Source organism: Grammomys surdaster, unplaced genomic scaffold, assembly GCF_004785775.1.
Source record: "Grammomys surdaster isolate TR1022 unplaced genomic scaffold, NIH_TR_1.0 332509, whole genome shotgun sequence".
NCBI classification, from domain to species: domain Eukaryota; kingdom Metazoa; phylum Chordata; class Mammalia; order Rodentia; family Muridae; genus Grammomys; species Grammomys surdaster.
The window spans coordinates 1-55,465 of NW_021627736.1; the positions used below are offsets into that span (position 1 = coordinate 1).

The window sequence follows — 55,465 nt, forward strand, 5'->3', positions numbered from 1 at the left end:
CAGGTCTGCACACTGTAAGTACATGCCTGGGTCACACTGTATCAAGCCTTGACATTTTTCAAAAGCAGCTAAAGACCATGTGAGTATGAAGGAGGAACTGGGAATCAAATGTGGGGTACTGGGAATCAAACCCGGGTCTTCTGGAAGAGCAGCCAGTGCTTTTAAACTGCCGAGCTGCCTCTTCAGCTCCAACACTATTCTTTAATGAAGAAAGTGCTTCCTGTTACTCTGTACAATTTTGTCTCCCAACAAAGGTTCGCAGTCTCCAGCCCAGGCTGGCCTTGAACCCAAGTTTAGTTCCCAGCACCCATAGCAGGTACTCTAGCTCCAGGGGATCTGGTACCTCTAAGCCTCCATAAGCACCCACACCTTTGTGTATACAGCCATACACAGGGGCACAAGTGCGTGTACAAACGCACACTGACACACATATACTTAAAAATAAAAACAAATCTGTAAACAAACAAATATGGTCAGACTGCAAACTGACCACTTATAGTCTAAGATGGACCAAGAATGAATGAGTTCACAAACATATCCTGCCTTGTTCAAGACTGCTACCCTTGGCAGAAAAGCAAACAGATGTCATTAACATAAATATGCATGGAACTCTAAGACAGGTTCCAACCATCTGCTCACAGCTATCTACTGACCTTGGCTGCCCAGGGTGGAGGCAGCTGTGTGGTAAGTCTCACAGTCCACACAAAACGTTCCTTGTTTCTCTGCTCCCAGCATCTCCAATTTCTTGGTGAGGAGCTCCACTGTCTGCTGGACACTCTTGCCCTCAGCCACAGGCATCTGGGACACACTGAAAAACAGAACCCAAGTCAGCAGGATCCAGAGACACATTTTCTGACTAAGCCACTCAATTTCCCGACAGGTAACAAATCAACAGGGCTAAGGGTTATTTTAGACAACTCTGATCCCCACCCATCATATTTGATAAAGGAAGAGGCCTACAGTCCCCACGAGTTCCTCTAACAGGCAGAGGACAGGTCTCAAGTGTCTTACACTGGGGTAATAAGCTTTCCCACACCAGCATTCCCCAAGAAAGGCCTATGTGTTAACATTTAAGTGATGACCCTAGGTAGTCCACACCGCACTCAGTATCACGGAGCTGTAGTGACTGGGATTGATAGTGTATCGCTGATTATGATTAATCACTGATTATCTGGATACAAGGTCTCCCACAGTGCAGCCAAAGATGACCTTGAGTTCAGTCCATTAAGCCAAGCTAACCTCACTATTACAGTGACCCAGTCTCAGTCTCTTAAGTGCTGGAATTACAGGACACTTGCCTGAGCCCTAGTTCTTAAACTCCTGATCATATCTGTGAGATTCTGTGATTAACTACGGATTAGTGGATAAAACTGCTGGGTAGGACAACACTCCCCCTTTCCTGACAATGTGACCAGCCCCCTCATGCCCCTGTCACCATGCCTTCTGTGTTGTGATGCTATTTGGTCTCAAACAGTGAGACAAAATGAGCCTATCATAAGACGCCTTTGTCAGATACTGTGTCACAGGAGGCTGGTGGATGATGTTCTGGAAACTGCTGACAGAACTTTCCCACAGTCACAGAGTCCCATTAACAGCACTAAGAACAAAAGGAAAGCAGGCTTCAGGTGTATAGGCCTTGAAAAAAAGAAAGAATAGTCTTTGTAAGAACAATTATTTTTGAGGTTTCCACCTTACACTGTAGCCTCAACATGGAGTGGTACATAATTATTGTCAAACACCAGGTATGTGCAAGCTCTGTATGCAGCTTGTCTGTAGGTCTTTAAATCTGCTCACTTTTTGAGACAGGGCCTCACTATCTAGCTCTGTCTGTCCTGGAACTCACTATGCTGGCCTGGAATTCACAGAAATTTGCCTGCCTCTGTCTCCCAAATGATGGGATCAAAGGTATGATCCCTCAGATGGATTGACTGAATCTCCCAAAGGCCCCAGGAACGGTCTTGTCCTGTATCAACTTACTGGAAACAGGGAAACTGAACTCCAAAGCTAAACAATCTGTATAAGGTCATACAGTTACAGACAGCACAGCCAAGACTCAAAAGCCAGGCAACCTGGCTCCTCAGCTGTGTTTTTTAACCACTGTCCTAGGGATGTGGTGACCTGCATATATGTGTGTGTGTGTGTGTGTGTGTGTGTGTGTGTGTGTATTGTTGTTTGTTTTCCAGACAGGATTTCTCTGTGTAACCCTGGCTGTCCTGGAACTCACTCTATAGATCAAAGCCAAGGCTAGCTCTGAACTCAGAGATCTGGTTGCCTCTGCTTCCTGAGTGCTGGGACTAAAGGCATATGCCACCACACCTGGTGACAGGGGGCTCACACTGAAGCCAATACTGACCTGAAATGGATGACCTGGTTAGCCCAAGCTGACCTCACATTTCCAGCAGGCAATCCTTCTGCTGTTTAGCCTCCCATATGCTTGGATTATAGGAGTGCACTTGGCTGAGACCTATTTCTTGAACAGTGATTTAAAAAAAAAAAAACACTGACGGTATTTAAATGTTTGAAAATGTCAAAGCTTTTTCTAAACTAATGTTTTAAAATTCTCATGTTAATTTATGATCAATCAATTAGAAAAAATCTATTCAGGGAGAGCCCTACCATTACTTAAAAAAACTGTTCCAATTACTAAACTGATACTATGACAGAAATTCTGGGATTCTGAGAAAGTTGAACCGATACTAATAAGCAAGGAGCCCTTTTCCCAGGGACTGCTTTCTCTACACAAAGAACTCAGGGAGGGCAGGCATTGGTGGAGCACTCCTGTAATCCCAGGGTGCAAGAGGCAGAGGCAGGTGATTCCAAGTTACATACTAGCCTGGGCTACGCAGCCCATAAAGGTGGGCATGGTAGGTCTCAATGACTCTAATGTGATCTATTTTCATTGCTGACAGGCATTCTTTACAGTAGGTACGGTAGGGTAGAAGGCCCAGATGACACTCCTATTGCTCCTATTGCAGTTCCTAAAAAGCCTGCGAGAGCCTTCCTTTCTCAGAGCAGACCTGTGGCCCCTGACTTTCCCCAACACTGTCCTCCAAGCTTAAACTGGAAAGAAGTGCACCACTCCCAAGATTTTAGGTGCCGAGGCCTAGTACTTTGAAACTAATACCCAGAAAAGCACGGTGCCCAAACCTTACCAACTGCCTCTTTTTTTTTTCAAGTGAGACTTAAAACATTTTTTTGTTTGGTTGGTTGGTTGGTTTTTAGAGACAGGGTTTCTCTATGTAGTCCTGCCTGTCCTGGAACTCACTCTGTAGACCAGGCTGGCCTCGAACACAGAAATCCGCCTGCCTCTGCCTCCCAAGTGCTGGGATTAAAGGCGTGCGCCACCACCGCCCGGAGAGACTTAAAACATTAAAAACTTTGGGTCCTACTAGCGACAGTACAAGGCCTCAAGGACAGGAAGAGGTACCAAGAAAAAGAAGGTACAACAACTCCTGGCGGGTTCTTCGGATAAAGTGCTCTATTTGCCAAAGGGGTGTGTCTGGGAAGGGAGAAGTTCCACACAGCGCCCCCTGATCCACACAACCCGAGGACATCTTGGTCAGCCTCCGAGGAACCGAGAACCTCGGTCAAAATCCCCTTCCCCGGGCCATTACAGGCTCACAGACACCTTCACAACCCCATGCTCCGCACCACAGAAGCCCTTCAAGTCCTACCATGTCACTCCCATGATGAAGGGTCAAAACGTGTCACCTCCAAACACTCGAACGCAGAGAATCCAGACCTTAGCACGAACGGCAGCCCCCCAAACACAGGAAACGGTCGTTGACCGGCCTCCGGAAATGCGTAAATACTGAGCGCCAGGGCGACACGCCCACAGGGAAGGCATCTCCGGATACCCAGGGGTGACATTTCTAGTACGTCATCGACTCGGCTCCGCCCCCAAGACATACAGCGAGTTGACAGGACGCCTTAGGCTACCTTTATGAATTCTGGAAAAGGTAACTTGGACATCTACCTCTTTCAATGAGATTACCTGAGAATTTGGGGATTCCTGCTCCAGGTCCCGAAGCTCTTCTAGAGATAATGACATATGAGGAACTTCCGGCCTCCGAACGCTGGGGGGCACTGTAATCTCTCAGTGACCTCTTGGAAACCGGAATACAAGGCGCAAGCGCAGTCTCGGCTTTTAGCCGGCTTCACACGTGTAGATCTTGTGGGTAAGTTTTTCGACAAAAATGCCCAAATTAAAGGTGACACGTGTTGCCAAAAATCAGGAGAGGCATGCACCTCTGGCCGACCAGATTCTGGCTGGGGACGCAGTGCGCGCGGGGACCCGAGAAAAGCGGCGGGGACACGGGGTCGAAGAGGAGGAAGAGTATGTGGGACCCCGGCTGAGCAGACGGATTTTGCAGCAAGCCCGGCAGCAGCAGGAGGAGCTCGAGACTGAACATGGGACAGGAGATCGGCCAGCAAAACCGCGAGAGCGCGCCACGCGGCTGGGTGAGTGAAGCGGTGGGTTGGGCCCGTCGAACACTCTTCATCAGAATACTGGGCTGGAATTAAAAAGAGTAGGCGGCTTTACATTCCCTCGTGGTCCTTCACTTCCACTCCTGGGTTCCGGAACCCAGAGTTAAGCCAACAGAAATTGATTTCTCAAGCCAGTTCTAGCATTTATTTATTCTCTGGGCGTTTGAAGTATTTGTGGGCTGCCTGCGTAATATGCTTGAACTGCGTTGTTTTTTAGGCAGTTCTGATACAGAAATAAGATATTCGTCCTTCCTGATAGCACCTCAAGTCTATCCTGAAGTCTAGCTCAAGGCACACATTCAAAAGATAATTAAAGCTATATATTCCAGGCAGGCAGGAGCGGCGATGCTTTCATGTAATCCCAGCACTCGAGAAGCAAGGCAGAAGGCTTTCTTGGCTATGTAGTTAAATTCCAGATTAACTTGAACTACGTGGTAGAGCCCTGTCTCTCAAGAGAGAGGGGAAAAATTATATTTCTATTTATTTAAACAAAGACGTTAATTCTATATGGTGGGTATACCAAGTTTCATGTCCTACTAAAACCTGAAAAGCAAGTGGGGAATGTTCCAGCGATGGGGGAGGGAAACAGTATTGTTTAGAAGCTAACAAGGGGGAGAGATGGATGGGTAGGTGCTTGCTACCTGTCTCACTGAGGGGGAACTGCTGTTGATCTCCAGTTGCTTAATCTTCTTTGTCCTAAAAGCAGATTGGACACATTTGAATACGGCTTTAGGATTACAGCAGCTTCTCTGCTTTCTTTTAGATTTTTTGAAGTAAAGGGTCATGGAACCCAGGATGGCCTCAAACTCTCTGTAGGGGAGGATGACCTTGAACTCCTGATCTTGCCTCTGTTTTCCAAGTGGTGACATTCTAGGTGTTTGACAGCACACCTTCTCTTAAAAACTTTTTCTTAGCCAAGCAGTGGTGGCGCACGCTTTTAATCTCAGCACTTGGGAGGCAGAGGCAGGCGGATTTCTGAGTACGAGGCCAGCCTAGTCTACAGAGTGAGTTCCAGGACAGCCAGGGCTATACAGAGAAACCCTGTTTCAGAAACAAAACAAAAAAAAAAAAAAAAACTTTTTCTTTAACTATGAGACCGGATCTCCTTAAGTTGTTCAACCTGGACTTGTACTTGCTGGGTGACCACGGCAGGACTTGAACTTTTGGCTCCTTCTGTGACGCTGACAGTAAACTTCACTTTGAAGCCATCTGTTTGATGGCTACTTCCAGCTTTTTCTCCACCTGGTTCTTCCAAGAAAACTCACATCTTTATATCCAGTGATCTACCTGAGATCTCCAAGTTGAAGACTAGTATCTGTCTCTAGTAAGAATGCATCCAAAACAGAAGCCGTGACCTCCTCCCCAAGCCTGCTCTCTGTTTGCTACACAGAGTTTGTTAGCGGGTTAACCTTCCACTGCTCAAGGCAGAATCCAGGGCTCCTCTTTCTCACTGTACAGTAAGTCCTGATGATGCTGTCTTTAGAGTATATCCAGAACCAGGCCACTTCCCATTAACCTCACACACCGCCTGTTCAAGCTGCCAGTCTCTCCCCTGAATCGCAGCGGTGGCAGGAACATCCTAATTTGTGTTCTGTGGTCCATTCAGCAGCTGGAAATCTACGGCATCCTGTCTAGTGTCTCTGTTTCGGGTCTGACCACAAACTAGGGAGGGAATAAGATAATTCAGCTGGTGAGGTACATGCTTTGAGAGCATGAGGCCCTGACTTCCACTCACAGCAGCTCGTAGTCCCAGAGCTACTGTATTGAAGACAGATCTTCTGGGCCCACTGGGCAACCAGTCTAGCCTAATCAGCCAACCCCAGGTCCCCAGCCAGACCCTGTTTCAAAAACAAGGTCAAAAAAAAAAAAAAAGCCAGGCAGTAGTGGCGCAGGCCTTTAATCCCAGCACTTGGGAGGTAGAGGCAGGCGGATTTCTGAGTTCGAGGTCAGCCTGGTCTACAGAGTGAGTTCTAGGACAGCCAGGGATACACAGAGAAACTCTGTCTCGAAAAACAAAAACAAACAAACAAAAAACCAAGGTCATCAGCTTCTGAAGAATAACAGTCAAGATTCACTTATGGCCTCCATGATGAAAGGGTTCACTCATATACAAAAAGCAAATAATAATAACAACAACAAAACACCCCACAGATGTCAGCTTCTGTCTCCTAATTGCTCCGTTTCCCTACTTGTTTCATAGCACTTTCTCCTTTTGTTTAACGTGTACTTTGTGTGCATGTGCGTGGCATGATGTGTGTAGAGAACAGGAAACTCTCAAGAATTGGTCCTCAGCTCTTCAGAACAGTTGTTCTTGCAGAAGACCCGGGTTTGGTTTCTGGCATTCATATGGCAGGCTACAGCTGTCTGTAACTCCAATCACAAGGGATCAGATGCCATCTTCTGATTTCATCAGACACCAGGCACACTTGTGCACGGACATACATGCCTTCAGCACTCACATACTTAAAGTAAAATAAATAAATCTAAAAAAAAAAAAAACCCAACAACCTTGACTCTCCCTGTAGGTGCTCCGTGTGCTCCCTTAATCCACTTCCATAGCGGACGACCTGTTGCTACGCAGTGTTTCTACTCCTTTGGTTCATTAGGCTCTTTCTCAGCTGCCTTTCCAGCTATGTGTGGTGTTCCAAAAGTCAGCCAGTTGTATTAGCATATGACTTTAATCCCAGCACTCAGGAAGCACCCAGCCAAGGCTACATGGTCAAGACCTCAGGATATGGCAGAAATGTCCCGACCCACCTATCGCCCAAGCAAGGACACAGAGACCTTTCATTAATTATGAAAGCTTGGCCTCAGCTGGCTTGTTCCCAACTAGCTCATACAACTTAACCCATTATTTATACTGTTGTATGTTGAACCATGTGGCTCGTTACCACTCCTCAGTACCAGCACTTCTGTCCCAGAGTTCCTATCTCTGACCGGAAGTCCCATCTATACGCTCCTGCTTTGCTATAGGTCAGTCAGCTCTTGATTAGACCAGTCGGAAGGTGCTGGAGAAGGTGTTTACACAACACCCCAGACGGATGATGCTTCGTGAAAACAACAGTGCCAGCTGTACTCGGCTCTCTGCTGTTACAGTGTGAATAATGCAAAGGCAACCTTTACACAGAACACAAGGTTATCCCCACAGCAGGAGCTCAGAGTTAAGCACTGTGGCTCGTGTTTGTAATTCCAGCACTTGGCAAGTGGAGGCATGAGAACAAGGAACTCCGAGTCATCCTTGACCACCTAAGTCAGTTGGTCAGAGTCTGGATGCCAGTGTCCAACCTTGAGAGCCTTCCAGATGGGCTTTACATTTCCTGTCTGGCTCTACGGTCCTGCTTGTGGCTCTAGCTCCTTAGCGCGCGACACTCTAACAGCATCACTTTCCAGGATGCGGAGCCTCGTCAGCCTCCGTACTCACCTGAGTGCCAGTGGTACACACTGCCTCTACCGTGGGTTTAGTTTTAGCACATGGTACAGCTCTACTGTGCCAGCAACATAGTAGGAAGTCAGGGCCCAAACTGCCTACTGTGGGCGCATCAACTTTTCTGTCCCACTTTGAACTGGGTACAACGATAGTACCTGTTCCTTGAGGTCGTCTGGATTACACGTGTGTAGTATAGAACAGATCCTTCTAGATCACTGAGGGTTACATACCGTCCGTTATTGCCATCATCATCTCTTGCTTCCTGTGCTGTATTTTGTCTCAAGACTCCAAATCTCTGGGAACAAAAGGATAGTCTGTAACTCTTCCTGCTCCTTCCCTGTGCACATGTGTCCTTTCTGCACCCTGGGCGTGCGGTACATGGAATGGTAAACTGACTCAGAAGCCCCTGCTCACCGTGACTCTTTTGTCTTGTCTTTCCTCTTTTAGGGCCGGGAGTGCCACAGGATGGATCAGATGAAGAAGATGAGGAATGGCCTACCCTGGAGAAGGCGGCCAAAATGACCGGGGTGGACCACCAGGCAGAGGTGGTCGTGGACCCTGAAGATGAGCGTGCCATTGAAATGTTCATGAACAAGAACCCTCCTGTCAGGTAGGGCTTAAAGGTTGGGACAGTGGACCCTGGTAGGAAGTTCCCAGAGACCACAGCTGCTGGTCTGACCATTGCCAACAGTGGCCTCCTAAATGGGAGTGACCCAGATTCAAAACATCTCCCCTTGATCCATCTGATAGAGAACTTCTAGATCACCCAGTTCCTTGTTAGGGACCCATTCTGGTTTTTATTCTTGGTACGTTACTCTCATAACTTAGTCTTTAATTCAGGGCTTTCGCTCTCAGTCACGGTGTTTGGGCCCAATGCCTCTCTTTCTGTGTGGAAGCTGGAACCCAAGGATCTTTATCAGCTGTCTCTGACACCTCCCCTCTTGAGACCAATAGTGAAAAGTTATTCCAGGAATTGCCAAATGTTCCCAGGGAGTTAAACCTACCTCTAGGTAGAACCACAAACGTATCCCTATGCAGTATAAATGCTACTTCCAGACATGCAGTTGTTTAGGCTGCCTGTGGTCAGATTCTTGAGCAGATGGATCTGGCCTGGTTGAGAAGAGTGGGTTTAGGGCAAAGGGTCTCAAGCAGTTTATCCTTCAGAGTGTGGTGTAGTATGCCTCTTATCATTAATAATACTGGGATGGGCAGGTTGGGTCCAGAGAACAGAAGAAAAGCCCTCTCCCAGGAGGGTGTCTGACAGCTCTGATAATGGTCACCAAGTGTGGATGTGGGCCGTCTGCCTGCCTGTCCCCCAAAGGGCTCTCAGGCAGCGCTCGTACCTGGTGGTGGCTCTTGATCCTGACAGGTTTAGCAGAATGTTTTCTGCAATTTGCTATAAGGAAGTGACAAGATGGTGAAAATGGGGACTCTGGACACTATTGAGCACTGGCTGCTGGCATTTTCAGAAACCAGGCTAAGGTCTCTGGGAGCACAGCGGTTAGGCTGTGTTATCTAAGGCACACTGAAGGTGCTGTGAGACTCCCAAACTAGAAGTTGAAAGACTTAAATTTTACCCTGTCCCTGAGGAAAGCCTCGAGGGCTGAGGTGAGTTGCTGACCTCTGAGGTCCCCAGGCCTGCGCGGGGTGGGGGAATAAAAGCACCTGCCACCAGTGTCATGCAGACCAAGTCTTCAAAGTCTCAGATTCAGTGCTGCCTGGCACAGAAAAAGACAGCAGAGAAACTTTTTCCCCTTGTGCTGGAAGCTAGAACCCAGGGTAATGCCTTGTCAGGCATTACTGTGTGAGTGACACCCCAATACGGGGCAATTTGAAGTCACATCAGCGGCCCCTGGAGATGCCGTTAGCACACCACAGCCTACTACATTGGTAATTTTCTTAGAACTTTTTTTTCCTTTCTTTTATGGGTATGAGTATTTTGCCTGTATGTATGTACATCTCGTGCATGCCCAGTACCCGTGAAGGTCAGAAGAACTAGAACTGGAGTTACTGGTGGTTGCAAGTGACTCTGTAGATGATGGGAACCAAACCCATTCTCTACGAGAGATCTTAACCGTTGAGCCGGCTCTCCAGCCCACGGTGGCAGTAATTTTAACTCCTCATTTGACAGCTTCTGTTTAAAGAGGCTGAAACGGCAAAGGCAGCAGGATGGCTCAGTGTGTGGGGTGTGCGTCTGCACAAGCCTGGTGAGCTGACACCGATCCCAGCTACTCACTTAGAGGGATAATTGACAGAGGCTGAGAAGGATGCAGTTGGTCCTAGGACCGTTTGTACGGTAAGCGGAAAGAAGGAAGGAAGCTACCTGGAGTCTCGGCAGGTAATGGAGATGTGCGGCGCACCCACAGGCCAGAGCTCCAGTGATCTGTATCTCGTCTGTCTTTGGTTTTTCAAGACAGGATTTCTTCGTGTAGTCTTGACCATCCTGGAACTCACTTTGACTAGACTGGCCTTGAACTCACAAAGATCCGCCTGCTTCTGCCTTCTGAGTGCTGGGATCAAAGGTGTGTGCCACCACTGCCTGGCACAGAGCTCCAGCTTGTACTCAGAAGTTGCTCTCCATTCTACGAGCAGTGTTAGGTGTGCTTGAAGTAGCACCCCTCAGTACATGCTGGCTCTGTTTGAGAGTTCTGCGTGCAGGCATATGCAACTACCCTTTAGCTGACTGTCCAGGGTAGTCTCTTTACTGTCGCCACTTTACAGATGAGGAAACTGAGGCATAGAGGAGTCAAGTGACAGGCCAAGATCATACAGGGGATAGAAGAGCCAGGGCTGACTTCAGAGTCCAAGTGCCTGATGTCCCCGCTACTGCTGGCTCTGTCTCAAGTGCAGAGACATCCGGGCCCTGTGCTCTCTGCAGCGCTTTGTGGTGGCTGAATGGACGTAGAGAAGAGCTGAGGCTGTGATCCCAGCAGGATCGAGATTTGTCAGCATCTGGGGGAACTGCACGGTGCTCGCTTCTGGCATCACTTATGCTAAAATTGGAACAGTGACAGACCATCGTCTGGCCCCAGTGCAAGGATGTCGTGCAAGTTTGTGAAGCATTCTTGTATTTTTGGGGGGGCTGTTTTGTGACTCTTTTTTTTTCCCCTTTGAGGCAGGGTCTCATTGTGTACTCCTGACTGGCCTGTATCTCCCTATGACGACCACCACACTGGCCTTGAACTCACAAAGATCTGCCTGCCTCCCGAGTATTGGGATTAAAGGCTTCTGCCACCACGACTGGCTTTCTCTTTTAATAAACAGGGGCCGGGCAGTGGTGGTGATACCATTAAGTCCAGCACTCAGGAGGCAGAGGCAGGGGGATCTCTGAGTTTGAGGTCAGCCTGGTCTCCAGAGCCAGTTCCAGGACAGCCAGGGCTACACACAGAAACACTGTGTCAAAAACAGAAACAAAAAAGTACACAAACAGGGTGAGGGGACTTTACAGCTTCATGGAAAGTGACCCTAATCCTTTACGCTTCTTTCCCTGTATCTCCGCAGGCGCACCCTGGCCGACATCATTATGGAGAAGCTGACTGAGAAGCAGACGGAGGTGGAGACTGTCATGTCAGAGGTGTCGGGCTTCCCTATGCCCCAGCTGGATCCCCGGGTCCTGGAAGTCTACAGAGGAGTCCGGGAGGTGAGAGCTAAGAGGGCGTGTATGGTGGGGCACCCTGACTCGGAGTGGGCTCTCATCCATGGCCCCCACCCAATAAGCCACTATGAAGAAGGACAGGATTGGGGCAGAGCTGGCAGGCTTGGGTTGTTGCACTGCCTCTTCCTGACCCTGGAAGTCCACCAAACGAGGTCACCTAGAGAATGGGTCTTTCTGGATTGTTCTGGACATGAGTGACACAGTTCATGAGACAGTGACGGGGCCAGGACCTGGAGCATGGTTTGGTGATTTTGCTTCCCTCGTCCCCAGGTATTATGTAAGTACCGCAGTGGGAAACTACCCAAGGCCTTTAAGATCATCCCTGCACTGTCCAACTGGGAGCAGATCCTCTACATCACTGAACCTGAGGCCTGGACTGCAGCCTCCATGTATCAAGCCACCAGGTAGCAGAGCTGGCCGGGTGGCAGGGTGTGGGGCGCGCGGGGTGCTCAGGCTCTGCCGCCGCCGTCGCCGTGCACTGGCCCATTGCTCTCCTTTGCTCTTGGGTTTCTCGTGACCGAGTCCTGAGATACATGTCAGTGGGAGGGGCTCTTCACGTCCGTGCTCCGTGTTACAGCTCTGCTGTGGGAGAGGAGCTTTACAGTTCTGATTCTCCTGAGCAGCACAAACTAGCTAAAGGTGCCCAGCTTAATACACGCAGGGCGGCTCCACCCACAGCAATTTTAAGAAAAACACAAGGGGCTGGAGAGATGGCTCAGCTGTTAAGAGCACCTGTTCATCTAGAGGATCTAGGTTCGATTCCCAGCACCCACATGGTGACTCACAACATCTCCAGCTCCGGGAGATCTGATTTTTCTTCTGGCCTCCATGGGCACCGGGCACATACACTGTGCATAGGCACACATGGCATACATGCAGGCAAAACACAGGCACACGCGCGCACGCACACATGACACAGAGAGATAGTATGTGCTTGGATTGGGTACATCTATAGTTGTGCTGTCTTTAAGCTGACCTGGATGTGTGTGCACACAAGTCCCACACACCCTTTCTGAAATTCTCGAATCCACCATCCATGGTGATACTTAAAGGGCCAGGGCCAGGCTCTCTTGTGACTTGGAAACTTGCACCTTGCTAGGATCTTTGCCTCTAACCTGAAGGAGCGCATGGCTCAGCGCTTCTACAACCTTGTCCTGCTTCCCCGAGTCCGAGATGACATCGCTGAATACAAACGACTCAACTTCCACCTCTACATGGCTCTCAAGAAGGCCCTGTTCAAGCCCGGAGCCTGGTTCAAAGGTGAGAGCACAGAAACCAGGGAGAGCGGAGGGGCTGGAGCTCTGGCTTGGTGAACGGCCGTACCCCATTGGTGGTCCTAGGTGACTCACCACCGACTGAAAGCATCTGACTCTGCCTAGGAATCCTGATCCCGCTGTGTGAGTCCGGCACCTGTACTCTCCGAGAAGCCATCATCGTGGGCAGCATCCTCACCAAGTGCTCCATCCCTGTGCTGCACTCCAGGTAGCGGTGGTGAGCTGCAGGAGGACTGGTCAGCGGCGAGCCAGGGAATAGAGCTAGAACGTGGGCATGAGGGTACCAATCTCGAGTCTGAGGCTTGTCTATGCCACTGGGTGTCTGATTACTCCAGCAGGACAGTAGGTCTTCAAGAGCAGGGTCCAGGGGCCTGGTACACAGTAGGTACTCAGTAAATAATTGACTGACTGTGTGAATGGACATCTAGGAAATAAGTGTGCTAAAAGGTGGGGGTGGTGAGACATCTGGACATGCTCTGTAGTTAAATATGGCAGGTGCTTGCTGTCCAAGCCAGAGCAGAGGTGTGGGCGGACAGACACAGATGGTAAAGAGGATCTCACGAGTATAGTAATGAATAAACAAGCAGCCTGTGGTGGTCCCCTTGGGAACGCTGTGCGAAAGGCTCAGTCTTGGGAGAGGACCTTCCCACTCTCATGGGTGTGGCCTAATTCCCATGATTCCACCTTCCCTCTCAGTGCAGCCATGCTGAAGATAGCTGAGATGGAATACAGCGGGGCCAACAGCATCTTCCTGCGCCTGCTGCTGGATAAGAAGTATGCATTGCCCTACCGGGTGCTTGACGCTCTGGTCTTCCATTTTCTTGCCTTCCGGACGGAGACGCGTCAGCTGCCCGTGCTCTGGCACCAGTGCCTGCTGACACTAGCACAGCGCTACAAGGCTGACCTGGCCACAGAGCAGAAGGAGGCCCTCCTGGAACTGCTTCGGCTGCAGCCCCACCCACAGCTGTCCCCTGAAATCAGACGTGAGCTTCAGAGTGCAGTCCCCAGAGACGTGGAAGATGTTGCTGTCACCATGGAATGAGAACAATCACCTGTGTTGGTCCAGGAGGCATGGGAGGACACCAGGACCCTGACTGGTGTAGTTAAAAGACATAGGTCAAGACACTTAAGGGTGACTATGGCATCCGTGGCTCCAGTCCTGGGCAAGAGGACTGCATCTGGTGACTTTCTTTGCCATTTTAGGCTTTGGTCCCTGCTCACTTCTGGAAGTTAACTGGAGTTACCCCAATTCAGCACTCCCACACCCCACCTGGCACTTGGTATAAGGGGTGCTCTCTCCAGATACTGTGAAAGCATACTGGCGTGCGGAGAAAACAAAGGCGGTTGTTTATTGCAGCTCTTGTGTTTTGGTCCCTGGAGGTTCCTGCGTCCCCCTTTAGGGAGAGGCAGGAGTCACTGCTGGCTCTTCCCTGTTCCCTGCTCAGAGGAGTGACCCCTCAACCCACCTTACTCTACAGAGCTGTCTCTCTAGACTCTTGCTTCCTTTGTTCTCCAAAGGAAGTGTGTGTGTGTGTGTGCGCATGTGTGTGCGCCCACGCGCGCTCGACTCTTAACATGACAGTCATGGGTGACTTTAGGGACACCAGTTTCTGCCGCCATATTGGGACAGTGTCTGTTGGGAAAGCGAAGTGATGGTTGTTGGCTGTCAGAGAAGACTACATCTCAGGAGCAGACCCTTGCTAGGGGACAGTGACACAACAGACTAAGGGACAAAATGAAATGCCTCCTAGTTTTCTGAGCAACCAGAGCTTCAGGCTGGCCGACAAGCCAGGTCAGGTGCCTGTGTCTGCACAACTCCTGAGTAGAGCGCAGTGTCTGGTTAAGTTTTGGTTTTCTGAGATAGGGTTCCCCTGTATATCCTTATCTGTCCTGGAACTTGCTCTGTAGACAAGGCTGGCCTTGAACTCAGCAATCCACTTGCCTGAGATGGCTCAGCTGTTAAAGGCTAGGCTCACAATCTTTGCATTTTTTAATGACCTGAGAAAATTTGTATGAAATTTTAGTAGCAGCCAGCCATGGATCTGTAAATTTGAGGCCAGCCACTGCTAGCTGTACAGCGAAACCCTATCTCACCCAAAATAACCACGCCCACGCCCCCCAGACCGTTGTATCACAGCTGAGTAAATTGAAGTCATCCTGCTATATATATCAAAGTGTGTCTGTGCCGGGCGGTGGTGGCGCACGCCTTTACTCCCAGCACTTGGGAGGCAGAGGCAGGTGGATTTCTGAGTTCGAGGCCAGCCTGGTCTACAGAGTGAGTTCCAGGACAGCCAGGGCTACACAGAGAAACCCTGTCTCGGAAAAAAAAAAGAAAGTGTGTCTGTAACAACCCAGTTTGTATATCTGTTTAGATCCACTGAGTTCACGTTTTTGCTTGCTCACACGGTAGTTCATCTTGGAAACATGAGGTAACTGCAGAGAACTGCACGTAGCTCAGCCCAACCAGATTACTGCACACACTCCCAGCTCTCAGTTTGCTACTTTGCAGTGCTGAGGATGGGAACAAGGCCTGCCTCCTGGCTAGGGGAAGTGCTTCCAGCCACACCCTAACCCCATTCATCCGGTTTTGTTTTTGCAGTGCATTATGAGCTTTGTGCCTGCACAGCCTCAGATCCTGAGACTGGAGTTGAGTGCTGAGAGTTAAACCCAGGTTCTCAGGAGTAGCCTGTGCTCAGCTGCTGAGCCACCGTTCTTTCACATGTAGTACAGGTTAGCCTAAAACAACTTCCTTTCCCCCTCAGTGCTAGGGAATATTGCCATCATGCATAAGTACATCAAAATCATGTGGTTTTATGTAAAACTGTCCAGTCCTGTTTCCCATGAGCCCTCTGGGTTATGGTTGCTACTCCTTGGCACTATAATTTGCGCATAGGTAAAGCAGGCCATGCTGCCTGAGCAGTCCCTTGCAGACCCTAATGCTCTGCCTGAGATGTCTGACTCGTGGCTCCCCGCTCTACACGAATCCCAGGAATCACAAGAGACAGCTTTACTCCGAAATCTTTATTAAGGCAGCATGATAGAAATGGGCCACCAGCCCAAACCTTGTGGCCTGAGGAAAGACCTGTGTCCATAGGGCTTGCCCTTCCTCCAGATAGCTCAGTCACCTCCACAGCATCCACCCGTCCCTACTTAAAAACCCTCTCCACTAGGGATGAGGTGGAGGGCTAAGGAGAGGAAGGCATGACCCCATCCCAGGCTGTAGCAGCTCCTGGGCCACAAAGCGGTTAGCAGAGGGGAGGGGAGGGGAACAGCAACCGCCAGGGTTACCACCACTTGTGGGGTACAGGCCTCACTGTACCCTCTTACAGTTGTATTCAAAGCAATAAATTAAAATGACCTTCAGCACCCCTCAAGACCCCTCAATCACAGAAGCTGAGCGGGAAGCAAAGCAACAATTTATGGGTTCTTGCTCTTCTGGCCAAGGCCTAAGCTGTTCCCTCTAAGAGCAGCTAGAGCACTGATTACATACACAGCGGCCATCTAGGTTGGCACCTCCTACGTGTCTATCAGGATGTCTGAAGGACCCGAATCCAAATGCAATGACCCTGCGAGGGGCAACACCTTTGGAAGGTACTGGGGCGTTTTGGCAACAGAGAAGGTTGGAGCCCCAGACAGGAGGGACTCAAAAGAAATGCTGGTGTGTAGATTTGACCTGTTTGTATTTCTCTGACCATCATGGCCCAGGACAGCCAAGCTGGTTGAGTGGGAAGGAAGAGGAGCTGACTGGCCACGGAGACACCCTCATGACCAAGCAACCCCTTAGTGCACACTGTGGGGATAGGCAGGACCTGGCCCCTTGGGCTTTGTGAGGGGAAGGAGAGCCCCCCCCCTCGGGCTTCAGATATGGCATGGATTGTTCTAGAGGCAGGGAGGGGGTGGCAGTGGCCCCTCCTCTGCTTGGTGGCCACCTGAGGGGGCCTGTCCCAAGCTACAGGTGGATAGCTGTGACATCTGTGGGAGTGCTGGTCTGACTGGGCCCCTGGCTGCTCGAGCCCCGGGGGGCTTTGGGCACAGGGCTGGGGGCTGTCTGGGCAGCTTCCTGAAGGCTCTCCCTGAGGGCAGCTTCAATCTGCTCCTGGCAGGCACGCAGGCAGTCCTAGGAAGGAAAAACAAGATCATTCGGTTGATGGGCCTCTCTCCCCCCACAGCACTGACAGCAGGCAGGTGGAAAGAAAAGGCCACCCCCTGCGCACCGGGAAGTCTGAGGAGGTTAGGCCACAGCCCGGCCCAGGAATCGGGTCTTTAGTTCTCAGAAACTGGCAAGAGGATGTGGCAAGGGTGTGAGAGTAACCCTACATCTGACACCAGGTCCCCCACCCCTGGCCGCGGCACAGCACTTGTTGAGAGAAAGGGGCATCTACATGCAAGTGTCCTTCACCCCACCCACTCCTCTTCAAGACGGGAGCAGGAGATAAAAGCCAGAGAAGCCGGCAGGGGCATACAATCCGGGTTGGGGGGGTGCCGCCCTCTGCTGGGGATTCAGGGGAATAGCATTGGTTTTTGTGAAGGGCCTGAGACTTACCACTTCAGTGCCTGTGATTCCAGCCAGCAACTCTGTGAGCTCATCTGCAGACATGGAGCAGGCACCGAGGCCTAGCACTGCAGCCCCAATGCTGCCCGTGGCGATCATGGATGGAGGGTACATCGCAAAGGTGTAATCTTGTAAAAGAGAGGGAACCATGAGAAGAAAGCCATCTTAGACGTCCTACGACTCCCTACAACACACGAGACTGCATGAAGACAGCATACTGGGAACCCCCAGTGGTGGATGGAGTGACACAGAGCCAAGGGGAGAAAGCAGACCCTCGGGAGGAGCGGGTTCGGTGTGTGCTCGCGGAGCTGGCAGTTTGACTGAGGAATGCAGCCATCACTGAACCACTATACCCCAGCCCAACCTTCTCTGAGATATGAGCAAACAGCAAACTTTCCATCTACCCCAGCTGTACCTGACCAGTAACTAGAAAATAGCCAAAACCCTGCCTGGTATGAAGACCTTAGGCAAGTAACTACTATTCCCAGATCACCACACACAGAGCTTTGAGTACTGAAACAATCTCCTGGCTGCTACTACATATCCTCCCCAAAATATAATTTCCCCAGGTTGGCTCTTACCTGTAGCACAGAGGGCCAAAAACGTCTGAGCATGCTTTTTGACCAAGGCCTGCCGGTCACTGGGCAGAGAGAGGCGGTGCAGAATCAGGGCCAGGAAGTCATGAGCAATCACAGCAGCTAGATCCCACTTGAGTTTTCCCAAGACCAGCACCTCCCATTCCTGGGGGTTAGGAAATGAATGTGCAGTCAGTGGCCAGCAAAGGGGCCGAGAACTGGACAGAAGATTCATAGTTCTGCCTCTGCCGCTGCGGAATGATGGGTTGGGGGCAGGGAAGATCTAGGGGCACGCACTTAAGCATCTATTGACTGTTACCAGGTGCTTGAATGACACGAGAATTTTCCCTCTTGATCCTCCCGTGCGTCTGAGGCTGGCGGGAGTTGAGACAGATAAACTCTAAATTCCACAGGCTTCGGGAATCTTTTCTTCCCCAACATCGCAGCCAGGTCTCTTAAACAGACCGAGCATGAGGCCACTCCTAAGGTTCCTCAAAGAGGAGGTTGCCCAACCCAACCCACACCCCCTTTGTGGGACATCATGGGTGGGTCTGGTCTCAAGACGAGGGAGTCCAAGCCAAACAGGATGAATCCAGATGACCCCTGAGAAACCTGCCCAAGCCTACGTAACCATTAAGAAGTCTTAAGAGGAGGCTAGGAGCGCCAACCCCAGTCTACTCAACCGAAGTCCGAGACCTGGCCTAAGCTGCACTTCCGAGTTGCACACAGGAGGATTTCTTCATTGTTTTATCTCAGGAAGGAACTCATGAGTTTGACTCCTCACTGAGGTAGAAATGACAGCCCCACCCAGCCTCTTCCAGGCCCCCAGCAACAGCTGTCCTTCTCTTTGTCCCATGACCTAGGTGTCAGCCCCAGGCTTCTTACAGGACCCCAGAGAAACAGCCTGGGCTAGTGCCAAAAATAAGACAAGGAAGCTTGAATTTTGCACCCAGGGCTCTGCCCTGATAACCAAATAGCATCCAGCCTCTAAGAGAGCACTCAAAGGGAATCAGGAATGTGTGGGGTCCTCACTAGGTGGGCACCCTCCCCCATATCCAGACAACATGAAAATCCTAGCCCTACTCCAAGAACATAGTAGCTGGCAGCATACAACTCATCCCTGGTTTTAAGGCGCTCTGTCTGGTCGGAATTTTCCCCTCCTTTCTGGGGCCTCTGCTCTGCTGTGTGGATTGAGACTGCTGGAGTTCTTGGAGTCCCTCAGACTCTGACCGCAGGCCACTCACAGCTCAGGGCCTTGAGTAGGAGAAGGACTTGCCTATTCTGAAAACCTCCCCTCACACAGTCATGTAGACCACCCTAATCTCTTCACAAAGAGTAAGTCTCCTACCTCCCAGCCTCAATCCCTCAAAAAAAAAAAAAAAAAAAACACATTTTTCTCCCTGGCTCTGGAAACTCCTAGATTCATCACAAAGAGCTGTGGGGCCTCCCGGATTCCCAACTCAGGCCTCCCATCTGAGAGCTGCCTGACAGGAAGAGGAATCCAGTTCCCAGACTCACAGCAGTCAGGGGCCCCAGTACCCTAGCTTCCCAGCCAGCCAATCACAGTAGTCTGCCTGCTGCCCTCCTCCCTAGGAGATGGGGCCCAGAGACTCCTCTCAGGGTCAGGGAAGGCTTGGCCAGCCACAGAACAAGGTGGAGGGAGGTGCCAGCTCACCCACCCTCTCCCCCAGACCCTGTGGGAGATGATGTGCATGCTGTCTTCCAGATGGACGCAGATCCTCCACCTCCTCCCTAGACTCCTCGGGGCAGGGCAGAACCCAACCGATTTTTGCCCCGCCTGGAGGAGCCCAGCCCAAGTTCCCAGCAAGAGGCCCCAAGGAGCCACTTCCCAAACCACAGGAGTGACAGCAGCTCCCCACAGGGTTATGAAAGCCCTTGGTCTGAGTGGGAGGGACAGGGGACCAACATCATTATCACATCGGAAGCAGCTGCAGCTCGGCTCCCTGTCTGTCTCAGCTCTGGCCTTTGGCTGAGCAGCAAAGGGAGAAACTCTTCCACAGGCCCAGAGCAGCTGCTCGAGTTTTTCAGAAGACAGACAAGAAAGGGAGGGTTAGGAAGGAGCTGTGTCTTTGGGAACAGGAGCGAAAGGGATGAAAACACCTCCAGCTTCCTTCCAGCAATCAGGGCCTGGCTTTAATCAGCTCCGGGAGGCTTTTCCATCACAAAGTCCACACGGGGATAAAGACGCATGCAAGGCAGCCCCCTCCCCCACGTGAAGCACATTCCACTCTGGTGGGGGTGTGCAGACATGCCCTGCTGCTGCCAATAAATAACTCACGGTGGCTGTGTAAACCCAGAGTCAAAGTACCGGTGTATAGACCCGCAACTGGACTTGTTGCTATTTGGGGGAGGGCTGGGAGTGGAACCCCACTGCGGTCAGAGGAGAGGGCTTCATTTAGTTTTAAGGGTGCAGCTAAGCAACACTATTACACTACACGGCCTTTGTCCCACCCTAGTTCTTTCCCAAAATACCAGCCATGGGCGAAGGGAGGGTTGGTGAGTGAGGGGGTGAGCTTGGCGTTCCTTTTACTAGGACATAGGGCGATAGTAGGTTTGGGAGGGAGGGAGGAGGGTTCCGCACGCACCCGCAACTGCCAGGGAGCCACAGCTTGGTCCGTGTAGATGCAAAGCTTCTCAATAGTCAGGGGCGTGGTTTCCCGCAGCTTGGAGGCCAGCAACAGGCAGACGGTACCTAGAAGCTGCAATTGCGCCTTTCGGGTGGGGACGCAGGACAGGTAGCGATCCAGGTAGTTCATAGCCAGAGGGAAGACATCCTCCTCGCAGTGCTGCTCCTCACACACCTGAGGGAGGGCGCACGAGTCATTGCTAGGGAAGGACCGAGTGAAACACGGCAGCATGGGGGGGTGGGGGCGGGGGGAGTGGAGGGAGAGTGGAATGTGGAGCAAAAAAATAAACGGAGAGGGGATAAACCTAGAGCGACAAGTATCAATAACCGAGGAGGATGTGCCCTCCCCAAGGTGACCCCCCCACTTCCTCTGCACGCTCTCCTCCCCACCCCGGGGTAGGGGGTGTAAAAGAGAGAAGCCCATGCTCACGAAAGATTCCAGACTCCCCTCCCCCACGGAGAGCGGAAGGGGGACGGAAGGGTCACCTAGAGAGAATTGGGACCTTACCCTCATTACCGCCACCCACTGCACACACACTCTCGGGGGAAGGGAGGGAACTCCTGCCGTGTCTCCTGCACTTTTCATTTCCCTGTGGACCGGAACCGAGCCCGCGCCACCCCCACCCACCAGTTTCCCCCCCGCCAGAACCCCCGCGACAGACACAGGAACCAGTTCTGGGGCGAAGGCGGACGAGCCCAGGGTTTTCCAAACGCGCTCTCCAGGGAGCACCGGGTGAGGAAGGAAGCAGGAGACACGGAGAAAAGCCACAGGGGAAAGAGTGGCCCTTAGCCCGCTTTCCCGACCCAAAGTGAAGCTTAGTTACAAGTGGCAAGTGACTGGCAGTCACCGAAGAAGCTGATCAGGATTGGGGAAAGGAACGGGACAGAACGCAGGCAGCTGGTTAGGGTGCCTGTGTGAAAAGGCCAGGCCCCTGTAGTCTGGGCCGCCAAAGCATCTTGCAGATTGTGGTTGGGATCGCGAAGCCCGGACTGGGAAAGTTCGATTTGCCCAGAGCCGAGGGGGTGGGGGTGGGGTGAGGAGAGGGGACCCGTCCGGGCCTTACCTCCAGCATCCAGTACGCCAGCATCTTCCGCATGTGCGGCTTGATCTCCTTTTGCACGCACTGGAAGTAGGAGGCTCGCGGCACGTAGCGCTCCTCCAGGCGGAGCAAACTCTGCAGGACACGCTGGTCCCCCAGCAGCCTCGGGTCGGGCCCGGCCCGGGGCGCGTGCCGGGTGCCCTCGCAACACAGCAGCTCCATCCTGCGATGGCTCAAGGATGAGAGCAGGAGTGCGGGCTAGCCGAGTCCTAGGAGAGGCGACGCGCGTGAGGGAGAGCGCGGGGTGCGGGCGGGTCTGGCGCTGGCGCTGGCACTGTGCGGAGAAGCCCCAGCCCGCCCGCCACCCGCGCGCACCGCTTCCCTGACAGGCGCCCCGCCCCTCGCGACGATGTAGCAACCGTGGAATGCTCCGACGTCACAACGTTCTAAGGGGCGGGCCCGCAGACGGAAAGGGCTGGCGGGCGCCATACCCTCCCTCCCTCCCCGCAGCCCCATTGGTCCGCTGGGCTCCGGCCCGCAGGCTTCCGGGCCCTCCGGTCCCTTCTGACCAAGAGGGTGGAGGGAACTTTCTGGGAGGGTGCCTTCTTCCCCATCAATGGGCCCTGCCGTGACTCTAGCCACCCAAGAAAGAACTAGTCGCCAAAAGTTATTCATTCGCGAATGCGTCCTATTTCATTGCTCTAGGGGATGTGGTAATAACTGCTTACATAGTTGGGTCACCCCTCGCCTAAAGTGGGTTCTAGGAATGAACTTGAGTTTGGCTTTATTTTGCAGACTGTGAAACTGAGGCACAGTAATAGCTGCAAAGATCTCATTGTTAGTCTGTCGGGAAATGTGGCTTAGAATCTCATCTGCTTAAATGAATTCAGCAGATCTGCAGCAACATCTGGGAGCTGAGCAGGAATGTAGTTTCTGGCCGATTCAATGGCTCAGAGAATAAAAGATCCTGGCACTAAGTCTGACAACCTGAGTGTGGTCCCTGGGACCCACATGGTGGAAGAGAAGAAAGCAACTCCCACAAGTTGTCCTCTGTGCTGTAGCATGTGCACACACACACACACACACACGTGCACACACACAATTAACAATAAAAAGCAAAAGAAGAAATGCAGTTTCTCAGGTCTGCTGAATGGGACACTGCATTGCTCCAAGGGAGGTAGGTATAAGCAGTGTTGGTTAAAATCAGCCTGTTAAAAGCCATTCGGGCCGGGCAGTGGTGGCCCATGCCTTTAATCCCAGCACTTGGGAGGCAGAGACAGGCGATTTCTGACTTCCAGGCCAGCCTGGTCTACAGAGTGAGTTCCAGGATAGCCAGGGCTACACCGAGAAACCCTGTCTTTGAAAAAAAAAAGAAGAAGAAGAGAAAAAAATGAAAAGCCATTCGGAGCTGAATGTGGTAGAGCACGCCTGTAATCTAAGAAGCAGGGAAGTGATGGCTAATGCTGGGATCCACTATACAAAGGCCAGCCTAGGCTTCATGCTTCATGAAACACTCTCTCTCTCTCTCTCTCTCTCTCTCTCTCTCTCTCTCTCTCTCTCTCTCTCTCTGTGTGTGTGTGTGTGTGTGTGTGTGAGAGAGAGAGAGAGAGAGAGAGAGAGAGAGAGAGAGAGAGAGAGAGCTGCAGGTGTAGAGCACCTGCTTAGCATGCTCAGAGCCCAGGGTTCAATCCCCAGCACCGAAGAACTCAGACATGATCAAAAGATTAAGGTCACTGTTGTCTACCTAATGAGTTCAGGACCAGCCTGGGCTATATAAGATTCCATCTCAAAAACAAAAAGCAACTAAACCAAATAGTAATAGCCCGTGGAGAACTCTCCAGCTTCTTCCCTCAGTTTCCCAAGCGCTGGGATTCCAACTGTGTACCACCATGCTTATACTCCAAGCTGTACACTGAATGAATTGGGGAGGGGACACTTTCTGAGACAGGTGTCTTATGCAACCCAGGCTAGCTTTGAATTTAATATGTAATGGAGGCTGGATCTGATCTTCCTGCCTTTACCTCCCAACTGCATGCACTACCCACACTAACGTTCTGTTAGTTTTATGACACAGGGTCTCACTATGTAGCTCTGACATTTCTAGACCTGACTCTATCTAGCTCTGACTCTAGGTAGACCAGAATAGCCTCCGGTTTGCAACAATCCTACTGCCTCTTCCTCTCAAATTCTGGGATTACAGGAATGCACCACCAAACTTCCTATCCTGAAGGGCAGAGAAAAAGTCTTGTGTAGCTGTGTATCCTCCAGATACAATAACTGGCTGTGAGCGCCAACAACAGTAACAGGTCTTCATGTACACATACTGTAGTCAAGAACTGAACCCCTGTCTCAAAAAAACAAACAAACAAACAAACAAACAAAAAGAACTGAACACAGTCGGGCAGTGGTGGCGCACGCCTTTAATCCCAGCACTTGGGAGGCAGAGACAGATGGATTTCTGGGTTCCAGGCCAGCCTGGACTACAGATGAGTTCCAGGACAGCCAGGGCTACACAGAGAAACCCTGTCTCAAAAAAAAAAAAACAAAAAACAGAGAGAGAACTGAACATATCTGAGATGTAATAAAATCACATCTTCTGTTTTTCTTCACAACAGCCTTACAGAAGGCATACTGTTTTGCCCCTTTGTAACAGGGGCTGGGTGCTAATACTCAGCATGGGTGGCTAAGTCACCATGGTCACACAGCTAGCAGTTGGTGGAAGCAGGCTGCAGTCCAATTTAGCTCCTGAGTTCATGTCTTTGCATGGACAGACATCAGGAGAAATAGATGCTGAGGTCCGAAGCCAGCGGTTGGGTCATACTAGGCAGGTACGCTCTACCATTGAGGTATCTCTCTGACCCCATGGCTTCTCTTTGTTTTAATAAGCTTGAGAGCCATTTGATTAGAGTTTGGAGGAAAAAAAAAAACAATCAGGGAAGGAAGCTGCCAGGAAGACGAAGACAACCCGAGGAGGAGAGAAAGCCTTGCCTTTTGAGTTAGGACCATCAGTGGAAATATGCAGCGTCCATCATAGAAAAGGGATGAGAGTGTCTTCAGGATAACAAATAGGGAGGCAGCCCAGAGCACTGGGGCAAACACACTTAAGCATTTGGAAGACAGAATGAAGGAAATGAAACATTAAACACACTGAGTTAGAACACAAAAGAAGGGTGGGGGGTGCCAAGCCACTAAGATCTGAGAGTCAGCTAGTACCAGCTCTTGGCCACTTGATCTCGTTGCCTCTTGTGCTGCCTGAGGGAATGTATATTGATTTATTCCTTATTGGTCTTCTGAGAAAGGGTGCCCAGAGACAGTTGAGTCCTAGAAGCTTTCTTGGATAGCTGGTCAACAGTTCCACTGTCTGGGGCCTCTGGAGACAAGGAACTGGCCAGCTCCATGAAGGTTGGCTGTTGAGGTATCAGGAGGCCCTGTCGAGCAGGGGATCCCCCTCGGTGGAACTCCAGAGAGGTACACTGATCAGATTCATCGCTGCCTCTCGGAAAACAGAACTACGAATACAGAGTAACAAAGCGAGAGCCAGGAATGAGGCTCCGTTGGAAGAGTGTTAGACTGAGATGCAAGAAGCCCTGAGTTCAAGTCCCAGCACTACATAAAAAACTGGGCAAAACTAGGGGTAGTGGCACACACTGGCAATCTCAACACTCAGAAGGTGGAAGCAGGAAGAGCAAAAGTTCTGGGCCATCCTGGGCTAGGTAAGACTCTGCCTCAAAAACAAAACAGACAAAAACAATAACAAAACAACAAAAATGCAAGAGAGAGGGGAAGGGAGGGGGAGAGAGAAGGAGAAGGAGGGAAGAAGGAAGGAGGAGGGAAGGAGGGAAGAAGGGAGAGGAAGGGAGGGGGAGGGAAGAAGGGAGGGAGGGAGGGAAGGAGAGAGAGACAGAGACAGAGACAGAGACAGACACAGAGAGACAGAGAGACAGAGAGAGAGAATGCAGAGTGCAGGAGCACCCTAGAGCACCAGCGCCAGCTCACACTCCTGATAACCAAGGGGAGTGAATCAAAGTGCTTCAGGCCAGGTGCATCCAATTACAAAGTTACTCAAGGAAAAGGTAAATTAGAGGACAGCTGGAATGTAATTGTCACAGCCAGAGGAAAAGCCAGGAGGAAGGAGGCCAAGCCTCAAGCCTCCTTCCTCCTACCACTCCCTCTCCTCTTTATCATTGGAATCTCTCCAACTGAGACCCAGAAGGGAACCGAGTGACAGGTGAGGCCCATCACCTCACAGTGACTCCCAGACTCACAGTGAGAGGGACAGAGAGAGAAACCAGGTATGGGATTAAGATGAGGGGATACCACCCCCAAATACTGGTCTACAGAGTGAGTTCCAGGACAGCCAGGGCTACACAGAGAAACCCTGTCCCAAAAACAAAACAAAACAAAAACATAGTCACAACTACTGGTGACCCGTGGGTCTGGGGATTGAACCTGGGAACTAAAGGAAATTTGGGTAAGTGCTTTCTCACTGAGCTATGCCAGCTCAAGTCTAGAGTGAGTTCTGGAGTGAGTTCGAAATCTACTGGTTCTCACTTCTCTGCTTCTCTTTTCATCCCGTTGGGGAATAACAAAGTCCATACCCTAGGGGGTGTTTTGATGACCAAAGGGCCTAAAGTATCTTGCACGTATCTGGGGCAAAGTGAACATGCAAATGTGGCGGTTTCTAAATCAATTGTGGTAGCCCACACCTGTAATCCTAACATTCATCCTCCAAAGGCAGGAGGATTGCTGCAGGTTCAAGGACAGCCCGAACTACTACTGACTAGTGAGATCTGTTATCCTCCCCACTCTCTCACAGCCTTCCCTGAGCTGGCATAGCTCAGTGAGAAAGCACTTACCCAGATTTTCTTTAGTTCCTAGGTTCAATCCCCAGACCCACCGTGGGGGATGGGTCACCAGTTAGTTTGACTATGGCTTTTTTTTTTGGGGGGGGGAGGGTTTTTTTTTTTTTTTTTTCTTGAGACAGGGTTTCTCTGTGTAGCCCTGGCTGTCCTGGAACTCGCTCTGTAGACCAGGCTAGCCTCGAACTCAGAAATCCACCTGCCTCTGCCTCCCAAGTGCTGGGATTAAAGGTGTGCGCCACCACTGCCGACGTGACTATGGCTGTTTAAAAGTCAAATCTGTTCTTCTGTATGGGTATTTACAACTGTCAACATAATAATAGTGGCTGGGACTGAACCCAGGACTTCCTGTATGTCAAGAACCTGTACCCTTTATGACCCATTTTTATAACCTTTAATAACATTTACCTCAACTGAGAAATTAAAGGCTAGATAGATTGCTATGCAGTTAGAAGCAGTTCAATTCCCAGCACCCATGCGGCCATTTGTAACTTCAGTTCTCGGGGTTCTGACGCTCTCTTCTGGCCTCCACAGACACCAGGCATGCGTGTACACATATATACATGATGGCAACATACCCCAATGCATAAAATAAAAATGTATTTTTAAAAAAAAATGAGAAATAGACACAATTGTATAAGCTGGGCCTGATGGCAAGACCTGGAATCCCCAATATGAGTGAGAATCAGCCCAAGTTCTAGGTCAGCCTGGGCTATGGAGTGAATTCCTGGCCAACCTGAGCTAAAAATAAGACCTTGTCTCTATAAGAAAAAAAAAAAAAAGAGGTACTTTGGAGATTTTCATAACAAAAAAGATTTATCTGGGTGTGATGATGTACTCCTTTAATCCCAGCACTTGAGAGGCAGAGGCAGGCTGATCTCTGTGAGTTTGAGGCCAGCCAAGGCTACAGAGTGAGTTCCAGGACAGCCAGAGCTACATCGAGAAACCCTGTCTTGAAAAACAAAATCAAAAAACAAAACAAAAAAGACTAAACTACAATCTGGCTAGGCATAGTAGCTCATGGCTTTAGTCCCTGCGTTCATTCCAGAAGTAGAGGTGGATAGATCGCTGTGAGTTCAAGTCCAGCCTGGACTATATAGTGAGTTCCAGGCCAGACAAGGCTCCTCAGTGAGACCCTGTCTCAAAAATAAGTAAATAAATAAACTATGTCCTTATTGTCCTTATGACGTCAGTATATAATGTTCTGTGTGTTAGCATTCTGTCTAAACTCCGCCCCCACAGTTAAAACAGCCAGGTAGGCCTGGAATACTATAAAAGGGGCTGCTTGCCCCCTCCTCTCTTGATCTCTTGATCTCCGTCCCTTTGCCCCTTCCCCCTTCCCTTCCTCCTCTCTCCATGTGGTCATGGCCAGCCTCTACTTCCTCCCCACCACTACCCTCCTGGCTCCCCTCCCCATGCCCTGAATAAACTCTTTTTTTTTTTTTTTTCCGTTTTTTTTGAGACAGGGTTTCTCTGTGTAGCCCTGGCTGTCCTGGAACTCACTCTGTAGACCAGGCTGGCCTCGAACTCAGAAATCTGCCTGCCTTTGCTTCTTGAGTGCTGGGATTAAAGACATGCGCCACCACCACCCAATAAACTCTATTCTATACTATACCAGTGTGTGGCTGGTCCCTCAGGGGGAAGAGATGCTTCAGCATGGGCCCGCTGAGACATCTCCTTCCCCCATATCTCACCACACACCACAGAACATAGTCTCTTTCTTTTTTATCTTTTATAAACACATCACTGTGGAACAGAATATTAAACAAACAAGATAAAACGACACACAAAGGTTTTCTTCCCATTTCACAATGAAATGTCTTACTAATGACCAAAACAATGACTAGCATCCTGCTTCCAGGAAGGGTTCCCTGTTGATCAAGAAACTCTAGAGCCGGTGAGGAGGTTCCACATAAAGCCTGACAAATCGATTTCAACCCTTAGGATCTCCATGTTCACACTCAAACACATATGCACAGAAAATAAATAAAATGTAATTTTAAGAAAAATGGCTGGGCAAAGGCTGAAAAGATGGCTCAGCAGTTAAAAGCACTGACTACTCTTCCTGAGGACCCCGGTTCAATTCCCAGCACATGGCAGCTCACACCTGTCTATATAGTGACTGTAGCTGAGGCACAATGAGGCAGGATGCTTGTCTACGGACTCCCGGCTGCCACTGGTTAAAGGCTTCTGTAGATAGACTCAGGATAGTTTCAGTTCTTAGATACTTCCACATCCTGTGGGTAGGTACAATAGCTTCCTACAGAACAAGCCACTAAACAGTCAAGGTGCCTGGTACTCAGAAGGAGGCTGCCACACTCTGAAATGACAAGTACTACGCCCGTCTAGGTAAGAACTTTCCTGGTAGAGCTAACCTTATACTCAAGACTGAACAAGTAACCACTCAGTGTGATATGTGTGCATACATCAGACACAGAATCTGTTTAATAAAAAGCTACCGATGCTGTGCGGTAGCGCAGGCCTTTAATCCCAGCACTTGGGAGGCAGAGACAGGCGGATTTCTGAGTCCGAGGCCAGCCTGGTCTACAGAGTGAGTTCCAGGACAGCCAGGGCTACACATAGAAACCCTGTCTCGAAAAACAAAACAAAAACAAACAAACAAGCAAAAAAGCTGCTGTTGCTGTTTTGTCAATGTTTCTAAGGCAGGTCTTGCTGGGTCTAACCTGGCCTAGAACTCACGGTGAACACGTGTGGCTAAACCTAGGGTCATCCTTCTTCTGCCTCCCGAGTGCTGGGATTGCAGGACTATACTACCATTTGCCTGCTGTAAAACTGAAGTAGCTATACCCATCGCTATATTTCAGACAAGGTTACATGCAGCCCAGGCTGGCCTCGTACTCACTTTGTAGATGAAGGCATCCTAGAACTTCTCTTTGACTCCATCTCTTGAATTTGGAGATTACAGGCAAATACCACCATGAAGAGTATATGCAATGCTGGGGACTGACCCCAGGGTATCCTACAGGCTGTGCAAGCTCCCTACCCACTGGGCTATAGCTAGCTCCTCACTATAACTGGGTTATTACTTTAAATGTGTATGTGTTTCCACATGCGTGTGTATGCTGTGTGTATGTGGAAGGCAGTGGACAACTTGAGATAGTTCTCTTTTTTGTTACATAGGTTCTGGGGATCTTGGCAGCAAGCACCTTTACCTGCTGTGCCATCTTGCAGGACCCATTATATTTTATCATTCTGTCTGTCTGTCTGTCTGTCTGTCTGTCCATCTGTCCATCCATCCATCATCTGTTGGCTGGGTCTTACTGTATAATGCTTGCTGTTCCATTATACTTTGTCATCTATCTATCTATCTATCTATCTATCTATCTATCTATCTATCTGTTTCTTTCTTTCTTTGTTTGTAGGTAGGGCCTCACTGCTGTGTAGCCCTGGCTGTCCTAGAACTTACTATGTAGATCAGGATAGCCTCAAACTCACACAGTTTTTCCTTCCTTTGCCTCCTGAGTGCTGGGATTAAAGGCACTGTATGACCATGCTCAGAGATATTTAAAATGTTCTAATTACGTTATGTGTGTGTGTGTATGTATTCGTGTTTGCACCTGTGGACAATTTTCGGACCTATCCCTCATCTTTCACAGTGGGTTCCAGGACCAAGCAGAGGTTTTTAAGCTTGTCCACCATGTATTTTACTCACTAAGCCATCTCACCGAGCCATCTTGCTAGCCCTTTTTTTCTTCAGATAATGGCTCATATAACCCAAGCTTGCCTCTAATGTAATGTGTAGTTGAGGATAACCTTGAACTTCTTTCTGAGTCGGGTATCATGGAGCTCAGGCTAGACTTAAACTTGACAGGGCCTGGAACTCCTCCGAAGTGCAGGAATGGCGGGACATTACAGTGCGTAGCACTATGCCCGGCTTATGTGCTGCTAGGGAGAGAAGCCAGGGCTTCCTCCATGCTGGGCAACTAGGCACTTGTTCTAGCAAACAAGGTCCATTTTATATCCCCTACCCTTTTGTTTCGTTCTGACCTTTCTCAGACAGGACTCTGCTGTGTGCCCTGCCTGACCAGAAGCTCACTCTGTAGCCTAGGCTGGCACCGTTCTTACCTCAGCTTCCCATCCAAAGGGATCACAGAAAAATGCTACCGCAAAGCTACGGCCTAAACCACTCCGCTAGGATGCTGGGGCAGCCTCTGTCATCTCTGCGATGAAGAAAGGGGCCTAGTGGATTATCTGAATGGATCTCTCTCCTGGGTGACACTGTTGAGCTACTGATTAACCAGTCCTGAGGCTACCTCTGGACTTTCTGTGATGAGTGAAATACCACCTCTTCCTCATTGTTTAAATCACTTTCACTCTTCAAGTAAAAGTTCAATTCTATCACCTACACACCAGGCTAACCTTCACCTACACACCAGGCTAACCTTCACCTATACAACAGGCTAGCCTTCACCTACACACCAGGCTAGCCTTCACCTACACTTGCAGCAAATAGGTCCAGTCTTACAAACATTCAAGAAAGGTGTCATCCCTAAATCAGAGAATATCACAAGAGGGGTGACTTCTCAACAAGCTTTATTAATTTTTATTTAATCATTGTTTTATTATTATTATTATTTTGGTATATGGTAGTATATGCCTTTAATCTCAGCACTCGGGAGGCAGAGGCAGATGGATCTCTGTGAGTTTGTGGCCAGCCTGAGGAAATGGCTCAGTGGTTAAGAATACCTACCGGTCTTCCTGGGGTCCCTGAGTTTGGTTTCCAGCACCTACACAGGCAGTAGTTCACAGCCACTGTAACTCTAGTTCCAGAAGAATCCAACACCTCCTGCCACTAAGGCTCTTATACTCGTGTGTGTGTGTATGTGTGTGTGTGTGTGTGTGTGCGCGCGCACGCACGCACGCACATAATCAAAATAATAAAAGTAACCTTAATAATGAACTGATGATCACTGTAGGCTGAGCATGCAGCTCAGTGGATAGAGCCCGGCATGGAGGAAGCTGAGAGAGATTCCCAGCCCGATAGATATGATCCAGTGTGATGGGTGGGAACTCATATCATCCTAGCACTTCCGAGGTAGGACATTCAGAGATTCAAGGTTGTGGGTCTGGAGAGACAGCTCATCAGTAAAGAGCACAAGCTATTCCTCTGGAGGATCTGAGGTCAAGCGGCTCCCAACTCATGGCTCTAGGAGATCTGACATCTGACGCATCTGGTACCCACTAATGAGCACATAGCCAGGTGCAGACACACACCCCTACATGTAGGTAAAAATATGTTAGCGTGGCAGCGCAGGCCCTTAACCCAAACACTCAAGAGCCAGGGACCCACTCTCTGCTGCACAGTGAGATCCTGTCTCAAAATAAAGTAAAATAAAAAATCTTTTAAATAGAAAAAGAGAAAGGAAGGAAAGAAGGAAGTCAAGGGCTAGAGAGAATACTCAGGAAGTGGTGGCGCATTCCTTTAATCCCAGCACTTGGGAGGCAGAGGCAGGTGGATTTCTGAGTTCGAGGCCAGCCTGGTCTACAGAGTGAGTTCCAGGACAGCCAGGGCTACACAGAGAAACCCTGTCTCGAAAAACCAAAAAAAAAAAAAAAAAGAAAAAGAAAGAGAATACTCAGTAGTTAATATTACTTAGTGTTCTTCCCGTAGACCTGAGTTCAAGTCCCAGCCTCCATAGCAGATGGGTCTCAACCACCTATGTAATTCCAGCTCCCTGAAGATCCATCACCTCTGGCTCTTTGAGTGTGCATGTACACACACAATTAAACATAATTTCAAAAATTTTAAAGAAGAAATTCAAGGTGAAAACTTGAATTGCTTATATAACAATTTGAGACTGGTCTGGAAAATATACAAAAAGAGACAAAGAGGGAAGGGGTGGCGGCGGGGGAGCCGGGGAGGAATCGTTCTGGGGTGGAGGGATAGCTGTGTCTTGTCAGTAAAGTATTTCCCGTGCAAGCAGAAGAACATGAGTTTGGATTCCTTGCACACATGTTAAAGGGCAGACATTGCAGTAAACGACCTCAATACCAGCCCTGGGGAGACAGAGAGGCTTCTAGGATCTTGCTGGCCAGCCAGTCCGACCTAGCCATGTGCTTCAAGTTCAGTGAAAGACCCTGTCTCAAAAAAACAAAATGAAGGCCCCGAAAGAGAGGAAGACTCAGTCCACAATTTCTATGCTTCACAGGCTGGAGTAGTCACGAGTCTATACACAACTATACACCCAAACAAGTACACACACACAAAGGCCATTTTGGGTTTTGGAGGGGGGTGATTGTCTTGTTTAATTTTTTTGTTTTTTGGTTTTTCGAGACAGGGTTTCTCTATGCAGCCCTGGATGTCTTGGAACTCACTCTGTAGACCAGGCTGGCCTCGAACTCAGAAATCTGCCTGCCTCTGCCTCCCAAGCGCTGGGATGAAAAATGTGCACTGTCATACCTGGTTCATCTTAAAAGATTCTTAAAAATTAATTAATTACTGTTGAATGTGCATTCACATCCAGAGTGAATGGGGAAAGGCAGGGTGCACGAATGCCACGGCGTGTGTGGGGGGTGGTGTAGAGGTCAGAGAACAATTGGTGGGGGTCTGCTTTCTCTTTAAAGTGAGATCTAACCGTCAAAGTCAGGTGTCAGGCCTTCTCAGAAAGCACTTTATCTCCTGAGTCATCTCACAGGTCCTAGATCACACCCACCTGCACCCTTCCCCACCCCAAGGTCATTCAAGAACCATCAAATTTACTCATCTCATAAATGTGATTGCCACCCATCCTGATGGCCTGCATTTGATTCTCAAGACCTGTAATGTAGAAGAAGAAGAACTTCTGAAGGTTGCCTGCTGGCACCCAAGTGTGCACAGGTGTGCTTAATACAACACACAGACACAAACATATACACACACACACACACACACACAGACCCATACTCACAGACACACACACACAGACACACAGACACAAACACACAAAACAAACATATATATGCCAGGCAGTGATAGGACATGCCTTTAATCCCAGTAATAGGAGGCAGAGGGGAGCAGATCTCTGAGTTTGAGGCCAGCCTGGTCTACAGAGATTTCCAGGAAAGCCGGGGCTACATAGGAAACCCTGTCTCGCCGGGCGGTGGTGGCGCACGCCTTTAATCCCAGCACTTGGGAGGCAGAGGCAGGTGGATTTCTGAGTTCGAGGCCAGCCTGGTCTACAGAGTGAATTCCAGGACAGCCAGGGCTACACAGAGAAACCCTGTCTCGAAAAAACAAAACAAAAACAAACAAACAAACAAAAATAACAACACTACATACACTCACCACTCACACACTTTAACATTCACCCACTCAGTCTCTGTTCAAAAGTCACTACAAAATGCAAAAAAAAAAAAAAAAAAAAAAAAAGTACGTGTTGAGTCGAAGCCACACTCTCCTGAGAAGGATCACTTCAGCTGATCCAGTGGGTAAATGTGGTCGGTCAGCGTCTCAGTGAACAAGCTCAGGTGTCCACTGAGATCAGATATCCCAGAAAAGGAGAAGATCACATCAGGTCTAGTCCTCCTCTGTGGCTATCCACCCAAAGGCACACTCCGTGGGTAAAGCCCGGGGCCAAAGCCCAGGGCCATAGTCCCTGTCATCCATTCATATATACAGCAAGCACTTTACTTCCAGAATAGTCTTCTCAAACCCCAACTCTCTCTTTTTGCCGTTGGTTATTTTTGTTTGTTTTTGTTCTCCGAGACAAGGTTTCTCTGTGTAGCCCTGGTTGTCCTGGAACTCACTCTGTGGATCAGGCTGGCCTTGAACTCAGAAATTCACCTGCCTCTGCCGCTGGAATTAAAGGCGTGTGCCATTGCCACTGGGGTCTCCACTGAAGTTTAATGTATCATTAATTCCAAATCCCAAAGATAAATTAGACATCATGGTGCATGTCCAAAATCCGGCTAGGAGGTAGGCAAGGGCAGAAATATTACAAGTTCTAAGTCTGCCTGGGCAACTCACAGACAGCAAGACTCTGTTTCAGGCTGAGGATGTAGTGCATCAAGTCCAGTGACTGTCTGGCATCTATGAAGCCCTGGGGGAGATGAAGCCCTAGCGTCCTGTAAACTGAGTCTAGGAGTTCCTGTCTGTACTCTCCATGCTGGGGAGGAGTGCAGGAGGATCAGAACATTGAGATCACCCTCTAATAAGTGACTTTGAGCAGGGCAGTGGTGGTGCACGCCTTTAATCCCAGCACTTGGGAGGCAGAGGCAGGTGGATTTCTGAGTTTGAGGCCAGCCTGGTCTACAGAGTGAGTTCCAGGACAGCCAGGGCTACCCAGAGAAACCCTGTCTCGAAAAACCAAAAGAGTGACTTTGAAGCCAGCCTAGGATGCAGCAGACACTGACTCAAAAGAAAAAACCTCTCTAAGAGTTGTGGTAAATAACTCCTTGGTAGAACATCTATCTGCTTAGTATGTTGGAGGTCCCAGAGAAGCAAGAACGGTTTATGAAAGAAAAACACACTTAAGGGCATGGACGCAAGCCCTAAGCAAGGTGCCAGCAAATGAATTCTGGTGATATATAAAATCCAAAGCCATTGGGGATGTGAGATGGCTCAGTGGGAAGGACACCTGCTGCCAAGCCCGAGGACCTGAGTTCGATCCCTGGGACCCATATAACAGAAGAAAGGCTCCAAATCTCACAAGTTATCCTCTGACCTCCACACTAACATCGTGGCACACCTATACACACACACATAAACACATACACATAGACACAGACAGACACAGACAGACACACACAAGTTAACTAATTAATTAATTAATGTCATTTTAAGCATCCAGGACTAAAGAGCCAAGTGTATATTCATGAATTCAAAGCCAGTCTGGTCTCCATAGTGAGACTTTGCCTCAAAAGCAAAACAAACAACACCCCACAAAGTAAAAAATAGAAGGTAAAAAAAAAAAAAAAGAGGTAAGCCATGATTAAGTTGACTTTATTCTAAACTGCATGTTGACTTTTTTTTTTTTTTTTTTTGGTTTTTTGAGACAGGGTTTCTCTGTGTAGCCCTGGCTGTCCTGGAACTCACTCTGTAGACCAGGCTGGCGCTGGCCTCAAACTCAGAAATCCACCTGCCTCTGCCTCCCAAGTGCTGGGATTAAAGGTGTGCGCCACCAATGCCTGGCTACATGTTGACTTTTTTTTTTTTTTTTGAATCTGGAACTAGCATGAAATTCTGTTACTATACTTCTGGGTTTGTTTGTCCATTTCGTATTTATTTATTTATTTATTTATTTGAAAGACAGAGTCTCTTGGCTGTCCTTTAACCCTATGTAGACCAAGATAGCCTGAAATTCACTGAGGTCCTCTTGCCTCTGCTGGGATTGATGGTGGGAGCCACCACCGTGCCCCACAGGGTCCTCATACTGTCAGCTCAGGTACCATCTTGGATTTCTTTCTTGCTTTGATTTACTGATCCATTTGCTGTCTGGTGGGGACAGAAATTGTCCTCCAGATCGCTCAGGTCCTATTCCTCCTGTGTATCCACTCCTGCTTACCCGTTTATTCATTTGTTTTAGAACAGGATCTCTCTGAATTCAGTGAGCTCCCACCCCTTCTGCTTCTACTCGAGTGCCAGGATTACCCAGGCGCATCACCAGAGCCTGCCAGACATGGAAGAGTTCTCACACTTCTGCCACCAAGTGAATCCCTTCACAGCACAGAAAAGGGGGTGATATTTGATCCCATGGCTTGATCATGCCCCATGTAAACCTGATATGTATTTGAAGCCTTTTTACCCTATCTCAGAAGAACACACAGTTTTGGATTCTGGTCCATGATATAGCCCTAATTATTATAATATATAAATAATGGCTTCTCCAAGAAAAATAATGGCTTCTCGGGACAAGGGACTGAGATGTTGATTTACATATTAAAGCAGACCTGGCATCCGAGTTCTCCCAGCATCCCTCAGTCCTTACCTGGCACACTCCATCCCCAGTGAACTCACGAGAGAGCAGCTTCCCAACAAACCTGCACTTCATATAATCTAATCTGGCTTGAATTGGCTCATTTCACCAGCGGAGAGTAACTTATTGGTAAGTCTTTTTATTTCTTTTAAAAATGTTTTTATTATGCATTTACCCATAGGGCACGGCAAGCCCATCACAATGTTCCAGTGAAGGCGACAGCAACTTACAGGACTCTGTCCTCTCCTTCCACTACTGCAGGCCCCAGGGATTGAACTCTGGTCCTCGGGCTTGGGGGCAGCTGCCCTTACCCTCTGAACCATCTCCCTAAGGCTCTGAATTCTTACGCTTAAGGAAAGATGAAACTCCAAGAAAGCTGTGTGTCATTCCAGTGGCAGAGGGGTTTCAATGGTTTTTTTTTTTTTTAAATCCAAGTTTGAAATGTTGGGTCCCCGTCGGTAACACAAAACTTTCTAAAGCACCCCATCTTCACACTGCTCCCAGGAAGATTTGGATGAGTGGCCCAAGGCCATCAGATTAATCTCTCCGTGACACCTCTTTCATCCCCGTCCAAGGACCTGCTTATCAGGTCAATTTATAAGTCAGCCAGCCTGGCTTTTCAAGTTCTCCTTTGAGAGGCCCCAGATGCCCGATTCAATGCTATCATGTCCACAGCAGTCTTGCCCACCTAGGGCCTTATCGCTCACCATTTGCCATCTTCCTCTCTCTTCCTGAAGGTCTTGCTGGTCCATAACTTCCAGAACATTTCAGGGCTGCAGGATGAAAGATCAGAGACAGCAAGTTAATAGCCGGTCTAAACAATTTTCCTTATTTCCTATAAATAATTCCTCTCCGTCCTCAAAGATTTAGAACTTATTGTGTGGGGGTAGGAAGAGCTGAAAAATTGGCTAGCCTGTGGAAAGGGTCTAAAGATGGGTGCTCAGGTGATTCTCCATGTAGACAGTCTTCTTATCTGGTTCTAGCCAGCCAGTCATGCATACTTGCAAAGTCTAACTTAGAAGTTCACTTTTTTGTTTTGTTTTTGTTTTTGTTTTTGTTTTTGTTTTTGTTGTTTTTTTGTTTTTTGTTTTTTGTTTTTTTTTGAGACAGGGTTTCTCTGTGTAGCCCTGGCTGTCCTGGAACTCACTCTGTAGACCAGGCTGGCCTCAAACTCAGAAATCCACCTGCCTCTGCCTCCCAAGTGCTGGGATCAAAGGCGTGCGCCACCACTGCCCGGCCTACTTGCAAAGTTCACTTATAGCGTAAGATTTTGTGGGTTATTTTTTTTTCCAATTTAAAATCAGTTATTAGTGTGTCGCAACACTAACCAGTAGTGTTGTGACGATGGGAAGCCAAACATCCAGGATTGTCAGGATGGCTGAGTGGATAGAAAAGCATTTGCAGCCAAGCCGGATGACCAGAGTTCACTGAAGCCCTGAGACTCACTTAGTGGAAGGTGAGAACCTTGCAGGTTGATCTTCCCTGACCGTCACACCTATGCTGTACAAACTGTAAACCCATACGCTTTATGCAGAGAAAAAAATAAATAAATGTAATTTAAATTAAAAGGGGGAGGGGCTTGGTGGCTCTAGCTCTTTGTCACAGCATTCAGGGGGAAGCAGGTGGCTTTCTGTGAGTTCATGGCCTGTCTGGTCTACACAGCAAGTTTCAGGCCAGCCAGGGCTACACAGTGAGACTCATCTCTAATTAACTCACTAGCCTCTGCAAGCAACTCATCCAGGGAGTGTGTTTAATTCACTCTCAGATTCTTTCTGTGCAATTTATTGAGACCTCATTATATCTAAGATATTTCTGGGCTAGAAGCCACAAAAAGGACAGGAAACTCCTTTATCTTTTTTGTGTTGTAAAGAAGGTCTTATGTATGTAGCACAGGCTAGCCCAAACTCTACACAAAGAAGGATGACCCTAAATTCCTGATCTCGTTTCTGGCTTGGACTCCCAAGTGTTACCATGTCCAGCTCTGTGTGTGTGTGTGTGGGGGGGGATGTTTTATTAAATCATCCAAGTTGACCTCAAACTCCTGGGCTCCAACAGTGTTCCTGCTCTTGATCTCGGGCATTCCACCACATCTGGCTCAGGTTTATCTTAAAGAAAAAAAAACACTCTCCTGGGTGGATTAAGATATACTTAAAAAACAAACAAAAAACCAAACCTCTTTGCTGCCTTGAATTTGCCAGCCTCCCTCTGGCTCCAGAGTGCTGAGGTTAAAGGCGGATGGAAGCTACCACACCTAGCTGTTTTTGTTTTTATAATGAAGTTATTTAAATTTAAAGCAAAAGAAAAAAGAATACAGGAGCATCTCAAATTTAAATGTAAAATAGAGGGTCTGGGTATTTAGCTTAGTGCTAGAATGCTTGCCTAGGAAAAATACATGTTAAATCCCTAGTGCGGCCACCAGAGAACAACAGACATACAATTCAGACATACAGCACCAATACCTGCTCCACCCCTTACAGACTCTGAAAACATTTTCCTAAGGACAGAGAACAGAGTCCCAAAAAACTACCTGGTGTTGGATTCCATTCATGCAAAGCAAACAGAATAGGAAATCTACAGAACAGAGCAGGCTGGGGCACACGCGTAGTCCCAGCCCTGGAGAGAGAGAGCCAGGAAGATCAGGGGGTTAAGGCCATCCTCACAGAGAGTTCCAGGACAATCTGGGATACACAGGGAGATCCCATCTCAAGAAAATTTTTAAAATCTGTAGATATGAGCTACAGCAGGATTGCTGGGACTCCCGGCCAGCCTAGCCAAAGGACCACAAACTCCAAGTTCAATGGCAGAACCTGTCTTGGGACAAAGAAAAAGACAGAAAAAGCAATACTGTCCTCTGATCCTAAGTGTGTGAGGGTACGTGTGCATACCCGTACACCCATGCATACACTCACACGTACACATATACAGAGAAAGAAGCAAAAATATGTGTTTCATTCCGGATAGTGAATGGATGGTCACTTTCCACAATGGGTTAACATGCATGAGTGACATCCATGAACAGGGACACTAGGCTCGGGTCTGACTCTCCTCTGCCATTTACTCATTCAAGTGTGACCTGGAGGAAAAGACCTGACTCCTCCTTTCCAAATGGGGGCAGTAATCTCTATGTCGGGGAAGTCAGTAAAGCAACCCAGGAGTACTAGAGCGCCCAGTAACCATGGTGACCAGGTTTAACTATTTGCAGATACTTAACACCAGCAAAGGGGCAATAAAGCCAGTAAGATGGCGTGGCAGGTAAGAGCTCTTGCAGTACAAGCCTGCCAACCCGAGCTTGAATCCTAGAAGCCACGTAGAGATGGAGGCAGAGAATGGGTTCTACACTTCCGTTCTCTACTCTCCACACAAGTGCTATGGCGCCTGCACACCGCTCCATCATCCCTGCACACATCCTCCACACGTACAGAAAGGATAAATAAAATCTTACAGATGGCAAGGTGGTGTGATGGCACCTGCCACCGTGACTGAAGACCCTAGGATGCACAGGACAGGAGAAAGCTGAGCACCCCCCCCCCCAGCTATCCTCTGATGTCCACACGAATGGCAGGGCACACAAATGGGTAAAGGGAATCAAATGAACTTTTTAAGTAGGACACAGGATGGACAGACTGATGGACAGATGGATGGACTGAGGGATGAAACATGCCTAAGCAACTCAAAACCCAGAGCAGATTCTATCCATGCCTGGCGTTGAGATAGTACCCTTCCAGAGAGTGACTTCACGCCCTAGGCAAAGCAGGCAATGGAGGTCACAGCATTGTCGGACAGGCTCTGTGCTGAGCGCCGGGTCTGTCTCTGAAGAATAAGGTCAGCATTCTCAGTTTTTTGGTTTGTCTTTAGAGACAAGGTTTTCCTGTGTAGCCCTTACTGTCCAGGTACTCGCTTTGTAGACCAGGCTGTTCTCCCCTCTTTTATGACTTCCCCTTCAGCAGAAGAAGGCTGAGCAGGGAGAAAGACCATGGAAGCAAGCCCAGGCCCGGCAGAAGCATCTGGTCTCTGAGCAGATAAGAGAAAGGTCAGCTCTCCTCTCCTGATACGCAGCTGCCTTTGCTGAGACTTGCTGAAGAGCCCCAGAAATGCCTTGAGCAGCTCGTTCTTCACCCCAACCCCCTCCCTGGGGATAGAGTTTCATGGAGCCCAGGCTGGTGTTCAACTGCACTGTGTACCCAAGGGTGACCCTGAACTTCTGATCTTCCTGCCTCTAATCTAAGTGCTGGGATGACAGATGTGCACCCCTGTACCCCAGCATCCACTTTTTTTTAGCCTCCTCCCCTCTTTCACTGGCTCTTCCTCCACTGGCTTCCAAATGAAGCCAAAGCCCCATCTTCTCTCCTTGAACACACCTCAAAGAGCTGCCCTGTTAAATTCAATTAGTCCGCTTTCGTATTTCTCCAGCGACCAGCCTCCAGCCTCCACCCCCAGCCCCCAGCCCCACCTGGATGTCATACTGATGTTATGCATCCTAGATACTCAGGGCCCACTGCCCCATCTCTTTGGTCCTGTGACCCTATTAACTGGGATCCGGTGAGTAGCCCCAAGCTGTAAATGTCCACGCCATTCTTCCTTAACTTCTCCTGTCCCCATCACTACAACAGTCTGCAAGCGAGTCCTGACGCCACTGCTTCCAAAATGCGCTGGAATCTGGTCTTCCACTTGCTGCTCCGGCACTCCTATGGAACATTTGGATTGATGTAGTAGTCTCTCTGGCTCCATTCACCACCTCTTGACCTGTACTCCCCACACTCCCTGAGCTGGCTTTCAGAACCTTTAGGAATGCACATGCCTCTTTCGATTCTTAAAAACTTCGAACCCCTTTACCACTACAGGGTAAAATCCAGACCTCCCAAAGTTTGAGAACCAACAAGATCTAGCTTGAAATATGGTAAGTAGGCCATTTGAAGGAGAAAAAAGGGAAAGAAAGAAAAAAAAGACAGACAGACAGAAAGACAGACAGAAAAACAGAGAAAGAGGGGCACATGGTACAGTGATATGAACCCAAATTTTCTCTCCAGCCTTGGATATTCTTCCCCAACACAGAAACACCTAGACTTGGGGCCACTGAATGTCCTGCACTGGTCTTTTTGCTTAGCTCATAGACTTCTGTTAGCCTAAAACCCTTCTCACACATCTCCACCATTCTAGAAATGCCCTAGACCCTCCAAGGCCAGCTTGAATGTCACCTGCAAAGGATGACATTTGGATGTCCCTGCAAGAACCTTAGTTTCCTGCTGAAATGTGAAGGAAGAGGTGACATGAGACACAGTGGCCACCATGAAGCCTGACCCAGGAAGGTAGGCTGTGCCTTGGCCCTCAGGGCTCTGTTCTTAGCTGTGCTCCTGTGGCTGCCTGCTGGGCAGGTGCCAAGCCTTTTTAACAGAGGTCACAGAACCATACACAGAACAGGAAAGGTAGAGTCACCGAGTGAACCAAACCTGACTAAGCAACCAGCCTATGTTCACCCTCGCCTGGGATGCTGAACTCCAACACAATGGTAGGGTGCCAAGGGACAGGGGTTAGACAGGAAGGCAGAGCCAATCATGCAGGGGCTGTGCCAGCAGGAGAATTTGAGTAACGTCCCAAAGCAACAAAGCACCTTTGTTTTGAGTCAGAGTCTGTGTAGCCCAGGTTAGCTGAACTTACTATATACCTTAGGATATCCATGCAAAAAGCTTCCTGACTCTATGACGTTCCCAAGATAAGGTTCCAGGGATACCGATGTGCCCAGCTTAAGAACAAATTATGTATTTTGATTTCTGAGACAGTGTCCTGTGGAACCCACACTGGCCTCAAACTCTGAACCTTCCACCTTCCTGAGATTACAGACATATTTCACTATGTCCAGTGACACATATTACACCAGGTGTGCTATATGCTCTTAACCCCAGTACTCAGGAGGGAGAGACAGGCAGAGTTTTGTGAGTTGGAGGCCAGCCTGGACTACATTGGAAGTCTCAGGTCAGCCGGGGCTATATAGTAAGTCCCTTGTCTCAAAATACACAAACCACATATATGAATTCCAGTACAATGTCACCATGTGTGTGTATTCAAGTTCAAGCACTGTATGCCGCAGCCCAGGAAGGTAAGGGTTAATAGCAATTTATAGTGCATCTCAAACTAGTTAAAAGGTTTTAATCAAAACCAGAAACAGTTCTAAGCACTTGGGGTCTGTGGCCATGTAAGTAGGGAGCCTTTAAGAGGTTCTTGTAAATAAAATCATAAAAAAAAATTCCAAGGGCGCTGGGCATCGTACCCTAGGCTATGCTTCTAATTATTCAGAGGCTAAAAGCAGGATTGATGGTTCAAGCCTAGCCTGGGCTATGCAGCAAGACACTATCTCAAAATAACTCATGGGAAACTTCTATTTAAAACTTGATCTGTGGGAGTGCCTGTCGGTGCTTGTTACCTGTGGGAAAATGGATGTGGATGCGTTTGCCTCACTGAATGTGTGGTAACTGAAGCGAGTCCTTGCCTTCCACCATGTGGGTCTGGGGAATCGAACTCCCACCATCAGCCTCAACATCAAGTGCCCTTACCACCAGAGCCACCTGGTCGGAAAATCTCTTCAGAGCTGAGCAGGGCTGGAAGAAGAACTCAGTCCAGTGTGGGCACGTCTCTTTTTGGTTCCTATTGAATCCTGGGCCCAGGAAGCTGAGCCCGGGGTAGAGGCTGTCATGTGAGGAATGTGGAGAGCCGACGGGACAGCAGCAGACATCCACATTTAAGGAGGGGGTGGAGAAAGAGAGGCCACCAAAGGAAACGTCGAAGGAGGTCAGAGGGAAGGTCTCAGTCAGACCCCAAGGCCGCCAGAGACGGCAGGCCAGGACCCCTCCCCGCAGATCTTAAAGTATTTGGTTGGACTAACTTGCCCTTCACAGGCCCACCCCCGGGACACATTCTTCCTTTAGATATGCTAACAGAGGCCAAAGGGTAAAGGTCTGGGCTTGCGGGCCTCAGCCTTTGTGTCTGTCTCAATCAGAGGCACATCTTTGCTCTGACCCATTATGTGCCCGTTCACATGTGAGCTGTCTTCATTCCAGTTTCTGGGAAGAGTCCAACGCACTGACTTCCCATGACGATGTGGGATGTGAACTGACGAATGAGCCAAGCAGGAGTCTGAGCTAAGTTCAAACAGGGGCTCCGCCGGGGCACGCTGGCCGCGCGGAATCTCGGCTGCCTGGCGGCTTCAGAAGACGTGGGAACGGGAGTGGAAGAAGCCCGGATTACAGCACCTGCAGTTACTTCTCTAACTGCTGGTCCTCCTCATGCCCTGTTCCCAGTGATGGCGACCGAGCGGAAAATGCTGAAGTGGAGGGCAACCCTGCCCTAAGGTGTCGTGAGACCCCGTCTGGAGGAAGGGAAAGGGAACTCTGTTCCACACCCAGAAGTGTGGATCCAATGACTGACTGCCTGACTGGTTTGCAATGCTGGGCCTCTTACATACCACATAAGCATCCTGTCTCTGAGCTGCACTCCCACCCTTTATCTTCACCAAGTAAATAGATAGATAGATAGATAGATAGATAGATAGATAGATAGATAGATAGATAGTATGAGTGTATTTATACAAATGTACATATACAAATATATAAGTTTTGGGTTTTTTTGTTTTTGTTTTTGTTTTTTGTTTGTTTGTTTTTCGAGACAGGGTTTCTCTGTGTAGCCCTGGCTGTCCTGGAACTCACTCGGTAGACCAGGCTGGCCTCGAACTCAGAAATCCGCCTGCCTCTGCCTCCCAAGCGCTGGGATTAAAGGCGTGCGCCACCACCGCCCGGCAAGTATATTTTTTTTATTCTTGTTTTTTTGAGAGGGGTTGTTTTGTTTTGAGTCAAGGTTTCCCTGTGCAATAACTCTGGCTGTCCTGGAGCTCCCTTGTAGATCAGGCTAGCCTCAAACTCACAGAGATCTGCCAGCCTCTGCCTCCCGAGTGCTAGGATTAAAGGCCTGCACCACCACTGCCTGGCTTATATTATTTTCTAAAACTGGCATGTGTTTGTGTAATATGTATGTGGGGTTTATGCTTCTGTATGTACATGTGTGTGCCAGTCTTAGCATCTACATTTGTGAGCGGAGGTCAGTCCACGGAGCACCCCATAGCACCTTACCTCTGCCGCTCAATTCTGGGGTCACAGGCATGTGCAGCCTTGTCTAGCTCTTATTCGAGCACTGGACATTCAAGCTCATGTCCCCCTGCATACACAGCAAGGCCGGTCACCAGTGAGCCATGTCCCTAGCCCTATCATGATTATTTTTTTCCTGTCTTCTTCCTTTTTTTTTGAGACAGGGTTTCATGTAGTTGAGGCTGGCCTTGAACTTACTGTGTATGTAGTTGAGGCTGGCCTGAGAGCCGTAGGGTTTTCCTTAGGCAGGACTCAAATTCTTTCTTCTTGTATCTCTGTATAAAGAATGTATCTTAACACTACTGAGCATGATGGCAGACGCCTATTAGCCCAGCATTTAAGCAATAAGAGGCAGGAGGACCAAAGACTTAGGGTCATCCTCAGCTATATATATATAGAATTTAGAGCCAACATGGGCTACAAGAGACCCTGTGTCAAAAGCCAAAAACAATTAAATCCAGTCAAGTTTATGAATCTCTGGGAGTTCAAGGCCAGCCAGGACTATACAATGAGTTCCAGACCAACCAGAGAAATGTAGTGAGATCCTGTCTCAAAAAACAAACAAATCCGCCTGGCAGTGGCAGCTCATGCCTTTAATCCCAGCCCTTGGGAGGCAGAGGCAGAGGCAGAGGCAGGTGGTTCTCTATGAGTTCGAAGCCAGCCTGGTTTAGAAAGCTAGTTCTAGCCAGGCAGTGGTGGCGCACACCTATAATCCCAGCACTTGGGAGGCAGAGGCAGGCGGATTTCTGAGTTTGAGGCCAGCCTGGTCTACAGAGTGAGTTCCAGGACAGCCAGGACTATACAGAGAAACCCTGTCTCGAAAAACCAAAAAAAAAAAAAAAAAAAAGAAAGAAAGAAAGAAAGAAAGAAAGAAAGAAAAGAAAGCTAGTTCTAGGACAGCCAAGGTTATGAAGAAAAACCCTGTCTTGAATCCCCCACCCTGCAAAAAAGCTAAAACAAAACACAAACAAACAACAACAAAACAAGCCTGCAATTTACTGCACCAGCAAACTGCTTTTCAGTGCTTTCTAGTGCCATTTCATATTGGGAATTCCCAAAGGGCCAGCCCCCTCCTAGGCTGGATATAATTATTCTCAAATCAAAAATCTATTGGGTCAAGCCTCTTCACCCATAACAATAATCTTATTATCAGAGGGCAACTGGCGTTTCCTAATTTATTAATGTATTCTCTCATTTGCAGTTGCCCACTTAGCTCTCCACAGCGTGAATAATTGAGAATTCACAAAATCCCCGGGGTTGGGCTAGGACAGATGAAAGGAAAAGCAAGCCAAACATAGTGACTCATGACCACAACCCCAGGCATTGGGAGATGAAGTCAGACAGATCAGCAGTTCAAGGTCGTCCCGGCTGTGTGGGAGTTCAAGGCTAGCCTGAGAAACAGGAGACCCTGCCTCCAAAAGGACAGAGAAGAGGATCTGGGTGTGGCGGTACACACAGGAGGACGAGGCAATAGGATTACCCCATGGTCCAGCCTCGACCTCAGAGTAAGACTTGAAGGACAGAGAGGAGAGAGAAACAGAAAAGGGGCTGAAGAGAGAAATGACTCAGTGGCTAAGAACGTTCACTGTTCTCGAAGAGGATCAGAGTCCAGTTCCCAGCACCCACGTGGAGGCTAGCAACCCTCTAAACCTCCAATTCCCGGGAATCCATCACCCTCTTCTGGGCTCTTTACGTGATATCTGAATGCATGTGAGAGTGTACATGTGTGAATGAGTGTTCACACACACAAATTAAAATAAATCTTGGGCTGCCTACAGTGGTGCATGTCTCTAGCTGCAGCAATGAGGGGGCAGAGGTGGCTGGGCCGTTGTGAGTCTGAGGCCAGCCTGGTCTACAGAGTGAGCTTCAGGTCAGCCAGGGCTAAGTAGAGAGAGAGACCTTATCTTAAAAACTGTGTGTGTGCCTGTGCCTGATCAAGCATGCGTGTGCTGGGCTAGGGAGATAGTGAGTGCTCGCCTTGTAAAAGTAGCACCCCAATTTGATCCCCAGAACCCATGGAGACATGTACATGTAAATACTATAGTTCAACATTTAATTTTCATAGATCACGATTGTGTTTTAATGTATATTTTAAAGATGACTAAGAGATACTAATATATTTAAATAATTTTAGACCAGATTAAATCCTCTCAGCAAACTTAGCCTCTAGAAAATTTTTGTTTTTTTATTTTTTTATTTTTTTTGGTTTTTTGAGACAGGGTTTCTCTGTGTAGCCCTGGCTGTCCTGGAACTCACTCTCTAGACCGGGCTGGTCTTGAACTCAGAAATCCTTCTGCCTCTGCCTCCTGAGTGCTGGGATTAAAGGCGTGCGCCACCACTGCCCGGTTTATTTTTATTTATTTAATTTTAGGGTTTTTCTAGAATTGTTTCTTTTAAATTTTTATTTATTTCTTTTTACTTACTCACTTTACTAATTTTAGTCTTTTGAGACAGGGTTTTCTCTGTGTAGCTCTGGCTGTCCTGGAACTAGCTCTGTAGACAAGACAAGTTTGTGAGCTCAAACTCACAAAGATCCACTTGCCTCTGCCTCTGGAGTGGTGGGATTAAAAATTAATTCTCATTTTACAGATGAAAAACCAAAGCGCAAAGAGGTGAAGTAAACTACCTAGGTCTCACAGCCAGTAAGAGGTGCAGGCAGCAGCCGGTGTGGTGGCACACACAGGCCTTTAATCTTAGAGATCTGGAAGCAGAGGCAAGCAGATCTCTGTGAGTTCGAGGCCGGTCTGCTCTACAAAGAATTCCAGGACAGCCAGGGCTACACAGAAAAACCCAAAAGGAGAGGTAGAGGTAGCATTTGAACCCAGATCATCTCAGTCCAAGATTAGGATTTAATGACCACACTACGTGGATCAGAGCTTTACAGACTGGCAGCTGCGGGAATCAGGGACAGGAAGGAAGGAAGCTTGCTGTTGTTCCTAGGCCCAGGGAGGAGCCAGAGGAAGGTGAGTCCCAGGGAAGACAGACAGGCTGAGGGCTACAGCCGACCACAGCCTGCAGACTTCCTGGATTCCCTGGTCAAGGACTGAAAGACAAGGAAAGCGAAACTCCTCCAGGAAGAGAGCACATTTTTGAGAAATTTTTGTCTTTGTTGGGTCATCTCTGATTTTAGAGCCTTGGTATCTTCCTAGAGTTATAAAGAACATACTGAAAAAGACAAGAGGCCGAGCCTAGGTGGTTCTCTGTCTCTCTGTCTCTCTCCTTATCTGTCCCTCTCTATCTCTCTCTGTCTCTGTCTCTGTCTCTCCCCTCTCCCTCTCTCCCTCTCTCTCCCTCTCTCCCTCTGTCCCTCTCTCTGCCAGTGGGGAGACCTACTTGAATTTGGAAAGGAGAACCTTTTGCCCTGGAAGTCAGGTCACCTTTTTTCTGACCAAGAAGCAGCGAGCGAGCTCCTCCCTGGTACCTTCCTTCCTCTCCCCTGAAGCTCATTAGGGCCAGAGAGAAGGCTTAGGGTTTATGGTCGCTTGCTGCTCTGGCAGAGGACCCAGGTTTGGTTCCCAGCATCCACATGGTGGCTCACAACCATGTGTAACTACACTTCCAGGGCACCCGATGACCTCTTCTGACCTCCCTGGGCATCAAACAAATATGCATTGTATGTATGGCACACACACACACGTAAGCAGGCAAAACACTTGTACACATAAAAATATTTTAGCAAATGCTTAAACGGAAGTTCAGTATATAAGCAACTCAGCATTTTCAGATCTCCTATATGAGTGAAAAGAAAAAAGAAAAGAAAGGACATGCCTGTTCCTAAGTACGGTGGAGGAGAGAGGTTATTGTAGATATGTGGGAGGCAGAGACTTCCAGGAGAGAGAGCCCAGAGTAGACACTATCCTGACCCGTGATGCAAAAGCGGGAGGGGAAGGGAGAGAGGGGAGAGAGGGAACCAGGTGACCAGCAAGAGGTCCATGGATACAAAGAGAGCAGGAAACCAAATGGCCAGCCCCCTAGGCTGCAGAGTTCAGGGTATCCGGTAATGTATGCCAGCCAGGAGGGCCCTGTAACAGGTAGGGGCTGAGGGATGAAAGAGAACGGGGAGGCCAGAGTCTGCTTTGATATGCTAAATAGGCACTGCAGCCTTTTGTCCCAGATTTGAAACCTAACACTATGAAAGGCTTTTAATGGGACATCCTAAGATTTGACTGGTGCTCTACCACTTTTGAGCTTGGAAAAGGGGCGGAGCCTCGGTGGCTTCATCTGTAGAATGGGGCTATCCATTTCAGCCTACAAGCACGAGGCAAATGCTGACCGAGGAAAGAAGGGGCAAGAATTGTGTCATGCAGTGGGCATTCCGTGGACATCTGCTCCCGTGTGGCAGGCACGGTTAGTGGCTGGAAATCAAAGACCCTGTCTAGGTTCTTTGTGAGCTACTAAAGGAGAAAAAGACTCACTCAACCAACACGGCAAGAGGCTTGCTACTGCAGAAAGTTGATTCTTAGGGCAGCAGACACAGTTCTGGAGGAGGGAATGGGGGTGGGGACATGGTTCAGAAGGTTCTCTACCTGTTGTTCTCAACCTATGGGTCATAATCTCTTTGGCAAACCACCATCTCCCAAAATATTTACATTATGACTCATGACAGCAGCAAAATTACAGTTATGAAGTAGCAACAAAAATAACTGTATGGTTGGGGGGGTCAGCATAGCGTGAGGAACTGTATTACAGTGTTGAAGGATTAGGAAGGCTGAGAACTGCTGGTCTATAGGCAGCCCGTGGTGGGGGAAGACTGGACATTTCCCTCAGCGGTGTGGCAACTAGTGAGTGCTCATGCTTCTGTAACTAACCTCACCTCACCGAATGCACCCATAAGCAGCTCTTCTGACAAGCGTTAGCTCACTGCTGGCTGGTTTTTTTTTTTTTTCTTTAAATTGATATAAGCCTAACTTGTCTGCCGGGCGGTGGTGGCACACGCCTTTAATCCCAGCACTTGGGAGGCAGAGGCAGGCGAATTTCTGAGTTCGAGGCCAGCCTGGTCTACAGAGTGAGTTCCAGGACAGCCAGAACTACATAGAGAAACCCTAAAAAAAAAAAAAAAAAAAAAAAAAAAAAAGCCTAACTTGTCTGGGAAGAGGGAATCTCACTTGAGAAGATGCCTCAGAAGATTGACCTGAAGAGCTTGGTGTGGTGGCGCAAGCCTTCCTTTAATCCCAGCACTCGGGAGGCAGAGGCAAGTGGATCTCTGTGAGTTCGAGGCCAGCTTGGTCTACAAAATGAGTCTAGGACAGCCAAAGTTACACCAAGAAACTCTGTCTCAAATAACAAAAAAAAAAAAAAAAAAAAAGAAAAGAAAAGAAAAAGAAAAGAAAGGAAGGAAGGAAGGAAGGAAAGGGAGGAAGGATGAATCATCTCAAAGACAAGTGCCTATCACTGGGTGTGGTCCTACCCCTGCCTGGGCAGGTGGTTTGGGGTCTGTAAGAAAGCAAGTTGAGAACGCCATGGGGAACAAGCCAGTAAGCGGCCTTCTTACTGATCTCTGCTTCAGTTCCTGCCTTGAGGTTCCTGCTTAGACTTCCCTTTGTGGCAGAGCATGACCTGGGAGTTGCAAGCTGAGATAAACCCTCTCCCCATAGCGTCCTTTAGTCACGATGTTTATCCTAACTAGACAGACAGACAGATACAGACACACAAGTTAAGTGCCAAACTAGTACAGGTGCCAAAATAAAAAGCATGAAGTTCCCATACAAGGCCCACTCAGAGAGAACTGCTCAAAAGTCAGCTGTACACGTCACAGGCGGTGGTCTGTCCACTCGACAGCTCTGGGAGGGAGTGGCAGCCTGCACAGACCCAGATCCCAAGCAATTGCTGGACCACGGGAGCACACGTGGAGGCCACTCCGATGTTCCTTTTTTTTTTTTTTGGTTTTTCGAGACAGGGTTTCTCTGTGTAGCCCTGGCTGTCCTGGAACTCACTCTGTAGACCAGGCTGGCCTCGAACTCAGAAATCCACCTGCCTCTGCCTCCCAAGTGCTAGGATTATAGGCGTGCGCCACCATTGCCCGGCTCCACTCCAATGTTCCTAATGTTGGGCGCTGTAGGACTAGGCGACACCTTCCTGGTCCTTGGAGTCTAAGTGTCAATATTAGTGGTTCCAACCACTCAGCTTATCCCCAGCTGTGAAACATGGGTGCTATCTGCCTTCCAGTCTTCCCTCTTCTGGGCTATAAGTGCTTGTGGTGTTTTCTCCTGCCATATTTTATACTAAACTCCCTTTGAAATATTGGGCTGGGTCTATGAGACAGCTCAGTAGGTAAAGGCACTTTTAGAAGGTACCAGGTGTGGTGGTTTGAGAAGGTATGGCCCCTGTAGATTCACATGTTTTAACGCTTGGCCATAGGGAACGGAGCAGCACTATTAGGAGCTGTGGTCTGTCTATTGCAAGAGGTATGGCCTTGTTAGAGGAAGTGTGTCACTGTGGAAGTGGGCCTCTGAGGTTGTATAAGCCTGGCCAGTGTGTCACAGTCTCCTGCTGCTGCCTGCAGATCAAGATGTAGAACTCTCAGCTCCTTCTCCAGCACCATGTCTGCCTGGACACTGCCGTGCTGATAATGGACCGAACCTCTGAACCTGTAAGCCAGTCCCAATTAAATGTTTTCCTTCCTAAGAGTTGCCTTGGTCATGGTGTCTCTTCACAGCAGTAAAACCCTAACTAAGAAACCAGGTGTGATAATTCACTCCCCAACTCAGGAGGCTTACTGTAATTTCAGGCCAACTGGGTTACAAGCATAAAACTTTGGTTTAAAAAAGAAAAAAAAGAAAAAAAGAAAAGAAAAGAAAAAAAGAAAGCTCAGATTCAATAAGAAAGGAGTTCCTCTTCCCTTTTTCTTTCTTTTTGATCAGGATCTCATCCTGTAGCCCAGGCTGCCCTGGAACTCACTATGTAGCACAGGCTAGCATCAAACTGACAAAGATCCTCCCGCTTCAGCTTCCAAGTGCTGGGATCACAGATCTCAGCCATGATATCCTATTTGCCCTTTTCTTTCTACTTCCTGAGGTGCTGGGGGTTGTACCCAGGGATTCAAGAATACAGGCAAGTACTCTACAGCTGAGCTACACCCCAAACCGTGAAAGTTCTTTCCCTACTGCAGGCCATCTCCACTATGATCAGAGTGTCAGAGACAGGAAACCGTGCTGGAAAAGATTACTTCTTGCTGACCTGACACAAAATGCTGATATTAAAGGAGATAACACTTAGCTGACAGCAAAGGGTGTGAGCCCCACCACTTCAGAGGTGACTCCAGATGAGTCACCCCATTAGAAAACATGAAACCCTATGGTATGTATGTGGCAGAATCGTCAATAGTGGTTCCTCAAAAATTTGACAAAAATCTCAGTATTTAAAACAAATAAACAACAACAAAAAAAATTGAGACAGCTTCTCACTCTGTAGCCCAGGCTGGCCACAAACTCTAGGTAGTCCTTCTGCCTCAGCCCCCTAAGAAGTAGAATTACAGACATGAACCACCACAACTGGCTAAAGCCCTCAAGTGTATGGTATTATCAACAATGACTTGGGAAGCTCAAATAAACTTTATCTTGTTGCTTTTTTTTTTTTTTAAGTCTGGGTTTCATTAAGTAGCCTAGGTTGGCTTTGAACTTACGTAGACCAACCTGGCTCAAACTCATGACACTCCTGCCTCACCTTCTAAGGTGTTGGGATTACAAGTGTGTCTGTCCCACAGAGTCCAGCTTGAAATAACACAATGCTTTTCTAGTTCCCGGCATTCACATCAGGTGGCTCACAAACCCCATAACCGAAGGTCCAGGAGACTGGATGCCACTGGCCTCCAAGAGCACCTGCATGCATATACCCTCCCTCCCCATATAGACACACACAGAGACACAGACACACAGAGACACAAGCACATACTCACTCACACAGAGACACCCACACACAATTAAAAATAAATCTTGGGGCTAGGGAGCTGGCTCAGCAGTTGAGGGGTTTGGTTAACAGCACCCACATGGTGGCTCACAGCTACCTTTAACTGCAGTTCTTTGGATCTGATGGTTTTGTCTGGCCCCTTCAGCTCTTGTGTGCACATGAACCCATCCGGGCACATACACACATGCAGATAAATAAATAAACAAATCTTTAAAACATATTTTTGGCCGGGTGGCGGTGGCGCACATCTTTAATCCCAGCACTTGGGAGGCAGAGGCAGGCAGATTTCTGAGTTCGAGAGTTCGAGGCCAGCCTGGTCTACAGAGTGAGTTCCAGGACAGCCAGGGCTACACAGAGAAACCTTGTCTTGAAAAAAAACAATAAATAAATAAAAAAATAAAAAATAAAACGTATTTTTAAATAACCTTTTTGATAAGCTGTCAATCATCCTATCAATTTATGTGTGAACATATATAGCTTTTTTTTTTTGAGGCAGTCTCTTCTTTCAGGTAGACCAGGTTAGCCTCAAACTCACAGAGATCTGTCTGCCTCTGCCTCTGAAGTGCCAGGGTTAAGTGTGTGCACCATGTCTGGCTAATTTTTTTATTTTATTTTAAGTAAAGTATGATATGGGGGCTGGCGTGGTGGAGCACGGTTATACTCCCAGCACTCAGGAGGCAGAGGCAGGTGGATCTCTCAGTCTGCAGCCAGCCTGGTCTACAGAGTGAGTTCTAGGACAGCCAGGACTCCAGAGGAAAAACACTATCTTGAAAAAAATATCAGCATAATACGGAAATGTAACAAAAGAGTAAGCGGTTTAACGGGGTGTGGGGGGCGGAGAACCAGGCAAATGATGCATGCCTACAATTTTAGTCCCATGAAGGTAGATTTGGAAGCCCACAGTCATCCTTGGCTACATATCAACTTAGAGGCTAACCTGGGCTACATGAATATCGGAGGCTAACCTGGGCTACATCAAGATCTATTTCCAGGAAATGAAGAAAATCAATATACTCTCACAAAAAGCATGAGAGTGCACAATTACAGTTCCAACATTTCAGAAGAGCCAGGGAGCCGGGCGGTGGTGGCAAATGCCTTTAATCCCAGCACTTGGGAGGCAGAGGCAGGTGGATTTCTGAGTTCGAGACCAGCCTGGTCTACAGAGTGAGTTCCAGGACAACCAGGACTACATAGAGAAACCCTGTCTCGAAAAACCAAAAACAAAACAAACAAACAGAAGAGACAGGGGCCATGACTTTAAGGTTACTTCCTGGTCAGTCTGAAGCCAGCCTGGACTACATAGACATGTTTGCAAGAAAAAAAAATGAACAAAAATAAAAGTACAGCAGGCTTGGTGATACCTGCTTCTACCCCAGCACTTTGGAGGCAGAGGTGGATAGGTCTCTCCGAGTTCAAGGTCGGTCTGGAATATACAGTAAGTTCCAGGACAGCCAGGAATACACTGTGAGACCTTGTTTCAAAAATAAAATAAAATCATGAATCAATTCTGCGGTCCTTGAAAGCATGTGACCTCCGACGTGCAATCCGGACTGAAATCGCAAACCTACCTCTCGCTGGCTATGCGCTGTGTAGTCTGAGGCACGGTGCGTAACCTGCCTGAATCTTAGATTTGTCTTTGACTGAAATCTGGCAGGGCTGTCTCCAGGATTCAGTAAACTATATGTAAGGTACTCGCTCTGCGGCCCTCCCCTCCAGCTTGTGGTGAAAGGACAATGGAGACAGTGGCTGGTCTCTTAAGGTCACAGAGCTGAAGGGACACCCTTCAGGAAACCTGCATGTCAAGTTTATATTAATAATTTTATTTCCTCTCACTTGTCTATGTCTTTCAAGGCAGGAAACAGATCCTTGAGGGTGGTATAAGTATATATGTGCTCACGTGCACATGTGTGTGTGGGGGGTGCATGTATCCATGCATGCACAGTAGCTACCTACTTTTTTTTTTTTTGGATTTTCGAGACAGGGTTTCTCTGTGTAGCCCTGGCTGTCCTGGAACTCACTCTGTAGACCAGGCTGGCCTCGAACTCAGAAATCCGCCTGCCTCTGCCTCCCAAGTGCTGGGATTAAAGGCGTGCGCCACCACCCTACTTTTCTTTTTTAATTTCTTTTTTTTCCTTCCTTTTTGAGACAGGGTCTCACAATGTAGCCCAGGCTGGCCTTGAACCCACAGAGATCAGTCTGCCTTTGCTTTCCAAGTGCCAAAATTAAAGTGTCAAAACCACATCTGGTTCCATCTTTTACTATTATCATTATTATTATTACGGTCATCGTTGTTATTTACTTTTAATTATGTGTGTATATATGTGTGCCTGTGTGTGGGTTTGCACACATGAGCCCATGGAGAGAATCAGACGCCCCCCACCCTGGTTGGAGTTAGAGGTGATTGTGAATCACTCGATATGGGTGCTGGGAACTGGATTCGGATTCTCTGCAAGAACAACGAATCTCTAAAACACCGAGCTGTCTGCAGCTTCTCAACCATGTTTTCGGAGACAGTTCTCTCGCCGGTCCTGCTGCCCATCCCCTTGGCTAGGCTGTGCCAACGAATACCAGGAACCCTCTTGGCCCCCATCTCTAGAATGCTGGAATTAAAAGTGTGCCCCCCTTTTATTTTTTATTTTTATTTTTTGTTTTTTTTCGAGACAGGGTTTCTCTGTGTAGCCCTGGCTGTCCTGGAACTCACTCTGTAGACCAGGCTGGCCTCGAACTCAGAAATCCGCCTGCCTCTGCCTCCCAAGTGCTGGCATCCCCCCCTTTTAAATAGAAGCATTATTTTATCTTGCTCTCCCAGTGATCCTATTCAGTAAGGGTTTATTGTCTCCATTTTGTGGCTAAAGAAACAAGAGACCCAGAGTCACTTAGGAGCTTACATAGAAAGAAAACCACCAGAGATGGTGTACACCTGCAGTCTCAACAGCGGTGCAAGGTAAGGCCAGCTGAAGTGGAGTGCCAAGACCCTGCCATAGTACATACATACAT

At 48.6% G+C, this 55,465-nt stretch overlaps 2 protein-coding genes across 2 annotated transcripts; one reads left to right on the forward strand and one right to left on the reverse strand.

Moving 5' to 3' along the window:
- The first annotated feature begins 3,995 nt into the window (after positions 1-3,995).
- Positions 3,996-14,200, forward strand: LOC114616543 (bystin). Its single transcript, XM_028761979.1, has 7 exons — positions 3,996-4,461; positions 8,363-8,525; positions 11,417-11,555; positions 11,841-11,974; positions 12,670-12,830; positions 12,950-13,052; positions 13,541-14,200. The coding sequence occupies exons 1-7, from the start codon at positions 4,197-4,199 to the stop codon at positions 13,884-13,886; spliced, it is 1,311 nt and encodes a 436-aa protein (XP_028617812.1). The 5' UTR covers positions 3,996-4,196; the 3' UTR covers positions 13,887-14,200.
- A 1,650-nt stretch (positions 14,201-15,850) lies between these two features.
- Positions 15,851-37,197, reverse strand: LOC114616542 (G1/S-specific cyclin-D3). The gene is made up of 6 exons (XM_028761978.1): positions 37,139-37,197; positions 21,683-21,927; positions 20,578-20,793; positions 17,978-18,137; positions 17,388-17,524; positions 15,851-16,961 (listed from the first exon to the last, which is right to left on the reverse strand). The coding sequence occupies exons 2-6, from the start codon at positions 21,878-21,880 to the stop codon at positions 16,794-16,796; spliced, it is 879 nt and encodes a 292-aa protein (XP_028617811.1). The 5' UTR covers positions 21,881-21,927; positions 37,139-37,197; the 3' UTR covers positions 15,851-16,793.
- Between the last annotated feature and the right edge of the window lie 18,268 nt (positions 37,198-55,465).

Bases quoted from the DNA above. Each gene is read 5' to 3' on its own strand.
- LOC114616543 (XM_028761979.1), top strand. From the start codon at position 4,197: ATGCCCAAATTAAAGGTGACACGTGTTGCCAAAAATCAGGAGAGGCAT. The intron at 4,462-8,362 runs GTGAGTGAAGCG...TTCCTCTTTTAG, and splicing joins AGAGCGCGCCACGCGGCTGG to GGCCGGGAGTGCCACAGGAT. The intron at 8,526-11,416 runs GTAGGGCTTAAA...GTATCTCCGCAG, and splicing joins AACAAGAACCCTCCTGTCAG to GCGCACCCTGGCCGACATCA.
- LOC114616542 (XM_028761978.1), bottom strand. From the start codon at position 21,880: ATGGAGCTGCTGTGTTGCGAGGGCACCCGGCACGCGCCCCGGGCCGGG. The intron at 18,138-20,577 runs GTGCGTGCGGAA...CCTAACCCCCAG, and splicing joins TGGCTCCCTGGCAGTTGCGG to GAATGGGAGGTGCTGGTCTT. The intron at 17,525-17,977 runs GTAAGAGCCAAC...CTCTTTTACAAG, and splicing joins TTTGGCCCTCTGTGCTACAG to ATTACACCTTTGCGATGTAC.